Source organism: Triticum urartu, chromosome 1, assembly GCF_003073215.2.
Source record: "Triticum urartu cultivar G1812 chromosome 1, Tu2.1, whole genome shotgun sequence".
NCBI classification, from domain to species: Eukaryota; Viridiplantae; Streptophyta; class Magnoliopsida; order Poales; family Poaceae; genus Triticum; species Triticum urartu.
In genome coordinates, this window is record NC_053022.1 from 435,583,750 (window position 1) to 435,654,393 (window position 70,644).

The following is a 70,644-nucleotide window of genomic DNA, read 5'->3' on the forward strand; positions in this document are numbered from 1 at the left end:
TGTTTGGCTTCATAACTTCTTCCTACCTGATCCTTATTACACTGCAGTTGTTTGTCGTTGTGCTTTCACTCTATTGAATACTTGACCATGGCTAGCCTAGTGTAATCTAACTTTCGCTGCATAGTAATAGGCATAATCTTCGCTGTTTGTCTTCATAACTCCCACGTTTTGAAGACTTTCATAAAAATCGCCTATTCACCCCCCCTCTAGTCGATATAACGCACTTTCAATGTAAACAACCAGATATTTCCAATACTCCAAGTTAGTTATAAGTAAAAGTTACTAGTATGGTCAAATTGTTGATCATAGGACAACTATGAAAATGTTGTTAAGGATTAACAACATGTTTCTCACACACGGAGAAAATGAAGAGATTGTTGTAAGGAGTTACATCAATGAAGGATCCTTGTAAGTAGTACATCGATAAAATCTTCATCTGTACTCCAAGTGATTTTTTGATTTCAAATTAAAAGTGATTTATGGTGGCACAGTAAGTTGGAATTGGTCCAAGAAAGTTACTGTGGTGAATTCTATAATAGAAGGCTAAGTATATTATTGTTTTAGAAGCAAAAATTAAGGGTGATGAATCGAAAGTTCATTCATGAGCTTGGTATGATTTCTAGATGATTGTATCATTGGAACACCATTCTTAAGATATGAGACGTCTTTCGTGTAGTGTCAAAAACACTCTTATATTATGCGACGGAGGAAGTATGATATAAAGGTTATATCATCACAAACTCCTTTCACATAGGAATTCGAGGGTATGCTTTTTATGACATGCGTGTCATATACTATTGTGAATGAAGTGAGTATACTAGATGGTACAATAATGAAACATGCAAAAGAGAATGCATGAAAAAAATAATGAAAACATGTAAAATAGTCGTGGCACATAAATGAAACCGTACAAAAAATTATGAAAATAACGCCTTTAGAACACATCCCAGCCATGAAAGTTAATTTAACAAAACGATATGAAAACTTATTTCAAGACCCAAAATAGAAATGAAACCTCAATGAAATAGGCGGAGAGCCAGCAAAGGCTCAAGAGGCAGAAGCCTCTGCTGGAAGGGAACCTGATAGGAATGCTGGTCCTTCAACTGAGCCGTCGAGTGCTCTGCCTGGGCCGGACCAGCCAGATCTACACGATGTCCGGATTGAAAAAGCAATGAAAACATGCAACGTAAAAGTAATTTGAATTTGAAAAAAATTCAACTGTGTGCAAAATTTATCTTGTTTTGAAGATTTAAATATCATGAGTTCTAATATCCAAACGGTTTGTCAATCGGATATTTTGTTCAAAAGATAAAATTGATACAAACTATGTAATCAGACTGAAAAGCACTGGTGGGTGAGATGTACTACTAACTTTTTAGTTCAAACATACCCACTAGTCAGTTTGTCATGGGGCCTCCTCATTAGCTATCCCACAAGTCACAGAGGTGGATAAGAAAGTTAGTTGGATTGAAGAAGAGAGAAGATAGTGTGATGTACTCCCGCCGTTCCTAAATATAAGTCTTTTTAGAGATTTCACTACAAACTACATACGAATATATGTAGACATATTTTAGAGCGTAGATTCATTCTTTTTGCTCCGTATGTAGTCCATAGCGGAATCTCTAAAAAAAGGTGTGTCTAGGGCACATCTAAATGTGCTCTAGTTATTGCACATCTAAGTGAGTGAATCAAGCATAAAAAAAGAAAAAGGAAAAAAGAAAATATCCACACGAATCTCAATGTATGATCAATGACATAAGACTTAGATGTGCAATATTTATGTCACATTTAGATGTGCTTCAGCAAAACTGCTAAAAAAACTTATATTTGGTAACGGAGGGAATATATGTGTCAGACAATGTATAGTATTGCCATAGTAGGGCAATACCTGCGCACATCCCCCAATCGAAATGCGCCGCATCCCATTACCCGCTAGAAAAACCACTCTCCTCTTCAGCCACCGCCTAGGTAGTTTCTAGGCAAAATTTGTCAAATGATAGTTCAGTGGTACACAATGCCTGAGATGCGGATTTGTCAAATGATAGTTTTCACTATAATAAATACTCGCCCAAGTCAAACATGGATGGTGGATTGAACTCCGTTAGAAGAAACTGGCTACGCTAAGAAAATCGCTTTCCGAGTGAGTGAGTGGTTGGGCAAAGCGTCAGTGTAGCGTACAGAACGCTTCTACTGGTCTACTACAGGATATTGACCAGATTAAGATCAGGCGAACGCTGACTACAAAAAATTACCGAAAGTGCTCTGCACACGATTGACTGCTGGACGATGTGTGCCCGACGGGAGCAGGAGCCACACAGATTAAAAACCCCAGCTAATCCTACGGTCTACCTGACTTGTCGTCTGTGGGTCGTGCGTCCATCCGTCGTGTGTATAGCAGTGCTCAAAAATTACTGCTCCTGCTGGTCTACTACGCTACGCTACACGCACACACAGACGAAGAGAAGCTCTGCTGCGTTAGCTCGGATCGGAGGTCAGAGTCAATCGAGCCATGGCCGAGCTAGCTCCACTCTCCATGCTCTTCCTTGCCCTGCTCGTCGTCGTCCCCGTGCTCTACCTCATCCGGTCGTCCCGCCGGCATGAGGAGGGAAGCAGCCGGCCGCGGCCCCCGCCGTCGCCGTGGGCGCTGCCGGTCATCGGCCACCTCCACCACGTCGCCGGCGCGCTCCCGCACCGCGCGATGCTGGGCCTGTCGCGCCGCCACGGCCCGCTCATGCTGCTCCGCCTCTGCGAGCTCCGCGTCGTCGTCGCCTCCTCGGCCGACGCCGCGCGGGAGATCATGAAGACCCAGGACCTGGCGTTCGCGTCGCGGCCCATGACCCCGACGGGGACGGCCCTCCTCGGCGACAGCCCGGGCATCGTGTTCGCGCCCTACGGCGACGCGTGGCGGCAGCTCCGCAAGATCTGCGCCCTCGAGCTCTTCACCTCCCGCCGCGTCAGGTCCTTCCGGCCCGTGCGCGAGGAGGAGGTCGCGCGGCTGCTCCGGTCGGTGGCGGTGGCGCCGTCTCCGTCTCCGTCGTCGGCGGTGAACCTGAGCGAGCGGATCAGCGCGTACGTCGCGGACTCGTCGGTGCGCGCCGTCATCGGCAGCCGGTTCAAGGACCGCGGCGCGTTCCTCCGGATGCTGGAGCGGAGGATGAAGCTCGCGCCGGCGCAGTCCCTGCCGGACCTCTTCCCGTCGTCGCGGCTCGCGATGCTCGTCAGCCGGATGCCGCGCGAGATGAAGCGGGAGCGCCGGGAGATGAGGGACTTCATCGACGCCATCATCCAGGAGCATCAAGAGAACAACCCGGCCGGCGCCGGCGCCGACGGCGACGACTTTCTCGACGTCCTCCTGAGGATCCAGGGAGAGGGGAAGCTCGATCCTCCCCTCACCACCGACGACATCAAGGCAGTCATCGTCGTAAGCTTCTCATCTCGTACTACAATGCAGGAGAATTTTTCAACACCGTACGTCGGCGACTAATTTCCTCTGCTTCAACTCGGACAGGACATCTTCATAGCGAGCAGCGAGACGTCGGCGACGGCGCTGCAGTGGGCCATGGCGGAGCTGATGAGGAACCCGAGGGTGATGCGCAAGGCGCAGGAGGAGGTCCGGCGAGCTCTCGACGGGCGCGACAGGATCACGGAGGAGAGCCTGGCGGGCCTGCGCTACCTGGACCTCGTCATCAAGGAGGTGCTCCGGCTGCACCCGCCGGCGCCGATGCTGCTCCCCCGCGAGTGCCGGGCCCCGTGCCGGGTCCTCGGCTTCGACGTGCCGGCGGGCGCCATGGTGCTCGTCAACGCGTGGGCGATCGGCAGGGACCCGGCGCACTGGGACTCGCCGGAGGAGTTCTCGCCGGAGAGGTTCGAGGGCGGCGGCGTCGACTTCAAGGGCACGGACTTCGAGTACATCCCGTTCGGCGCCGGGCGGCGGATGTGCCCCGGGATGGCGTTCGGGCTGGCCAACATGGAGCTCGCGCTCGCCAGCCTTCTCTACCACTTCGACTGGGAGCTGCCGGACGGGACGGTGCCCGGGGAGCTGGACATGGCCGAGCTGATGGGGCTCACCACGCGGCGGCGCTCCGACCTCCTGCTCGTCCCGGCGATCCGCGTGCCAGTGCCAAAGCAAAATTTGCAAGCGCCAAGCGAAAATTCTTTCGGCATGAAGCCTTAGGGTAGGGCGCGAAATTCACAACATGGGAGATTTATTGCTATTGCTTCAATTCCAGCAAAGAAAGAAAGAATAGAACAAAAGTGATATTTTACACGTATGGTACCAGTCTACCAGACCACAATCACATCACCAGAACTACTTCTGGACAACACCTATTCCACTCCATTCCATTACATTCCAAGTACGAATCAGATGCTCAGAGCTACTACATGGAAAAACAAACAAATTTATTCAGAACATTCCATGGCGCTCTCAAGATGATCGTGCTGTTCTGCTTCTGTACTTCTGTTATTTGGTATAATACGATCTTGAAATACCAGTGGACGATTAGACTGGTTTTCTCAGGTCTGACATATGCATGATACAACTATGCACTCTTGATTCTCTTCCGAGAAACAAAGAGATATCGCCGCAGGGCAAGCAGCGAGATCCAAGTGAACTTTGAAATCTTCTCTTTTATCATCAGCAGTAATGCGGAGCTCAGAACTGTCTTTAGTATCTGAGCATGTAACCCTTTGAAGAACCCTGGGATGCCTTCCTTGTTCCACATTGCATGCATGGCGCCCAACATTGTTTTGGGAGGCCTTGAATTGCCTGGCTTTTCAGATTCGTCCTCGTCGTCCTCATCGGGGTCTGCAGCCTGAATCATGACCTTGCACCTGTTTGAAAAATGGCATCATATAATTGCAGTGGCGGTTGAATTTATACTTTATAGGCAGCACTAACAAGCAGAAGCAAGTGGAGAAGTCCAGATAACAAGTGCTGGCAAAGTAAAGTTTCCATACCTGATTAATGGGTAAGTCAAGATTGTTGCAACACTTTTTGAGATGGCACCAAGGAGAAATGCCGAGAAAGCAGAAAGAGCAACCAGGGAAGAATCACCCGCTGATTCTGCGTTTTTACGCGTCTGCCTCAGAATTAGCTTCTGCTTAAGCTGGTCAAACACGGTGTACTGCAAAGGATTGCACATAAAACAGTTGTTATCTCGTGCACGAAAAAGGAAAAGAAAATAAAGCTTATAACGTTACAAGTTACACCCAAGAGCAGTACCGTTAAGGTTGTATTCAGATTAAGAATACACTGCTACTTTTCACTTTAAATATGGTAATGCAGACACTACATACTCAACAATATTGAAACATGTTTGAAGGCTCTACAGTTACTACAAAACATCGAGAATTTATTGACTGAATCAAGAAGGTGAAAATCGCGAGGCCAATGATCCACACCATTTTGCAGACCTAAATAATTCGGGAAAGTTAATTGGCGACTGGCCGCTGGGAGAGGGGTGGCAAGCGAACCCCTTTTGATGGCAGTTTTAGTTCTGAAGAGATCAAACAATGGCAGTTTAAAAATGAAAATTACCTTCTCTCACAGAAACTGTCATGTCACTCTGAAGAAACTGCCATCCCCTCAAACTAAAAATGCCATCAAAATCGTATGCAAATGCCACCCCCTCCTGGCGAGCTAAATTTATTGACTGAATCAAGAAGGTGAAAATCACGAGGCCAATGATTCACACCAGTTTGCAGGCCTAAATAATTTGGTATATGCACTTGCTCTAGTGGGAGACATGGACAACAACACGCATCCACAGATAAGTTCTGGAGTTGTTCCTTGTAGTTTGTTCTAGATATTATCCCAAGTTCTATAATGGAAGGTACGACTGTACGAGAGCTCCATTAAAGTTACAGATAACTGCAATGGTATTTACATGTACATCATAGTACAACCAGACAACATTCCAAGAATTTTGCCCTAGCTGAATGTTTTGTTTGTGATGGCTCCCATGTTTGTTCAAACAAAAATTGTTCAATTGGATTGAAGCATCTACATATCTCTTTACCAAAAATTACTCGAACAATGTAGTCAGAAAATGACATAGTTGGACAATGTAACTCAGAGGACCAACATTAAGTTCCACAAGATATGCCGTACAATAATGATGCAGAAGTTAGTACCTGAATAGAAGGATTGCATGTCAACAAGAGGGAAATGCCCAAGCCATCGAATGCCTCAAGCCAAGTACCTTCCGCGAGAGTTGCTCGCAGCCCTTTGGACTTTCCGAAAGCACTTGTTTGCATTCTAGAAGATGCCGTATCTAATGGCTGAAATGGTGAGAAAAACGAGTATAAGATCAGGCAGCTAAAACTGTTTTTCAAGAATCTATAGGACTAGCTACCTGTGTCACAACAACTGTGCAAGCACCAGCAGCGGCTGCAATCAACAAGTTGGCTTTTGTTCCAATGGACTTAGCTCCACTCTTCTCCAGGTAGAGTCTTTTGAAATAGCTATAGCCATAAAAGTAAACGAACTGCGAAATGAACGACTGGATATTCTTCGTCTTAAGGCCCTGATATAGGGACAAAAATTGCTTTTTCTTAATTGCTTCCCAAAAGACATCTGAAAGGTTCCTGAAAAGTCATGAGGCCAGTTAGTATGTACAATGAGTAACTAGAGAAGTTCAACGTATATGATGAAAAGGAATTTTATGCTAGAGATGTAACAGCATGCAGTGAAATCTCGTTCACCGAAAAACATAAAGGGGAGGACATACTACATGAGAAGATAAATCTTCATAAGCTCAAAAACCTTTTAAATCTTTTTAGAGCACACAAATGCAGCCAATCAAACATCTCAACTAGCCAAAATATTAAGGTCAACACATCTCTTTTACTAGTGTATGATATTGTATTGTTTACGCCACTTTTCAGTTACTAGGTCTAGGTGATCGGCAAGGAAACACCTTCACGGGTATGATCCTTTTATTTTGGCTAAACTACTTTCCTTTACAGCTTTACAAATTACAACAATGATCCATCTCACTATTTCTAGAGCTTGTAAGAAATCAACCTAGCCCTGTTGCTTGGAACTGAATCCCAAGCTCCTTCCTTATTTCACGACCTGAAGTAATCATGCATGCAGATTTGTACAATTTCTAGATTAAACGAACACCTTGTAAACCTTAAATGGATTAACAATCCATTAATGTGGTGATTACCAAAACTACAGTCCTAGCAACTTGTGCAAAGACCACAAGTGGGTAACTCTTTGCCCTTCACCATACGAAAAACTTGGGCCTAACGAGATACTGATTTACTGAATCCACGATCGGCTCATGTAGAAACCAACCCTTCCACATCTAACGCAGGATATTCCTAGCTGTCAGAACGATCCACGGAGTACCCCAATCATCGTCTGCAGAATCCAGTCCCCCAGATCCGAACTCGCACTCGACCGAGGACCCAAATTCCGGTCCTCGAGCCTGCGATCACCTTATATCCAGAATTCCAGACGGACAGCAGAGCGCAACGGAGTCAAGCCGGAGACGCAGGAGAAGGGGTAGAGAGGAGGGACTGACCTGTACTTGTGCGCGCCCTGGTCCGTCTGGACGTCGGCCTGGAACTTGGTCTTGCAGGTGTCGAGCGGGTAGAGCACGGTGGTGCTGACGAGCGCGCCGACGGCCCCCGACGCCGCCTCGGCCAGGCTGTCCCAGTCCACCCCGCCGCCGCCGTCCTCCCCCTCCATCGCGTAGCGGCCGGCGAGATCCCCCGAGCCCGACTCCGAGAGGAATCTCGGCCAGGCAAGGCAGGCTCTCCCTCTCCCTCCCTACTCGGCGCGCTCGGCTGGCTGCTGGTCTGTTGCTGGCTGGCTGGCTCGTCGCGGGGTCCAAGCAGCCTGTAAGTAGTAGTAATCGGCGGGCGTACCTTCCTTCCAGCGAGGAGGGGAGGGAAAGGGGGGCGGGGCGCGGGGTGTGTGTAGGCAGCAGGAGGAGGAGTAGGAGAAGAGGGGGACGTCACGGCAGAGGAGGGCCAGCGTGGCGGCTACCTGCGAGCCAGCCAGGCCACTACGAGTCACGTACGTACCCACGGCTGCACGGCAGGGCACGGCACGGCAGTCTGGTTTCGCCGTTTCGGGGTTTGACAATTTTGACTTGTGGATTAAATCATTTTACAAAATGAACCGTTTTCAATAAAATTTCACTCAGTTGATCTTTTTAAATGGCGTTTGACACGAAGGCGCCACACTACACCGTGCAACGATTGACCAGCATCGCACCTCGGACTGACTAAAAATTACTAGGTAAATGTGCAGCGCCTAGCCTCTAGCCGTTGTACTAGTGGTTGCTCCACTAATGCAACGCCTAGACGCTAGGCGCTGCACACTAACTTAGTAATTTTCGGATCATCCGGGTGCGATGATGGCTAGGCATGTCGGACGCTGCACGGTGTAGTGTGGCGCCTTTGTGTCGGACGCCACTTAAAAAGGTCAGCTGAGTGAATTTTTTTAGAAGCAGTTTATCTTATAAAATGATTTTATTCACATGTTAAAATTGTCAAATTTACCTTGATGCGCTGCGTGCGTATCTCGCTTCCGGTATCCGCGCAGTACGTTGGAACGAGCCGTTTGGGTTTTCCGTTTGGGTGGGTCCGTGGCCGTGGGGTGGGTGGGTGGTGGTGGCGCCATGGATCGATCGTGCGCGCGCGCGGGACGAGCCCTCCGTCGCGAGGGTCGCCGCTGGCGCTGGGTGTGGGTAGGTGGAGACGGCGAGGGCGACCGGAAGAGACCGGCCGGCGCGAGGGTCTACTCTGGCTCTGCTGCTGCTCCGTCCTCGGTCTTTGGTCAGTCCGCCATCTTCCACACTTGGACGCGGTGGCGCCAAGGTGCGGCTCGCTGGCTCGCCACGTGAACCTCGTGCCCGCCTCTGCGTCTTCGTTTTTGGATCAAATACTGCCCCAGGATACAATCTGGGGCAACAGAAAACCAGGCCCTTGCGAAAGTTCATCGCTCAAGTCTACTGAGTACTTCAGCTAACTTATTATACCCGCGGCAGAATTTGCGCTACGCCTTATTACCCACGACACATTCACTTCTTAGAACATCTTCATCATCCCCTTGTCTCCTCTACAAGAGGTCCTGCTGCCGGTAGATTTTTCTCATGCCCTTTCAACATATCGGCGAGTGAAGCACGGTCCATCTCCAGGTGTAGCTTCGTCATGTGAACCTCGTGCCCGTTTCTGCGTTGGACTGCTCTCTTCCTGCTGCCCGGCCATCGGATGTGTGCACAAGGGACGGGATTGAACCTGCTGCGATGTGCGCCCACTCCCCTTGGTATGTTTGCAACGCAACCCTGCAAATGCCCACAGTGCAAGTGCAAGTGCAACCAGGCCCGTTGGTCCTCAACTTTCTCCTCCTTTTTTTTCCTTTGCGGAAAGGCCCAAGGTCGTATATTAGATAAAACCGGCCCTTACCAAAAAAGAAAAACTTGCATCCAAGAACAAGAAACTACAAGGAAGTCTTTAAAGAAATAAGCACCGATTTTCTTCTGCCTCTGTCTCAGTAGAGCAATCTTGTTGAAACCCAGGAGCTTGACGAAACATCGGCTGGGAAGTCGCCGACGTAGACTAGAAGATGTCGATGGTCACGATCTACACAGACCGCAAACCCTGAGAAGCTAGCACCGAGTAGGGCCCGGAGATAATCCCAACTCCGTCCAAACAGGGGAGGGAGGCACAAAACTCACAAGTTCCCCGACGAAGCTCCATCTCGATGAGCTTCATCGGACGAAGAAGGAGACCAAACAAAAAATGTGCGACATCTTCCCCTTCGTGGGGGGGAGTCGATCATCTACACAAAAATGAAGAGAAAAGACAAGGCCCAAATTCTGGCCCTGGATGAAGCTTCACGTGTCCTCGGTCGATACCAAACAACATCACAGGAACGACAGTAGGATGATGAGGTCTTCCCACGAACACCTCACGCGTCCTCCCGTGAAAACCTCCGAGTCGGCCACGGCTTTGCACCCTCCGTCGTGAAAATTGGGTGCTAGCAACAAAAAATAACACATAAACCAAACATGGACCAAATTGTATTTTGAGCACAATGTTTTTGCCACCTAGGGCATCTCCAATTATGTACGTCAAATCACGCGTAAACGTACGGATTTGTGCAGTTCGCACACGGAGCCCTCCAACGTTCGCGGACCTATCAGGTCGTCTGAATTAACACAAATGACCTCACCGCTACTAGGTACGTCTGAATTAACACAAATCACCGGTGAACGGCGATGCATCCAACGATTTGTTCGTCGTGTAATGATGTAGGTGCGTTAGTAGCGGTGGCCTCAACTGGGTAGGCCCTTTTTCGGATTAATGGATGTAGCTAGCCATTAGACGTTGCCGAGCAACACGAGGCAGGGCGGCCTCGGCGGCATCAAAACACGCCAAGTCGGTGTGTACTAGGGACGCTGGTTGGAACATGTTTAGCGCGACAACGGTAGGGAGAGTCGCGGCACGCCGTCCAGCTCGAGCCCGGAGACGCGGAAAACCGTGGGCGCCTTCATTTCCATCGCCCCGGGAGGACGGCGCATGGCGTTGTGGATGCTGTCCGATGGCTAATATAGGACGAGTTCGTTGTGGATGCTCCCATACGACCATGGGTACTGCTACCACAATTATGGTCTGTAATGAGAGCTCGCATCTCTTTGTCATATGGTTGCTTTTTGTGGATTGGTGCTCACTCGGTCCGCCCCAGTTAGCATGGTTGTGTACTCGAAAATGCGGTCCAAGAGGAGATCGACTATGGTGCCAACTACAGATGTGATTAAGTGTTGGGGGAAAAGAGGACTTAAAAAAGAAAGAGTACTTAGAGATTGGTGAGAAAACACGTGGCACCTTTCTAAAAAGGGGTTCTCAAGAGATGGCAAAAGAGACCCGGTCTCATAGAATTATTTTTCAGAAGGGGTAGAGCACGCTGGTTGTTTCTTGTTGCAGCCGGTGTCTTCTTTTTTCGAATTTGTTAATTTTAATCTAGATGAGTCAGCAAAGTCTCGTCTAATTTGTACTTTCTTCGTAAATTAATATAAAAGCGTTTAGATTACTATTTTAGTGATCTATAAACGTTTTTATATTAGTTTACAGAGGGAATACACTATTTGATAATGAAATAAAATAATAAAAAAATCTTTTTTTCTTATTCTTTGTGTGTTTTTCTGTCTATATGTTGTTCATGTTTCTGGCCATCGACCTCTTCTCCAATCAATGAAATCTTAGCAGCTCTCCTGCTAAATTTTTCTTAAAAAAAAGGACAACAAAGCTGAGCTGGAAAAAATGTCCGCGGATCCGCGTGACCCAGCCGAGCCCTACGGCCCGACCCGCCGCCGGGAACGCGCATGCGCATCCGCCGCCCGTTCTCCGCTGACCGCGCCCACCTTCCCCGCCGGCCGAGTCAACCCACCCGCCCAGCACGAAACCATCCCAATTCTCCTCCATTTCCGCCCAAAATCCTCCGGCAACAGCAAGGCTCACCAGAATGCGGCCTCTCCTCAGCGCCGCCGCCGCCGCCGCCGTCCTCCTCCTCCTCCTCCCCCTCGCCGCCGGCCAGCGACTCCGCGGCTTCTCCTACCAGCTCGACTGCGGCGCCGCGAGCTCCTCCACCGACAGCCGCGGCCTCCGCTGGGACCCCGACGGCCCCTACGTCTCCGCCGGCTCCGCCCGCCCGCTCTCCGTCCAGGGCCTCCTCGACCCCGCCCTCGCCTCCCTCCGCGCCTTCCCGTACCGCACCAACGCCAAGTTCTGCTACGCGCTCCCCGTCGACCCCAACCGCCGCTACCTCCTCCGCCCCACCTTCTTCTACGGCCCCACCTCGACGGCCCCGCCCGTGTTCGACCTCATCGTGGACGGCACCTTCTGGACCGCCGTCGACACCGCCGATGACGTCCTGGCCGGCAGCGCCTCGCACTACGAGGCCGTGTTCCCGGCCAGGGGCAGGAACCTGACCTTCTGCCTCGGCGTCAACCCCGACTACACGAAATCCGGCCCGTTCATCAACGCGCTGCAGGTCATCCAGCTCCATGATTCGGTGTACAACGCCACGGATTTCACGGGCAGCGCCATGGGCCTCATTGCGCGCACCAAGTTTGGCTCGACTGGCGACGTCGAGAGGTGAGTGCCGACTTCTCTGGCCGTGATTTCAGTGCCCTTTTAGTGATGAAGTGCTAGTAGATGTTCTGTGATTTCCCATAATTTGAGTAGGTTTAGGAATTAGGACTGCAGAACTGACTCATTGTCGATATGGCTGAGAATGCTGTCGATCAGGCATATACCAGTTTTTATCACAAGATAGTACCAGTTGGGCCAGTTCTTTGTGAAGTGAATAGCTCTAGGTTTCAGCTGTTTCTGATCTGAGGTTTATTTTGTCATGTAAAGTAACTCTGGATGTGGTTCACAACATTTATTCGGTAGATGTAGGTTGATTTGGTAGTTCTCTTTCTTTAAAGCTCTTCTAATTTCTATCGTCATGTTGCGGCTGTTGCTTCTTTGACTCCTATAGCATGTTGAGCAACGAACATGATCCCCCAATATCAAAGAAGCAGAATTCATCATATCGAATCCCTAGTTCTTAAGCAAAAATACCAAAAGTTCCTGAACCTCTTTCTCATTACTTTTTCGAGGAAACATGTGCATGCACTAGTGATTAGAACTTTACAAGTTTATTCCAAGGAACAAATAAGTACTTGTTAAAAAGATGCTCACTAAATGAAGTACAAAAAGGAAAGAAGTGTGTCGGCCTATATCATATATGTTTTCCTTTTCTTCTGTTCTCCCATTTGTAGAGGACTACGAATTAGAAGCTTTATGTAGTTTTTTCTTGTGAGGAAGTTCTGTAGATCTCTGACTTCATTTTCTTCATTACATTCAAACTTAGGTACCCTGATGACAGTTTTGACCGCTATTGGCAGCCATTTCCAGACAGAAAACATGCAGTCAGTAGTACCCACAACGTTACCTCAGCCGATTTCTGGAATCTTCCTCCTCCTGACGTATTTAATACAGCTTTGGTAGCAGAACAAAATTCACCCTTGGTGTTGCAATGGCCTCCAATATCTCTTCAGAATGGCAGCTATTATGTTTCTCTTTATTTTGCTGATACATTGGCTAATAGTTCGAGGACCTTGGATGTGAATATTAATGATTACCAGTTTTACGAAGGGACAGTAACATCAGCTGGTCTTTCTGTCTTTGCAACTCAATGGATTCTCTCAGGCCTAACCAGAGTTATATTGACTTCTAAGTCTGTTCTTCCACCACTTATCAATGCTGGCGAAGTCTTTGGAATTTTTCCCATCGGAAGACTGACAATTACACGTGATGGTACATCATTAGCTGCATTTATTCCTTTATTATCAATTGTTTCCCCCTGAGTTGACAGTGCATGCAAAAAAGCAATGAAACATTTCCTGTTCAGCCTGATGCAATGCACATTATGTATGTAAATGTGTAATGATTCTGGTAGCATTGATTCAGTTATTTGTATGGTAGATTGTATGTTTATGTACTGTGTTAGCAACATGTCATCAAAATGTGCCTTGGTGAATTTGCGTATACATGACCATTCGACATCTCTCCCAATTTTAGCATCACCTCGAGTCATACTTGTATTCTTCAGGTATTTTATCAAGTGTACACATCGACTTTAGGTTGTAGTGATTGTCCTTTAAATATTGTTGTGGGCGTATTACATGATGTTCTTGCAATGCAGCAAGTTGCTCTAACTTGCGCCTGTCTCTTTTATGAAATTGACCTAGTATTTTCATTTCTTTACAGCGCTTGCTATGGAGAGTATGAAGAGAAGCCTCCAAAACATACCCGATGATTGGATTGGAGATCCATGTATGCCTCATGGATATGCTTGGACTGGAGTTACATGTGATGAAGGACAAAATATACGTGTCATTTCATTGTGAGTTTAACTCATGATCCTTCCATCTATACGATGCAATTCTTTTATCCTTTGCAAGTTTGCAGTAACAATTCTTTGTATTGGTCTACACCAGGAACTTTTCAAGTATGGGTATCTCCGGATCTCTGTCACCTGACATTGCAAATCTGACTGCTCTTACTGATATGTAAGTTCTATTTATAATCGATCAAGGTGAATGAAAATATAAGCTAGCAAAATGACACTATTACCATTGGCAGATCTTTTGCAAACAATAGCTTGTCTGGAACTATTCCTGATTTCATCAATCTGGGAAAACTCCAACGATTGTAAGCTAACCCTTCGGCCTTTGCAATTTAGTTCGAAAATTGTTTATACAATCATACTATTCATACGTTACTTCAAAAATTGGTTTGTCTTTACTTTTTAGGCACCTGAACGATAACAAGTTGAATGGAACAATAGCTCAGACGTTGGGGACAATTCAGCCTTTGCGTGAACTGTGAGTCTATTTGTGTCAATATTTTTTACTTATTGGTTATTGTTCCAGTTTCAGAATATTTGCCTACATTACTGCTCATGTCAGAGTATTCAAAGAACAGAAAGCATAAAACACGAAAAGCATAGCAACTATTTTAGAAACATTTGCCAGGCCCCCGGGTTGCCCTTTCAGGCAGCACGTAGATCGTAGGACTGACTGCAGCGTGGCTTCTTCCCGCTCGTCCATTGCCAATGGTGTTGGAGGAGGATGGTTACTATGCGCCGTTCAGATCTTTTCTGTGGTGTTCTGTTCCAGAGGTGCTTTGCTTGATTGGCGCAGTGGCTGTAGTGGTAAATGTGGCAGCTCTGGCGGTCATGGAGGCTCATATCTGGAAGCTGAAGCGGCTCCTTGGCCATAAGGGAAACTGATCCCTTATCCACAGTCTTTTGCCATAAGTGCAACACCTCAAACCTGGGGGATCTTATTTTATTCTCATTGCAAGTTCCCTAGATTGGTGTCGTTAATTCACGTGGGATGAAACTTCCTCTCAAATTCCCGCTCCTGATTCCCACCAAGCACCAAACGTGGGTTTGGGACTAATAATCAACTTCCCAAGCCTAATCCCCCAATAAACCCCCACCAGTAAATTCCCATCCCCTTTCCCCAAAATAGCCATACACGCTGAGAGAGTACTCAAGCCACAAACTTTTTTCCATGTCGATCTACAGTAGTTTATTTTCATTCTGAAGACATAACTATTCCTTGGCCAATATTCGGTATCTGCATGGTGTGTTTATTTCTGCTGTTGGCAATTTACCCATTGGGTATATTTGATTAACCCCTGAGTAGCCAATTGCAGCTCCTTTAGTGCATTTTGTGAGTTTTTGCAGTTGGCATTTTGTTAGAAAAAAATGACTGGTCGTTTGTAAATAGATTGTACTTGCATGGACTCCGAGCAATGTTTAACAAAAAAATATCCGCATGTAAATTTGTACTCCCTCGGTTCCAAAATAAGTGTTGTGGTTTTAGTTCAAATTTGAACTAAAAGTCTAAAACAAGGACAATTATTTTGGAACGTAGGGAGTAAGTTCTAAATTGTCAATATCTTAGAGATTCTTGCTTGTACCATCTTATTCCTTGGTGCATCACAAGTTTTGAATGTTCCTACAATCTACTCCCTCCGTTCCTAAATATAGGTCTTTGTAGAGATTTCAATAAGTGACTACATACGGAGCAAAATGAGTGAATCTACACTCTAAAATATGTCTATATACATCCGTTCATCCGTTCTTTGTAGTCCATTTGAAATCTCTAAAAAGACTTATATTTAGGAACGGAAGGAGTACTTATTTTCATTTCCAAATTAGCTGCACTTTATTTGCTTTTGCACAAGCCATAGCAAAGCACTTGCTTACTGTTTTTCTTCATGTATCCAGATTCTTGCAAGGCAATGATCTGGGTGGAGCAGTTCCACAGAACTTGCTGAACAAAACAGGGTTGACTAGCAAGTAAGTTTCATCTAAGGCTTTCCAGGAAATCTTGATTACTACTCCCTCCGTTCCAAATTACTCGTCGCAGAAATGGATGTATCTAGAACTAAAATACATCTAGATACATCCATACCTGCGACAAGTAATTCAAAACGGAGGGAGTAGAAATTTCCCATGTTCATTGGACACCTCGTAATTATATTTCATTTGATTGTAGATTTTGTCCGGGCAATCAGTTCACACAACCACAGTGCTGACAATCAAACACTTTGTTGAAGACAGTAGGATGGTGTGTTTATTCTTTTAGGGTGGCTAGAGCAAGATTTTGTAACCAGTCAAATGTGTGTACAGTAAAATGATTGGAACCCAGTGAAACGAGTTGGCGGAAGCAGGTGAAGATAAACAATCCTGATTGTACAGTGCCAATTCTGTAGTTTACATTGTCAGTGTGTAACGCGAGGAGAAAATGAAACACTGTTAAATTCTCTCAACGAGCCCTGAACTGAATCAGGTTCCTTGCATACACCTACCCTGCAAAATTTGGGCGCCCAGAGAGCAAAGCACAGCCAGCTTCAAGAGCGACTGGTGAAGAAATGATAAAACCGAAAAGCCAATCGTGTAACTTTATTTTCTTTGAGAAGAAACACCCACCGGCATTTCAAAAGTCAAGGAATACACTAAAGACCCTTTCCGCAAAAAAAAAAAGGAATGCACTAAAGACCCAAGCAAGAAATGAAAAATATACCATAGCCTACAAAGTCATTCAACTCCGTCTTTTTAGCCAGCCCATGAAGAACGCTCCCGAAGAAAATTTTGTCAGAAAGGTGTTGCAAAGATGGAACCAGAATCTCTAGCAACCACACACGCCACCATGGGCTATAGAAACGTCAACAGAAACTTATCGCAAGAGGCAGGACAAAGCACACGCTTGACCAACAAGTCGCTGAAGATCGATCTGTCCCAGAACCACCATGGGTAAGTTAGAAGAATACGAGGCTTGACAAAGAGAGGATGCACTCCTGTACGACAATGATGCTCGTCCAGATCCACGGAACCACTCTCAAAGTCTACCAACGATGTTGGAGCCAACACCATGGGGGCAGGGAGGAATTCCATCGTTATGATGTCTCTACGGATCAGGTCCCAGGAAGCCCAAAAATGATGCGAGTAACCGAACACACCCGGCCGCAGCACCAAACAGTATATTACTGCAAGTTGGAGCAACTCTTCAATACATACTACCAAACAAAACAGAAACTCCACAATGTGCTCAAAGCCCACCCGCCTGGAAATCTTCCATTTGTCCAGAGTTACTCAAAGACACACACTCGGCAGTTTTCAATGAGAAAACAATTTATTCGAGACGCAAAGACGACCTTAGATTAGATGCCCTTCTCCAGCATCGCGCGGACCCGGGTGGGGAGGCCGTACAGCCTGATGAAACCCTCAGCGTCAGCCTGGTCATAGATCTCCCCGTTCTCGAACGACGAGATGTCCTCCCTGTACAGGCTGTAGGGGCTCTTCCGGGACGCGACGGTCACCGACCCCTTGTACAGCTTCAGGGTCACCGACCCGGTCGTCGTCGTGGTGATGGTCTCCATGAAGGCGTCCATGGACAGCCGCAGCGGGTCAAACCAGCGCCCCGCGTAGACGAGCTCCGCGTACTTGAGGGCCAGCATGTCCTTCCACTGCATCGTCTCCCGGTCCAGTGTCAGGGACTCGAGCTCGCGGACCGCGGCCGCCATGATGGTGCCGCCGGGGGTCTCGTAGACGCCACGGGACTTCATCCCCACCAGGCGGTTCTCCACCATGTCGATGCGCCCGATGCCATGCTTTCCGCCGATTTCGTTGAGCTTGGCGAGGAGAGTTGCTGGCGAGAGATCTTTACCGTTGATAGAAGTAGGAACACCAGCAACTATACCAATCTCCAGATACCTGCATGAAGTTTAGTTTTTATACACAACAAGCTAACAGAGTATAAATATGTGTGTTATCGTGGAACAATGGAAACAACACTGTTCTGCAACCAAGCATGCAGTTAACCGATTGTTTTTGTACAGCCAATTATAATTATAATGTAACAAAAAGGCACAAACAAAGTGTTCTGTTCACAACAAAATTGGACTGACGGTAGTGTTACCAGTTCCAATGATTTCACGCATGATATTCAGCAAAAATTGTAGTTAAAAACAATACACGAACAAAGTGCTTACAACAGAAATGGACCGATAGTAATGTTCCTGATTCAAGTTATAGAAGATGATTTCATGAACCATAACATAAGTCCACCTAGAGATAGTTGATGGCCACAACAACGTGACCATTTCTATTCAGTATGACAGTGTCACTTTACATTAAAAGCTGCTGGGTAAATGGGTAAATGAAAACATGAAAAACTTAGCAATGTAAAAAACTTGGGAACTTCACAATGCTGAACAACTCAAGTTCATCATGCCACGATTCAACACGCCTAGTTTAGAATAATCGTGTCCAGAATCCAAATCATTTGGGTGGTTCTCTACGCAATTCAACTCTACGTGGGGGGATATGAAGTTATGAACCATTGCACAGATTTAGTAAAATAGGCCACATTGCAGCAAAGATGAACCATTGTACAGATTTAGTAAAAAGGGTACACTGCAGTAAATATAAAATAAAGAGCATAAAGAATACTTATTCAGGACAACAGGTGTGGCCTTATGGAAAGAAAAAGGATTGATCACATACTCAGGTTTTGAAGGTGCATTTTCTGGAGAAACAGACATCATATACATATCTTCTTTTGGCTCATTTGCTGGATCTTCCAAAATGTCACCCTGAAAATGTTGAGAATAACTCAGATCATCTGACAAGCATCACCCTTTTCAATCGAAGATTACTCGATGGCATCAATGTTACGCATCATGTACGAATTACTGTACGATATGTATCCTTCAAACCAAAAAAAAAAAAACAATACAGCTCCATAAACCCTAAGAGGCATCAACAAGACAATAGGTTATATATACCTCATGGCTAAGGTGCCACAAATTTCTATCTCGGCTGTATATTGATTTCTTTGAAACCGGAATTGGCACATTGTGTTTCTTTGCATACTCAATTGCATCTTCACGTCCTGTGATATCCCACTCCCTCCAGGGTGCCACCACTTTAAGTTCCGGATTTAAGGCATAAAATGTAAGCTCAAAGCGAACCTACAGAAAACGATAGCATCAGATGACTGCCCACATTAACATTTCCATGAACAGCAGTATGCCAGTATGTACCTGATCATTGCCCTTCCCAGTGCACCCATGAGCAACTGCATCTGCGCCAACTTCCTTGGCAACATCAACCATTGCCTGCAATAAAGATATATATTGCTTAGTAGTCCTCAAAGGAATATAAGGACATATAAAATTTGTGGTATATAGTTGCAAGTACTTCATTTGAATATTTCATCCATCCCACCAACTATTAGAATTACATATTTAAGTTAAGATCCTACAAAGCTTACAGCACAAGTGCAACTCTTACAGGCAAGACTTCCAGGGAACAAATAAAATAAAGTTTGAAGAAAAACAAACTTGCATTTATAAGCTCAATGAGAAATTAATCATGCTGTATGTAACAAATCTTAGACGGTACCAGGGTGGATGGCTAGCTATAAAAAGTGACAGCAACCTTATATAAATGATCTCAGAAGCATTTATTCTAGTACAAAAAAGTGCAGATTTTACAAAAAAAAAACACTCCAAAAGATACTGTAACTGAAGATCAACAACAGATTCATTTCAAATTTACTTGTAAGACAATTATGTTGCAGAAGTAATATGCACACAAATCACAAAATACAACTAGTTTATCAATTTCACCTTAGCAATAACAGGCCTAGCCATGGAAGTCCCAAGCAGATACTTTCTTTCGTAAACTGCACCAGCACGCAAGCAGGGGTATATATATTCACCAACAAATTCTTCTGTCAAGTCCTTCACAACAAGCTGGCTTGCACCGCTAGCTTTTGCCTTTTTCTCCAATCCTTCCAATTCAATGTCACCCTAAAAGGGTAAAATATGAGCTTAACTGATGGTTCACTGGAAGGAAGCTAGAAAAAAGGTCCAAACAATGCTAGTTCAGTTATGTACTGATAGAAAACAAAATACTCCGTAAAAAGGTATGATACAAAAACAACTCAAAGTTGTAAAATTTGGAACAGCATGAAGCCAGAGACAACAAACGAATAAATTATAGAATCTGTAACTCAAGGTAAAAAAAATATAACCATCAGAAGAGCAAAAACTAAGTAAAAATGTACAAAGAGGGACGGGAGAGAGAAAGTTGTGGCACTTATCAAGCAGGACATAGTTAGTAATTTAGCACAACATTGCAGATTAAAGGAAGACAGTAGAATCACTGAAGTTATGTTAACATACCTGACCAACATCAGCAGTGAAACAGACGACTTCACAGCCATAGTTCTCCCTTCAATAAAAAAAAAGAAACATAGTTTAGACAAACCAATTCATCCTTTAATTTGGTAAATTGCTTACTGAATTTAGAAACATTTGCAGTTGTACCTAAGCCATGGAACAATTACTGATGTATCCAAGCCACCGCTGTAAGCTAGAACAACTTTTTTCAGTTTGCCACGCAGTCCACCTTTCTTTTCATCACCACTAGTAGTTGCTGCATGCTCCTTTCCACTTGCCATCACGCAACTAACACCTGCAGATTTTCAACAACCATATGATGATATCATCATAACAGAAGCAAAATGATACCCCCTCCATAAAAAACACAAAAATAGGTCGGTCAAGTTTCCTATTGCAAATCTCCCTCTGGTCTAAAATGGCCAGCCCATGGAGAATAGGGCACTACTAGTACCAGCACCAGTTTTCATCAAAGGATGTGGAAACCCAGATTCAACAATACCAGAGGTCATTAGTAAACTATTTTAGTGAAAACAGGCTCCAGAGGCCTGAAAAATATGTTCCATTTCTTTCGACCATTTCACCGTAGGAGGCTAGTTTATCAAAATCTATTCCAGCAAGAAAGGAGGAACACCGTGTAACTTTTGCTTCGCAGATGAGATATTCGATACATGGCGAACTTTCAGACTTATATCCTAGCATGCGAAGCCGACCCAAATAGACTAAAAACCCGTAATCGAGCACAGAAGGATACTTCGATACATGGTACATTGCACGGAGGCGTAAACTTTTTGACGGGTAATTGCCGCAGGCCTTAGCTAACAGAACAAGAGATAAGACCAGTCTCCGCCAGCCGCGGCGAAATACCTCGGGCCGTCGTCGTCGAGGACCTCTCCATCGACACCCGGCCATGCTGTCGCCGGAGCCGAACGGAGGGCGGCGCAGGGGAGTCGTGCGGGTGCACGGCTGGGAGGGAGGGAGCGGCGGCGAGGCGGCGCATCGGGAGCGGCATGGGGGGCGGGCGGCTGGGTGGAAGTGGAAGGCTTGGGTCAGACGCGGCGGCTACAAGCGGGGTAGGTAGGGCACGAGGGAGACGAGCTGAGGTGGAAAAATAGACCCGCTCGGGCGAGTGGGACTGGACTGCCGGACTGGGGAACGCGACGTCGCGCACAGACGGGCCGACGGCCCATGCGGGACAGAAGGCGCGTATCCAGGAAGATCAGATTACGCTCAAAAAAAAACAGAAATATCAGATTGGCGAAATCACTTTTTTTTTGGATAACAGATTGGCCGAATCACAAGGACTTTCCCCTGACAACTAATGAAGAATGGAGGACATTCTGCGGGAGTGGTGGCGGCAGTTTCTAATGATTGTTATTTTATGGCGTGCGATTTTCCGCGTATCAATTTTGAGCATTGTAATAGGAAAGCAAATAAAGTTGCTCACAAACTTGCTAGATTAGCTAAATTTTCCGTGACTAGAGATTGTTTTGAGAAACCTATGAATGATATTGTAACTTTTCTTATTAACGATGTAACTGTTATTTCCAATGAATAAAGGCGATGTTTTGTTTCAAAAAAAATTAAGGAGTACCATTGCCACTTTTCACAACCTAGAAGTTTTCCCCTTTTCTAGATTTGTTTATTCAAAATGTTTTTATCTTTAAATCTGTGTGTCAAAACCACTGTCCGTTTTCACTGTTGGTTTCTCGCGTCGGCATTTTCAAAACTAGATCTCATGTTAATAGGAAGGAAACATGTGCCTCCACGAGAAGCAATCTCTCACGAAAAAACATGTTTTCTCTTTCTGAGGGGCATAGCTGTGCCTCTCGCGGAAGCAAACCTATGCCTCCATGAGAAGCAAATCTGTGCGCCTCTCGAAAAAAAAACACAACAGCGACTCTCGCTAAAGCAAATATGTGCCTACATGATAAGCAAATTTGTCTCTCTCGCAGAAGCAAAAAACGCGAGTTTTTTTCTTTCCGAGAGGCAAGTTGTGCCTCTCACGGAAGCAAATCTGTGCCTCCACGAGAAGCAAAATTGTGCCTTTCATGGGAGAAAAATAAATATTTTTCGCGCAATTGTTTCCCCTCCAAAACCTAGGAAAAGCCGGGCAAAAAACGAAAAGCCAAAAAACCATGAAAAATTCATCTAAAAATTGTAAACGTTTATAGAAAAAAAATCCTGAGGGAGCACCCAGAACGCAATACGTGGTAGCGGCTGACAACACGCCAAGTGATGCATCCTCAGCCAACCTTAGTCACTCTCTCAGATTGGTTATGAAGGTTGGTATGTCTGTATCTTTTGGATTTTGAGATCCAAATCTCATAAATTTTGCAAGTTCTAAGCAAAGTGCTCTCAGAGTACAACCCATATATTGGATTGCTAAGACTAAGGTTGTGTTTGGTTGTTGGTCCGGTAAGCTATCAACAAAAATTTGCAATCAATGGTCGAGGTGTGGATTCTAGTCAATGGCGGTGAAGGTTTTAGACCTGCTCGCATGGGCCACGGCGTCGGTCATTTGGCTGTGGCGACGGTTGTTTCTCCTGGAAAAGAAACATGAACGAAGATGACCTTGACTCCTCCAACAACGCATCAACGATGGCTACTCGTTGGGATGCGACGACGGGGGAGCTGCAAAATTCATAGCATGGAGGGATTTTGGTGGAAAAGAACCAGATCTCCTCTAGAACTTGGATGTGTTAGCAGTGCCCACCATGCGGTTGAATCCCGTCCACATCGCCTTTCTGCTCGTGAGAAGGACATCCAGGTGCCTTCTACCAAGAACCCTGACTCCCGCCTCGCGGCTGGACATGCACAAGTATAACATATATTTATACTTTGTACAATATATATCGTATATCATGAAAAAAAAATATATGCATAAACATCATTATTTTAATTTTAGTTAGCAAATAAAGTCTCCATACACCATCTACATGTGATATAACGTACTCAACTATAAAATAATTATTGAATAGATACAACATGATGAAGTGCGCCGAGGAGGAAGGGGGGCAAATACCCCCCTTTTTAATTTATTTAAGTATGTAGATATATTAGACCCTTACTTAAGATGGCCCATTGTAACACCCCGGATGTAACTTTCCCTATTTGTACTCCAACTCTTGCCGTTTCCGGCGTTAAGTTATATTTATTTCCTCGGGTTCGGGTTTTGCCTCCGTGTGTTGTTGTCTTTGTCATGCATCTCATATCATGTCATCATGTGCATTGCATTTGCATACGTGTTCGTCTCATGCATTCGAGCATTTTCCCCGTTGTCCGTTTTGCATTCCGGCGCTTCGTTCTCCTCCGGTGGCCATTTCTAGCTTTCTTTCGTGTGTGGGGATTAAACATTTCCGGATTGGACCGAGACTTGCCAAGCAGCCTTGGTTTACTACCGGTAGACCGCCTGTCAAGTTTCGTACCATTTGGACTTTGTTTGATACTCCAACGGTTAACCGAGGGACTGAAAAGGCCTCGTGTGTGTTGCAGCCCAACACCCCTCCAATTTGGCCCAAAACCCACCAAACTCTGCTCCATGTCCTAGAGCATTCGATCACGATCGCGTGGCCGAAAACCGCACCTCATTTGGACTCTCCTAGCTCCCTCTAGGCCTATATATACACCCCTCCGTTTTCGGATCTTCTCCCTCCCCGAAACCCTAAAACTGCACCTCCTGCCGACGGACACGTCCGATTCGGGCCGGACGTGTCCGCCACCGCCCGCCGCCGCCACGTGGCGCCGCCCCGTTGGCTGCGCCCGCCGCCTCCACCGCCAGCCCACCGCGGCCCGCGGCCGGCCCTCCCCGGCCCGCGCCGCCCGCGCCCTCCTCCTCCCGGCGCCGCGCCCGCCGCTTCCCTGCCGGCGCCGCCCCGCCGCCCGAGCCGCCACTCCGGCCGCCGCTCGCCGCCACCGACCTCGCCCGCGAGCCGGCCGCCGCCGCCCGCTTCGCCGCCCGCCGCCACCGACCTCGCCGGCGCCGCGGCTGCCGCCCGCCACCACCGGCCGCCCCGGCCTCGTCCCCGACTCCGGCCGGCCCAACTCCGGCGACTCCTCCGGCCGTCGATCCTCGGGCTCCGTGCGATCCAGATCTGGATCGGAGCTACAGTAAACCCTAGGAGAGGTTGATTTTTTTGCCAAGTCCCGGAGATTCCTGATCCAAGTTGCTATGTTCGCGGCTCCATAACTTTGCATCCATAACTCCGATTCATGCATATAGCATATCAAAATGTTCATCTCAGAGGGTACATCATTTCATTCCATTGCATCATTTTCATTTGAGCTCATCTTGATGCCCGAAATGCTGTTAGAAGAGGGCTACTTGAGTTAATTGTCAGATCTGTTACTCCGTTTAGCACTTTTGTCATTTTTGCCATGATTAATGTGTGCATGCTATGCCCGTGAGTTCTTCATATGTTTTGTTAAGGGTTTTTTCATCTTTCCATAGGTGCAACCCATGTATTTTTAGGATGTGTGTGGTGACTTGTGCAAGCTTGCAAAGTGGTGCACTTGCTAATTCTGTTTTCAGGGACTTAGTGATTTCACTAAGTCCTGGGATTGTTTAGTTCATGATGCCATATGTTCATGTTGTTTCCTAGTGATCCGTGCCTCTTTTGAGGATGATCAGTAAAGGAGTTTTGTTAATATTGTAGTGCTCTATCCATCCATGTCTTTGTTTGCAATTATGGAGCATCCTAGCTTGAGTCAATCGAGCTCTACTTTTGCTTCGTTGCGAATCTGGGCAGATCGTCAACTTGTTTGCGATTTTGCCGATGTTATTGTAGTTGATCCGTGCATGCTATGCCATTGTTCTTACCATGTCTAGCTTGTATTTTGTGCCTTCTTAAGAGATGTATGCTTGTATTGCCATGACTTGCACCGTGGTGAGTGCATCGAGCTTGTAAACATTCCTTCATGAGTTATATTTCAGCATGTCCCAGTTTTCACTAAGTCTGAAAACTGATTATGCTTTTTGCTATGTTCGTGTGCTTGTTAGTATATTTTGTGATCCGTTTTTGCTCAAGGTCACTAAGGGACTTTTGTTAAGCTTGTTGAGTAGCTCCATGCCATGTCTTTCTTTGTCATGTTCAGGTCCTGTAGCATGTTGATTTGTTGCTCCGAAGAGGGCTATATGATCTGAAATTCCAGACAAGTGTTAATTTCACTAAGTCTGAGATCTGTTTTACCATTTGCGTTTTTGCCATGCTTGTTTGAACCTCCTAATGGATGAATTGGCCATAGCTCAGTGATAGACTTTTGTTAAGCATCTTGTGTGCATCCCTGCCATGTATTTTTTCATCATGTTTGGGTGCTGTAGCATGTTCATTTCGTTGCATTTAGATGCCTACTTGCTGTAAATCGCAGACCGGTGTCATTTTTGAATCGCTTGCCATTTCCAAACCGTAACTCCGATTCCGGCGTTCTTTATATCGTTTTCAAGCGATTTCATCTCATATTTCCAGTGGCACCCTTGTAATTCCAAGTTGAGGCCAGGTTCATGCATTTCCTGTCATATTTTGCATTTTGCATCCCGCATCGCATCCCGCATAGCATATCATCTTTGCATCGTGTCGTTTGAGTTTGCACGTGGTTGATTGTATCCTTGTTGCTTGTTTGTCTTGTTTGGGTAGAGCCGGGAGACGAGTTCGCTAACGAGGAGCCCGTTGAGTTTGCTTTCGAGGATCCAGTCAACTCTGACAACTGTGCAGGCAAGATGATCATACCCTCGAGATCACTACTATCTTTGCTATGCTAGTTTGCTCGCTCTTTGCTATGCCAATGCTACGATGCCTACCACTTGCTTGGAAGCCTCCCCAAATTGCCATGTCAAACCTCTAACCCACCATTGTCCTAGCAAACCGTTGATTGGCTATGTTACCGCTTTGCTCAGCCCCTCTTATAGCGTTGCTAGTTGCAGGTGAAGATTGGAGGCCGTTCCTTGTTGGAACATCTTTTTTTTTACTTGTTGGGATATCATTATATTGCCATGTTATCTGAATGCATCTATATACTTGGTAAAGGGTGGAAGGCTCGGCCTCTCGCCTAGTGTTTTGTTCCACTCTTGCCGCCCTAGTTTCCGTCATATCGGTGTTATGTTCCCGGATTTTGCGTTCCTTACGCGGTTGGGTTATAATGGGAACCCCTTGATAGTTCGCCTTGATTAAAGCTTTTCCAGCAATGCCCAACCTTGGTTTTACCATTCGCCACCTAGCCTCTTTTTTCCTTGGGTTACCGGAGCCCAAGGGTCATCTTATTTTAACCCCCCCGGGCCAGTGCTCCCTCTGAGTGTTGGTCCGAACTGAGCTGGCTGCGGGGCCACCTCGGGGAAACTTGAGGGTTGGTTTTACTCGTAGCTAGTCTCATCTGAGTGTGCCCTAAGAACGAGATATGTGCAGCTCCTATCGGGATTTGTCGGCACATTCGGGCGGTGTTTCTGGTCTTGTTTTAACCTATCGAAGTGTCTTGAGTAACCGAGATACCGAGTCTGATCGGAACGTCTTGGGAGGAGGTCTATTCCTTCGTTGACCGTGAGAGCTTGTCATGGGCTAAGTTGGGACTCCCCTGCAGGGATTGAACTTTCGAAAGCCGTGCCCGTGGTTATGGGCATATGGGAATTTGTTAATGTCCGGTTGTAGATAACTTGAACCTTAATTAAATTAAAATGAATCAACTGGGTGTGTTACCGTGATGGCCTCTTCTCGGTGGAGTCCGAGAAGTGGACACGGTGTTGGAGTAATGTTTGCGTAGGTTGTTCTCTAGCTTCTCGCTCGTGCTTTGCCTCCTCTTCTCGCTCTCTTTTGCGAATAAGTTAGCCACCACACTTGCTAGTCGCTTGCTGCAGCTCTACTCATATTTTACCTTGCCACACCTATAAGCTTAAATAGTCTTGATCGCGAGGGTGCGAGATTGCTGAGTCCCTGTGGCTCACAGATTGCTATTACACCAGATGCAGGGCCTGATGATTCCGCTCCAGGAGACGCGTACGAGCTCAAGTGGGAGTTCGACGAAGACTCTCAACGATACTATGTTTCCTTTCCCGACGATCAGTAGTGGTGCCCAGTTGGGGGTGATTGGGACCGTGTCGCATGTTGGGTTCTCTTTCATTTTGGTGCCGTAGTCGGGCCTTGAGTGTATGGATGATGTAATGTTATTTATGTACTTGATTGACATGGCGAGTGTAAGCCAACTATGTTATCTCCCCTTTTATTATTATTACATGGGATGTTGTGAAGATTTCCTAACTTGCGACATATGCCTTCAATGCGATTATGTCTCTAAGTCGTGCCTCGACACGTGGGAGCTATAGTCGCATCGAGGGTGTTACACCCATAGGCCGCCACACCTTTTTCCATGGCCTAGGGCCGGCCCTACATCGCCTTCAGAGTTGCAGCCGCGGCTCGGCTCTGCTGTGCGGCCATTTGCTGCCGCGGCGGTCGACTTCGCCGAGTCACGCCGGCGCCACCGCTTTCGCCGGCGAGCCGGGACACTAGCTCCGATGACGATGATCTCGGGATTTGATTGGTATTTAGCGCGGAAGAAGGCCCGGAAGATTGCTTCGTTAAGATTGATGTTGCTTATTAGTGTCCTCGATTTGGTTAAGTCTTGCACTTATTAGTTCCCTAGATTTGACGATCTTTGTCCCAAGTTCTTTTATATGTAGCGTGTGAAGTGTGAGCGTTTGGGGCCAACTAGTTAGTGCTGATCGGTTCAAGTTCTATATGTGTTAGTTTGTGTTAGCATGTACTACCTTCGTCCCGGTTTATTGGTTCACTTTGTAATCTGTGTAAATTTTAATCAAATACTTACTTTTAGAAAAGGAGGATGACCCTTGGCCTCTGTATCTGGGAGATGCATGCGGCCACTTTATTGATTATTCTTGAAGACCTTACAAAATATTACAACAATATGTCTGAATCCGTCATCTTGGCAACATATGCCACTACTCCTATCCATATTAGAAGAACGCCCGTGCGTTGCAACGGAGTCACATTAACTTTAAGAGTTCAATATCAATTATGTTAATATTACATTTAATATTTTCATACATATTAAGTGACATTGACGACCTTTTTTACCATCAAATTCTCTCACACACACCCTCTCCCTCCCTCTTCCCCACTCTCTCCCCCTCCCTCTCTCTCTCTAACACACACACACATATCCATCTTATTCGGCACGGGACCATAATCCATCTATTTCACACGCACACGCGCTACTGCATAACAATATGGATTATGTGTATTATATTTGCCACCACAACTAAGGGAATTAATTTCATGTAATCGGCCAGCCACAGCTCCATGACAAACAACACATCTAAATTCTCAGCGTTATTCTTATGTAACATTGGCGAGAGGTAAACGACGGTGATTGTTTCCTTTATTTGGAGATTGATTACCATCCATGAGTTAAGCTAGGTACTAAAGAAGAATCTGATTGTGATACATGAATTGATTGTTGCCTTGTACGTTTGGTTTTGGTATTTGAAGATTGATTACCATCCGTTAGTTGGGTTACCAAAGAAGAAATCAATCACCATATGTAGAAAAAGGAACTACATTGCACATGCTTACACCTCATCTACTCCTGAGAATATATAGAATTGGAGCAAACAAAATAAGTCCAGACAAGAGATAAAACATCAATGAGGATCCCTAATGTCTTGACTAATATGTTGTGCTCGAGCTTGAGAAGCACCTACAATAAATTGGGAGGTGGGAGGGAGGACGAAAAAAACCAGGGGAGGTGGGACAAAAATAAACCCGGAACGGAGACTACCAACTGAGACATTAGGAGTAGAGATCAATTAGTTGATAAGAACAAATAGAAAACGGTGTTAAAAGGAGAAACAAATTAGAATACATTGAAAAACCAAAAGGACGATGTAAAAGGGGATTCGCCCTGCCCCCCGGGCCTTGCCACCGAACCGGCTCAGCGTCCAGTCCCCGCGCGGTCGTCTTCTCCTGTTCCCCGACCCGCCGACCACCTCGCTGGCATCGAAGGGGAATGGATAAGGGTGACGCCCTGCCTTCCCTGCCCCATGGCCTCACTCCTCCTCGACGCCCCTCCCAAATCCACTTCTCCTCCTCGCTCGCTCGATCCCGCCGGTATAGACGAAGTCAGACGCCACGGCCACCATGACCGACCCCGTCCACACGGCCACTGCCCTCCCTGCGGGCTAGGAGCTTGTCGGGGAGCTCCGAACGCCTTCGCTACTTCGTCTGCGCTAACGAGATCAAGTCCAGCACCCCCGCATCGACGTCGCTGTCGTCTTCCTCAACCTCGGGCCACCGCGACATTGCCGTTCGATTCGCGCCGCCCCGAGCTCCCATGTCTTCCCCTAGGGCGCATTGACACCGCCATGATCTCCTCTTGCCTTTCCCCTATTTCCCCTCTCGTTTGCTCTCGTTAGGTATTTTGCCGTGGCCGATGTCGGTGTCAAAACCGGAGGATCTCGGGTAGGGGGTCCCGAACTGTGCGTCTAAGGCGGATGGTAACAGGAGGCAGGGGACACAATGTTTACCTAGGTTCGGGCCCTCTTGATGGAGGTAATACTCTACGTCCTGCTTGATTGTTCTTGATGATATGAGTATTACAAGAGTTGATCTACCACGATATCATAGAGGCTAAACCCTAGAAGCTAGCCTATGGTATGATTGTATCTCTAAACCCTCCGGTTTATATAGACACCGGAGGGGGCTATGGTTACACAGAGTTAGTTACAAGGGAGGATATCTACATATCCGTATTGCCTAGCTTGCCTTCCACGCCAAGGACAGTCCCATCCGGACACGGGATGAAGTCTTCAATCTTGTATCTTCATAGTCCAACAGTCCGGCCAAAGGATATAGTCCGGCTGTCCGGAGACCCCCTAATCCAGGACTCCCTTAGTAGCCCCTGAACCAGGCTTCAATGACGATGAGTCCGGCGCGCAGTATTGTCTTCGGCATTGCAAGGCGGGTTCCTCCTCCGAATACTCCATAGAAGATTTTGGACCCAAGGATAGTGTCCGGCCCTGCAAAATAATTTCCACATACCACCGTAGAGAGAATAATATTTCCACAAATCTAATCTGCTAACGCGTTTTGACAGCACGACGTCACGTCATGGCCCAGTCATTATTCGAACCGTTTTTCTCAACCAGCACCGCACATATCGCGAGGCGGTTTTCTTGACACGTCTTGTCGAAGCAGAGATCGTGTCCCCCTTATTACGAGATTCTCATCAATACGGACATGGGTAACCCACTCGTGCCCGTTGGTATGACTCCTTGATTTTAGGTGAGTCCAAAATGGACGTGAGGAGGACGCTTGACATTCACCCTCTTTATAAAGTGGCCAAGACCTGTCCTTTTTTCTTCTCGCGCTCAAACGAATCCTTCCCCCGCCTCGAGTTCCAACACCCAAGGCTCAGGTCAGGCGCTTCGGACCTTCAACCATGTCCGGATCCAACCTCCAAGGTCGGTGGATGCCTTCCTCTGTTACAGAGGAGGACATCAAGAAGCTGAGAGAGGCCAGATATCTGACCGCCAAAATTTCGCACAGGCTACCTGCCCGAGGGCAGGTCATCCCCACTCCCAAACCCAACGAGAGTGTTGTGTTCATCTCTCACTTCCTCCGAGGACTAGGCCTCGCTTTGGATCCCTTTGTTAGGGGGCTCATGTTCTATTATGGGTTGGATTTCCATGATCTGACCCTGGATTCCCTCCTTCACATCTCGTCGTTCATCGTCGTATGTGAGGCCTTCCTCCGCATTACCCCTCACTTCAGCCTGTGGCTCAAGACCTTCAATGTGAAGCCGAAGATGACCGAGGGGTGGCACGCAGAGTGCGGAGGTGCCGTAATAAGCAAAAGCGCTGAGGCTCCATGGCCAAAGGGTTCCTTCCCAGAGGTGTTCAGTTTGTGGCAGCGGGAGTGGTTTTATATCACAGCTCCCCGGAGTGCCAAGTGGGTAGCCGCCCCTGCGTTTCGCTCGGGCCCCCCACCACAACTGACATCATGGATCAACGAGGGGCTAAACTGGGGTCCAGTAAAGGATGTGCCAATATTGCAGAGTCGCATCCGAGATCTCATTGAGAGAGACGTCAACCTGGTCACGGTGATGCAGGTCATGCTAGTCCGCCAGGTCCCGCCTTGCAAACGTAGACCTCTCCGTTTGTGGGAGTTCAATCCGGAGGGACCGCTAATAATTCAGCACTTTCTCGGCATGACGCTCGAGGAGATGTACAAGCTGTTCTTCGGACCACAAATAAAGTGTCTGGACACCACCGAGGATGCGGGTCTGAGCTGTAATCGCCCGGATACCCAAGTAAGTAATCCCATGGCCGAACACACTGTTTCTCTTATTTATCATAACATTATTCTGAAAATTCGTTCTTTGACAAGGACAGGCTAACAAAGGCGAAGATGATCAGGTGTCCGGCCCCCCTTCCCGAGGGCTTGGCCAATCCAGTACTAGATAGAATGCTGGAACCGGCGCCTTATCAGGTGCCCTCGAAGGAAGATAAAGGGGGGGATAAAGAGGCTGAAAGCGAGCCTCACTCACTACTCGTCCTAACCGGGGGAATGAGCGCCTCCACGAAGGAGGATGACCAAGGATAAGAATATGACATTCCCTCTCCCCGAGGAAGGAAGAGGACCACCTCTGAAGATCCGGAAACAGAGGTTTCCAAGCGGGAGAAGAAATCTTCGCCAGAGGGTCCTGCCTCGGGGGGTACCCTTGCCGCACAGTGTCCGCAAGGGAATCAGCCCTCTACCGAGTTGTAAGTAATCGAAAAGTACTTAGTAGTGAAAATATCCTACCTTAGTTCTGAAGACAATAACCGAAGCTTATATCTTGTAGCTCGGGTCGTAGCCCTTCTCGACAGAGTTCGTCTTCGGGGGATCTTCTTCCGGGGATGATGGAGAGCGAAACATGCCTTTTTCACTATTCTGACCCTTTGAACGAACTTTGTCACAAAATGAACTCGACGTGATAGTATTTCACGATCTGACCTTTTTAGCAACGCCACAGCCCGCGGCGTTTCTTCCTAACATAGAAACGCCAAGGTAGTTAGCGTTTCTGATCAAAGAAGAAATGCCGAGCTAGCTAGCGTTGCGGACCAGGTAAGAAACGCCGAAGGCGCTGGCGTTGCTGCCCATCATTGAAACGCCAATGACCATGGCGTTGCTGCCCTTTTTCATGTGCATGTGAAATGTGGATGAACATCCTAATTAATAAGTCTAATTAATTATGAATAAAGAGGGCAGCAACGCCATGGTTCCTTGGCGTTTCTATGATGGCCAAAAACGCCAGCGCCTTCGGCGTTTCCTACCTGGTCCGCAACGTTAGCTAGCTCGGCGTTTCTTCTTTGATCAGAAACGCTAGCTACCTCGGCGTTTCTATGTTGGGCAGAAACATCGCGGGCTGTGGCGTTGCTAAAAGGGTCAGATCGTGAAATACTTTCACATCGAGTTCATTTTGTGACAAAGTTCGTTCAAAGGGTCAGAATAGTGATTTCGGCCAGCGAAACACCTCCCCCTGCCACCCCGCCTCATGAGGCGGGCGACCCTGAAGTGTCGTCGCGGAGGATTTCTCCTGATCTGCCAAGGCCAGGGGGTAATCCCTTGGCCACCCAGAGTCCTCAGTATTCGGCTCCTAAAGATAGCAACAGAAAAAGTCCGGAACCGTACAGTGTGCGGTCGGACGCACTGAAGGGTCTTCTGGAGCAAGTGGCCATCTCAGAAGCGCATCGTACGCTAATGGGTACGGTAATTGAAAGGATTTCCTCCACTGAAAGCGGATTGCATGAAGCTTTTATGAGTCTGCTGAAAGGCTTTGAGGTACGTGAAATAGTGTATGTTTTTGACAGTACCGCACACATTAGGTGTGCCCTATGCAGATAGTAGCCCCTGAGACTCTGATTGTCGTTGAAAACGGCGGCAAACAGAGGATCATAGTTCCAGGTAATAACCAGACCGCCTTTATGTGCAGGTGGCTGAAGCTCCAGTGGCTAGCCGGACTGATGGGTTTGCCGAACTAAAGCGACAAGTTGATGCGGCAAATGCCGACATCGTGCTTGTCAACAAGCGGCTTGACGAGGAACAGGGTAAGTGATTTCTCCGGTGATCAACGCATAGTAAGATGAGCATGATGCCAGTATCTTTAATATGTTGTGACTACAGATGGAGCTGCCACCGTGGAGACCCTTCGGGCAGAGCTTTCCCGAGCCAAGGAACAAGCAAGGAATAGCGATGCGGCCGCTCTAAAGGCGGTCGAAGAGCCGAGGGCCGAACAGTCCGCGCATCGCCAGAGCAAGGAAAGGATAGCCAAGATGGCCATTGAGTTGAAAGATGCCGCTGACCGTTACCAGCTTCTTGAAGAAGAGAGCCGAGCGAGGGCGATGGACCTGGAGAAGGCCATGGTAGCAGCCAAGGAAGCCCGCTCTAAAATCAGAGCGACGAAGGAGGAGCTGCATCAAGCCGCGGATATCGTGGCTGGGAAGCCCTTCTTGTTGCGGACTAAGTTCGGAGATCCGAAGTATGCTCCTCTTGATCAACTATGGAGTTCTGTGGACGCCTACGTGGATTTGGCGGCAAGTGCTGCTGATGCAGCCGAGTACTTCAAGGATCAAAAAGATCGCGAAGTGGAAAAGTTGTTCTGGTCACAGTTCCATGCTCCAATGCGCCCGCTGCTGTTGAATGAGCGAATGGCCGAGTGGGCCGAGCTCCATAGGTTGTCCGGACTCGCCATGAGGTTTGTTGTGGATCATCTGTGGCCGAGAGGGCCAAGGCCGAATAGTTACTTTAGTTTAGTGCAACAATTCCTTGGTGCTGTGCCGCACATCGATGCTATGAAGAGGTCGGCATGCATAGAGGGTGCGCGGATGGCCTTTGCCCGTGTCAAGACATACTGGGCAGAGATGGAGGCCACCACTGTTGCAACACAGGGTTCGACCGTGGGCCGAGTGGCTGCCGAGCACTACTTTGAAGAAGTTCTTGAAGGCGCTCGTTCGATAGAGGCTCGGTGCTCAAAGAATATTATGTTCTAGTGACATGTACTCCCATTGTAAGAACAATGTTTTATTGAGTTATCAAGGCTGTGTTTATACTTTTGCCTGAAAGTATTATGATGCCTCCTGTGCGGCCGTTTATGTATGTATATATATATATATGTATGTATATAACTTGAAAGTTTGCAGTCGTCGGCTTCCGCCCCCACGCATATAATGCGGGGGTGTTCGCAAAAAATGCGTATTCACACTTGATCCAACGTCTTGGTCCATGAAGGAGGTGGTAGCACAGCGAACGAGGCAATCAGACTATATTGCTTTAACACTTTCACTTAGCCATAGGAGTTTGACTGTGGGGCTACTATATAGCCCCTTGTACTTCTGCGCTTGTCCGAATACGGGGCGTGAAAGTGCAACTATCCCTAGGTGGTTTTGGTAATTCCTAACAACATATAGCTCATTGAGCTAACATTATTCCAAGATTAATATTTCAGGAAAAGCTCAATGAATGGCATGGCATGGATGAGAAAAGTGGATCCCTCAAAATTCTAAGGAAAAAAAGTTTGGCTCAAGCTTGAAGCTCAAGACTCTACATTTTATATTTTAGTGATCCAAGATCACATTGAGTCTATAGGAAAAGTCAATACTATCAAGGAGGGATGAGGTGTTGCTTAATGGCTTGCTTGCTCAAAATGCTTAGTGATATGCACCAAAATCCTCAACTACCTTCCCACATCACATATGACCTAAACCAAAAGTCAAACTCGGCCCCACCGATTCTTTCTATCTGGCGCCACCGAGTTTCAAATGTCATAGCCACTGCCACAAACCCTAGGCAAATCGGTCTCACCGATAGGGATCTCGGCTTCACCGTGATGGGATTGTAATCTCTCTGTTTCCCTTCGTAACGTTTCGGTATTACCGAGATGAGCGATCGGTCCCACCGAGATTGCAATGTAAACTCTCTGTTTCCCTTTTGTAACACTTCGGTCTCACCGAGATGAGCGAATCGGTCCCACTGAGTTTACCTGACCAACTCTCTGGTTAGCTTATTACCAAAATCGGTCCTACCGAGTTTGTGTAATCGGTCACACCGAGATTACGTTATGCCCTAACCCTAACCATATCGGTCCTACCGAGTTGCATCTCAGTCCCACCGAATATCCTAACGGTCACTAGGTTTGTTGAATCGGTCCGACCGAGTTTAACCATTCGGTCCCACCGAGTTTGGCAAATTGTGTGTAATGGTTAGATTTTGTGTGGAGGCTATATATACCCCTCCACCCACTCTTCATTCATGGAGAGAGCCATCAGAACATACCTACACTTCCAATACACATTTTTTGAGAGAGAACCACCTACACTTGTGTTGAGGTCAAGATATTCCATTCCAACCATATGAATCTTGATCTCTAGCCTTCCCAAGTTGCTTTCCACTCAAATCTTCTTTCCACCAAATCCAAATCCCGTGAGAGAGAGTTGAGTGTTGGGGAGACTATCATTTGAAGCACAAGAGCAAGGAGTTCATCATCAACACACCATTTGTTACTTCTTGGAGAGTGGTGTCTCCTAGATTGGCTAGGTGTCACTTGGGAGCCTCCAACAAGATTGTGGAGTTGAACCAAGGAGTTTGTAAGGGCAAGGAGATCGCCTACTTCGTGAAGATCTACCGCTAGTGAGGCAAGTCCTTCGTGGGCGACGGCCATGATGGAATAGACAAGGTTGCTTCTTCGTGGACCCTTCGTGGGTGGAGCCCTCCGTGGACTCGCGCAACCGTTACCCTCCGTGGGTTGAAGTCTCCATCAACGTGGATGTACGATAGCACCACCTATCGGAACCACGACAAAAACATCCGTGTCTCCAATTGCGTTTGAATCCTCCAAACCCTTCCCTTTACATTCTTGCAAGTTGCATGCTTTACTTTCCGCTGCTCATATACTCTTTTGCATGCTTGCTTGAATTGTGTGGAGATTGCTTAACTTGTGCTAAGATAGCTAAAATCTGCCAAGAACTAAAATTGGGAAAAGGCTAGATTTTTATTTGGTCAAGTAGTCTAATCACCGCCCTCTAGACATACTTTCGATCCTATAAGTGGTATCAGAGCTTTGGTCTCCATTTGCTTTAATTTCCATAGCTTTCGGCGGTCATAGCCTTGGTTTCACAACCTAGGAGAGTATGGCGTCTAGCGAGGGAAATTATCACCGTAGAGGTCCTTACTTTGATGGCACTAATTTTGCTAGTTGGAAGCATAAGATGAAAATGCATATTCTTGGACATAACCCTGCCGTTTGGGCTATTGTGTGTATTGGCTTGCAAGGTGAATTCTTTGACGGGAAAGAACCGAACCGTGAAGCCACCACGGAAGAGTTGAAAATGCTGCAATACAACGCTCAAGCTTGTGATATCCTCTTCAACGGATTGTGCCCCGAGGAATTCAACAAAATCAGCCGTCTTGAGAATGCAAAGGAAATTTGGGACACTTTAATTGATATGCACGAAGGTACCGACTCCGTCAAGGAATCCAAATTGGATGTGCTTCAAAGTCAACTTGACAAGTTCAAAATGAAGGCTGGTGAAGGTGTTGCTGAAATGTACTCTAGGCTTGCTCTTATCACAAATGAGATTGCCAGCTTAGGGAGTGAAGAGATGACAGATAAATTCATCATCAAGAAGATCCTAAGAGCCTTGGATGGAAAATATGATACCGTGTGCACATTGATCCAAATGATGCCAAATTACAAAGATCTCAAGCCAACGGAAGTCATCGGAAGAATTGTTGCTCATGAGATGTCACTCAAGGATAAAGAGGAACTTCACAACAAATCAAGTGGTGCTTACAAAGCCTCATGTGAAGCCCCCACATCATCGAGTGAGAAACAAACCTTCAATGAAGAATTGAGCTTAATGGTGAAGAACTTCAACAAGTTCTACAAGAGTAGAAGCAAAGAGAGAAGCTCCAAGTCAAGGTCCTACAATGACAAAAGATCTTCTAGTCGAGAGCGAAACTGCTACAATTGTGGAAGGCCCGGACACTATTCCAATGAGTGTACGCCCCCCTACAAGAGAAGAGAAGATTCTCCCAAGAGAAGAAGTAGAAGAGAAGAATCACCATCTAGAGAAAGAAGGAGTAGAGATGATCGTTATGAAGGAAGACCCTCACGGAGAAGCAAGGATTCGGAAAGAAAGGACAAGTCATCAAGGAGCTACACAAAACGAAGACATCAAGCTCATGTTGGTGAATGGGTATCCGGCTCCGACTCCGACAACCACTCCGAGAGAAGCTATCACTCCGACTCCGAATATACTCAAGATGAAGGTGTTGCCGGTCTAGCACTTGTGACAACCAACTCCTACGACATATTTGACTCACCAAATGAAGGAGTTGGAACATGCTTCATGGCTAAAGGCCCAAAGGTATCACACCCCGAGTATGTTGATTTCAATAGTGATGAAGATGACTTGTTAGGTGATGATGATTTATTTGTTGACAACTCTAGTGATGAATACTGTGATGAAACGTCAATTAATCATGCTAATCAAGATAAAACGAATGACAATGATAAGGAGAAGATTGAGTCTCTAACTAAAGAACTAAACACTCTTAAGTTAGATCATGAAACTATCTTAGGAGATCATCGAGAACTTTTAAGGACTCATGAGAAATTACGCTTTGAAAAGCTCAACCTTGAGCAAGAGCATGAGTTCTTAAAAGCAATCAATGATGATCTTCGTAAGAAAAGTTCTTCTTACATTGCCAAGCGTTTACTCTTATCCACTTACATGCCTCAAGTCAAGTCTAGTAACAAGAACAAGAAAGATTCTTCCTCTAGTAGTAACAATAATCATGCTAAATCCAATATTGTTGCTTCTAGTAGTTCTCTTGATTCCACTAATGATTCTCTTAGCCAAGTTACACTTGAGCAAGAAAATAGCTTATTGAAGGGAATTATAGAGAAAGGTGTTTACAAGAGCCTTGCCGGAAGTAAGCAATTCGAGGAAATTGTACGCAAGCAAGGAAGGCACCGGAAGAATCAAGGTGTTGGTTTTGAACGAAAGTTCAATGCCAATGGAGTTGAGTGGGAAGAAGATCAATACCCCAAGACGAAGTTTGTTCCTCAACAAGAGAAGTATGATCCTACTTCTTTCAAAGGGACACAAGCTCAAGATGATCTTCCACCACAAGACCACAAGCAAAAAGGCAAGGACAAGCTTCAAGAGGAAATTGATGCATTTGAAGAAGCTCCTAAGGCCTTGGTCAAGTGGGTTCCCAAGACTAATTCAAGTTCCACTTCATCAAGTACAACTACAACACCGAGGATTCCCATCAAGATGGTGTGGATCCCAAAGAAGAAGAACTAGAGAGTTCTTGAGGGTGACTCCACCAACATACTTCACTCTTATCATCTTGGCAAGAACAAGTGCAATCAACTTCCACATCTTGCACTAGTTCAAGGAGTCACAAACCCTCTTGTTGGTAAGACAAGGGACAAGGTAACTTAAAAGCGTTCATAGACATCATCTTGTGTGTGCATCACTTTATGTCTATGGATATCCTTGTTTGTTCCTTGTGGGACTAACCCGTGTAGGTATTGAAAGTGCAACTCACTCCAATGGATAGCTTCAAATGATCTACATCAACATTGAGCATCCACATCTTCAACATGTACATGAAGTCATCATCGACAAAACCCAAGGTTAGTTCACCCCTCTTAGGGGGGATCTCACATCTAGGGGGAGCTTTACTCTAAGAATTGAGCTAAAGCAACTCTAATGGTGTGAACACAACAATGCTTTATGTAAAAGTGGTAACCCCACTTGTGCTTAAACGATGAGTATGACCTATGATCAAATATTCTCATTTGACTCCTAAGTCAATATACTCATATATAGATGACCTAGTCATCGCAAATTGTTTGATAGATGCTAGAATTGGTTGTGCATGCTTTGCCACATATTTCAATTGCCATTTTATTGTGTGAGCATGTTGATTCCATATTTTACTCATTCGAGGACATCCACTTGTTGTTTTGATTGATTGGTTTTCTTTTCTTTTGCCAAGTGGATGGACAAGAATGCCTAAGAACCCTCTCTAGCTATCTATGCTTTTCTCGTCGCAAACTCTATTCATGCTACATCACAAAATTTGATCAAGTCAGATTCGAACCACTTTGTGTGAGGAGCACTCGGAGTCCCCGATTCGTCAGACTTAAACTTCCAAAACTTCTTTGTGCGTTTCGGTCTGACCGATTCATCCATTTCAGTCATACCGAGATCACTAAGTCGATCTAGGTTTTCAATCTCGGTGCAACCGATTTGAACCTTTCGGTCACACCGAGTTTCAGTAACTGATTGCAGTTATGAATCTCGGTGCCACCGAGTTGTTCCACTCGGTCACACCGACAGGGTCGGGCTATATATACCCACGGGTCAAATTTTGGAAAACTTTCCGAACCTCCTCGACCCGCGCTTAGCCTGCTCTGCCTCCAGGGTCTCCGGATCGTCTTCCTCGTCGCCAGCCGCCTCCTGTCGCTAGTCTCCACTGCCGTCAACGGGAATCATCCCCGCCGTTGCCGCCGTAGCAATTTCATCGCCGAACTAGGGTATAAACTTGATCATTGTGCTATCCTCAATCCGATTCCTAGCACATTGTGTTTTCCATGAATCTTGCCATGATTGAAACAATCTTATCCAGTCAAAACACTCCGTAGATTAGAGTTGAATTGAAAATTTAGGGTTAGGTTTCCGCCGAAACCATCTCGGACCCACCGATTTGTGGAACTCGGTACCACCGATTCGGCTCAAGCCATTGCACATGTAATTTTCGGTCTGACTGAGAATTGCAAATCGGTGTGACCGAGTTCAGGACTTTGTGAAACCCTAGCAGTCTCGGTGCCACCGAACTGTGACTCGGTCTGACCGAGTTCACTAGTTTAGGTTCCAACAGCTGCTTCGGTATCACCGAGTTTACAAATTGGCTGATCCAAAATGCTTTCTGTGGAAAACTAAAACTATGTTTTTGACTCATTCTTTTGCAAAAACCTCTGCATTTTGTGATGCTCATCCACCCTATCTCATCTATATCTATTCACAGGGTATGCTGTCAGTGTTTGCAATATGTCTGATCAGAGTGACAGCCAGAACAGGTCAGAGGAGCAGGTTCACCTGAGTGAGGGCACTAGTCCCTCTAGCAGTTTAGATGATGGTAGCAGGAGCACCCCAAGCAACTTACCCAAAGCTGCCACCAGGGCCAGAAAGAAGAAGACCTCTGAATCTGAGGATGAAGACTATGTGGCAGTTGAGGATGAGGCCACTTCCAAGAAGAAAGTGGTTAAGAAGGAATATAGCACTGCTGCTGCCACCAAGCCAGGCATGAAGCAAAAGGTTCCTGCAAAGAGAATTCCAAGGTCTAAGGCCAGAGCATCTACTCAAGTTCCTTTGGAATCTGAACCCAAAGAGGCTACTGCAGAAGGGAAGAAGAGGAAGGAGAGGATCAAAAAGACCACTGCTAGAGTGCTTGGGAGATCCTCAATCATGAGAGATTCTGAAGAGGAAGAGGAAGAAGAGGTTGCTGCACCAGCACCCAAGGCACAAAAGTTGATGGGTGATGCTATAAAGTCAGGGGCTGCAACATCAAAGCCCAAAGAAGCACCCAAAGCAGCCTCCAAGCCCAAGAGTGCACCTAAGAGGAATACCAGGAGTATACCAGCTGCTGAGAAGAACAAGGCCCCAGTGCCTGAAGTTGCTGCTGATGAAGATGATGAAGGACAAGTCCTGAGAAAGCTCAAACCCAAGATTCCAGACCATAATGATGCTCATCCTGTGGCTGAGAACATGAAGATCAGGAGAGACTCAGGGTTGAGGCTATGGAGAGAGTCAGATCCATATGCCACCAGGAGAAGGACGGCTGTTGATTACAGGTTCCACACAAAGGAACAACAGGACTTCTATGAGACAATCTTGTTGGACAAGAAGCCTATAGTGTGTGATATGAGGTGGGTCGACTGGACCTACATGAAGGAGAATGAAGAACACTATCCTGGAGTGTATGACAGCTTCAGTGCATGTGGAGTTGCAAACTTTGTTGGGCAGAACCTCACAAACTGGAATGATGAGCTCATTATGCAATTCTACTCCACAACACATTTCTATCCAGATGTCAGAATAGTTTGGATGTCTGAAGGAACGAGATACCAATCAACTATTGAGGAATGTGCCAATCTGATCAATGCCCCAAAAGAGAGTGAAGATGACTTGGATGTTTATGTGAAGAAAAAGATGGATCACAATTCTATGTCACAGATGTACAAGGAGATCCCAGACAAAGCTCTTGAGACTTTCAAGTTTGGGTTAGTCCATTTTCTTCTGTCAGGACTGCCAACGATCAACTGGATCCTAAGGCACACTCTTTTGCCCAAGTCAGGTGACCACAACATGATCAGAGAGCATGCAATTAATTTGCTACACATATTTGATGTGCCACAAAAATTCAAGGTCATGAGCCTCATGGTTGAGACTATCAAGAGGATAGCACCAGACCAAAAGAGAAGTTGTGGATATGCCCCACAAATTCAGGAGTTGATTAACTCAAAGATGGGCACAGGAAAATATCTGTTGGATAAGGAACACTTTGTTCTCTATCCTGACTTTGAGGACAACCAAGTGGTTATGGATGAAGATGAACCATCCTCAGTACAAGCACAAGCCAAGAGAGAGAAGGCAAAAACAGAAAAAGCTGCAAGGATGCCAACTACTGAAGAAGCATCTCAGTATCTCCTAAAGAGCAAGCAAGATCATCTTGGCTACCTGATTGCATCCACTCTGAGGATTGAGAAGGGACTGGCCACCCTGACTCAAAACCAGGAGAGCTTGGAAAGAATCGTGGAGCAAAAATTCTATGACTTGGATGTGAAGGTAACTGAGATTCAGTCTGTTGTGGAGCAACTTCAAGATGATATGCAGGAGAGGAAGGACAAGACAACCACTGATGCATTTGCTAGAGTGCCTAGAGCTCAGAGGTCTGCTGCAGTGCCTGTTCCAGACACCAGAGCCACGTCATCTGCACCAGCTACAGCTTCAGTGCCACCACCTCCAGCACCTACTCCATCAGCTCCATCTACTTCGACTGAAGCCTTCGTTCTTGGAGTTCTCCGGACACCACCACCTGAAGACCAAGCTTGAGAGACGTTTTAGTGCTATGCATTTTCTATGAACTTTTTGGTAACTTGTTGCCAAAGGGGGAGAAACATGTATAGATCATAGGCTTCGAGAGAGAGCGTTGCTTTTTATACTCTCTTGCTTTGATGGTTGAACTTTGTTTGTCTTTTGATTGCTTGAGATACTATGCTATTATCTGTGAGACATTGATGATCATGTGGTTGATCATAAGCTACACTTATGCTTGTTAGATGATATTATCTTACTTATCCTTATATGATCATTCACTTTGCTTGGTGATGAGTGCATGTATTCAACCTTTATTATTTTGAGCGCTCCACCAAGATGTATGTGACATGGAAGAGTAACCCATGATCCTAACTCATTGTGCATTTGCAGTCCAAAGCAAATCTTAAGATATGCACAAATTTAGGGGGAGCTCTTGCTTTTCACATACTTCTCAAAGCGACAATATCTTTCACTCTTATTATCATTTGTCGAAGCTTTGATCTATATGTTGTCATCAATTACCAAAAAGGGGGAGATTGAAAGTGCAACTATCCCTGGGTGGTTTTGGTAATTCCTAACAACATATAGCTCATTGAGCTAACATTATTCCAAGATTAATATTTCAGGAAAAGCTCAATGAATGGCATGGCATGGATGAGGAAAGTGGATCCCTCAAAATTCTAAGGACAAAAAGTTTGGCTCAAGCTTGAAGCTCAAGACTCTACATTTTATATTTTAGTGATCCAAGATCACATTGAGTCTATAGGAAAAGCCAATACTATCAAGGAGGGATGAGGTGTTGCTTAATGGCTTGCTTGCTCAAAATGCTTAGTGATATGCTCCAAAATCCTCAACTACCTTCCCACATCCACATATGACCTAAACCAAAAGTCAAACTCGGCCCCACCGATTCTTTCTATCCGGCGCCACCGAGTTTCAAATGTCATAGCCACTGCCACAAACCCTAGGTAAATCGGTCTCACCGATAGGGATCTCGGTTTCACCGAGATGGGATTGTAATCTCTCTGTTTCCCTTCGTAACATTTTGGTCTTACCGAGATGAGCGATCGGTCCCACCGAGATTGCAATGTAAACTCTCTGTTTCCCTTTTGTAACACTTCGGTCTCACCGAGATGAGCGAATCGGTCCCACCGAGTTTACCTGACCAACTCTCTGGTTAGCTTATTACCAAAATCGTCCTACCGAGTTTGTGTAATCGGTCACACCGAGATTACGTTATGCCCTAACCCTAACCATATCAGTCCTACCGAGTTGCATCTCAGTCCCACCGAAAATCCTAACGGTCACTAGGTTTGCTGAATTGGTCCGACCGAGTTTAACCATTCGGTCCCACTGAGTTTGGCAAATTGTGTGTAACGGTTAGATTTTGTGTGGAGGCTATATATACCCCTCCACCCACTCTTCATTCGTGGAGAGAGCCATCAGAACATACCTACACTTCCAATACACATTTTCTGAGAGAGAACCACCTACACTTGTGTTGAGGTCAAGATATTCCATTCCAACCATATGAATCTTGATCTCTAGCCTTCCCAAGTTGCTTTCCACTCAAATCTTCTTTCCACCAAATCCAAATCCTGTGAGAGAGAGTTGAGTGTTGGGGAGACTATCATTTGAAGCACAAGAGCAAGGAGTTCATCATCAACACACCATTTGTTACTTCTTGGAGAGTGGTGTCTCCTAGATTGGCTAGGTGTCACTTGGGAGTCTCCGACAAGATTGTGGAGTTGAACCAAGGAGTTTGTAAGGGCAAGGAGATCGCCTACTTCATGAAGATCTACCGCTAGTGAGGCAAGTCCTTCGTGGGCGACGGCCGTGATGGAATAGACAAGGTTGCTTCTTCATGGACCCTTCATGGTGGAGCCCTCCGTGGACTCGCGCAACCGTTACCCTCCGTGGGTTGAAGTCTCCATCAATGTGGATGTACGATAGCACCACCTATCGGAACCACGACAAAAACATCCGTGTCTCCAATTATGTTTGAATCCTCCAAACCCTTCCCTTTACATTCTTGCAAGTTGCATGCTTTACTTTCTGCTGCTCATATACTCTTTTGCATGCTTGCTTGAATTGTGTGGAGATTGCTTGACTTGTGCTAAGATAGCTAAAATCTGCCAAGAACTAAAATTGGGAAAATGCTAGATTTTTATTTGGTCAAGTAGTGTAATCACCCCCCTCTAGACATACTTTCGATCCTACAGGGCGCGTACGTACATGACCGGGAAACGGCCCTTCGTTAATGCAGAGGAATCCCGAAGATTCCGCTGAGTCATCAAGTGGTTGACCAGTCTCGCGGTATATCATGACAATCAGTTTTCGGCTTTCTCTAATGAGGTGCTCATCCGGATGAACCAGGGCACAATCGCAGTAGTTCTCCCAGTGCTACCTTAGAAGATATAGCGGAACGTAAGGTACCAAAACATGGGAGCCGGGCAATCCCAAAATTTGACCAAAGACATGATTCGGAGCTGATGCATATAAGGCCAAACTCGCAACGCCGAACACTCCCTAAGGTATTCGGCCTTTATAACATATGCCGGGCTGAACAATGCCCTTAATGATAAACTCCGGGTGTCCAGGTACGTGCAATATCCTGACGTGGCCACATGCCAATACGTCGGCATCCTTCTCGGTTGTATTGAGTATCCGGGGGATGTGAATAATAAGAGACAGTAAAAAAGGTTTACGCTGGGTCTTAATCTAAAAAGAAACCTTTGAGCGGGTCCCTGCTGCACGTCTGCGCCTGTGTCTCCGTTGTGCCGTGTCCTGGACGGGTGTAGCACGATTGTCATCTATAAAAGAGAAGAACTTAGGTGAAAGTTGCCGTGCCAGAAAATTGGTTATTATCAATAAACCATTAAAATTCAAGATAAGTTAAGTTGAGCCGGACTAGCCCTGATTACACGCGGGAAGCCCCTGGTATCGTCTAGGAGGGTTTGATCATCAAACCAATCTCATGTATATGTAGTGATGCACTGGACTTGTCTAACCGTGTCCGTGGTCAAGACCTGCCATTTTTTCTGGTTGGTGAGGCCGTCTAGTGCTCGGCGGCTAAAGCCGCCGCACATTCTTCCGCGCATAGAGAACGCTCAGTGTTTCCGCTAACTGTGATGGTGCCACATGGACCGGGTATCTTAAGCTTGAGAGAAGCGTAATGCGGTATTGCATTAAAACAAGCGAAAGCCGCTCTTCCGAGTAGTGCCTGATAGCCACTTCAGAATGGAGCGATGTAGAAAGTTAACCTTTTGCTTCAGAAGTTGTCGGAAGAACCGAATACAACCTCTAGTAATAGAGAGCCCGTGCAGCGGGCCTCTAGGCCTGGTATTACTCCCTTGAAGGTAGTAGTACGGTGGCTTATTTTTGTCGGGTCTATCCCCATTTTGCGGACTGTGTCCTGATATATCAGATTTAGACCACCGCCGCCGTCCATGAGGACTCGTGTGAGATGGTATCCATTTATTATTGGGTCTAACACCAAGGCAGCCAATCCTTCATGTCGGATGCTTGTCGCGTGATCCCCGCGATCAAAAGTGGTTGGGCATGCCAACCAGGGGTTGAACCTAGGGGTGACGGGCTCTATGGCGCGTGTGTCTCGGAGTGCATGTTTGCTTTTCCTCTTCGTCACATGGATCATGTTGAATGTTTTAACCTCTGGCGGGAATTTTTTCTGTCCTCCAGTGCTTTGCTGGCGAGGCTCGTCCTCGTCTTCGCTTGGTGTCTCCCCCCTTGTGTTCGGCGTTTAGCTTACCGGCCTGCTTGAAGACCCAACATTCTCTGTGGGTGTGATTTGCAGGTTTATCGGGAGTGCCATGAATCTGACATAGTTTGTCAAGAATCTTGTTTAGGCCAGACGGTCCGTCTCTGCTGCCTTTGAAAGGCTTTTTTCGCTGACCTGGTCGAGAGCCCCTGAATCCGGCGTTTACCGCCGTATTATCTGGGCTATCTTCTTTATTTCGACGCTTGCTTTTATTGCGTCATGGTTTTCCATTGCCATTCCTGACTTCGGATGTGCTTGGGTCGCTGGTGCTACTGCGGGCTAACCAGTTGTCTTCGCCCGCGCAAAAGCGGGTCATGAGACTTGTGAGAGCTGCCATTGTTCTCGGTTTTTCTTGGCTGAGGTGTCTGGCGAGCCATTCATCTCGGACGCTGTGTTTGAAAGCTGCTAAGGCTTCGGCGTCCGGACAGTCGACGATTTGATTCTTTTTGGTGAGAAACCTGTTCCAAAGCTTTCGGGCGGACTCTCCAGATTGTTGAATTATATGACTTAAATCGTCTGCATCCGGAGGTCGGACGCAGGTTCCTTGAAAATTAGCCCAAAAAGCGTCCTTGAGCTCCTCCCAACTTCCAATTGAGTTTTCGGGGAGGCTTTTCAGCCAGTGCCGAGCTGGTCCTTTAAGCTTGAGGGGCAAGTATTTGATGACATGGAGATCATCTCCACGAGCCATATGGATATGGAGGATAAAGTCCTCAATCCAGACCCCAGGGTCTGTGGTCCCGTCGTACGCCTCTATGTTGACTGGTTTGAATCCTTCTGGGAATTCGTGGTCCAGCACCTCATCGGTGAAACATAGGGGGTGTGCGGCACCCCTGTACTTGGATGTACCATGGCATTCGGACGGTTGTAGTATTCGGTTTTGATTTTGTGCCGGAGCGCGCTCCCTAGATTCATAGATGGATCTGGTCGTACCGGATTTTTGGCGCAAGTCCTCACGTAGATCGTGTGTTGACTTATTTGCGACCTTGTTAGCCGCTCTATCGCGGTCACAGGGTGGTTGATCCGACCGGTTGGCCGTTTCGTTTTTTGGTTGTGTGGGCTCTAAGGCCTCGTCGTCGAATTCAGGCAATAGCTTGCGCTTTGGATAGCTCTTTGTGTGGTAACTTCCACCATACTTTGCTTCATTGTCGAGCACTTTGTTCCACCTGCTGTTGAGCGTATTTTGTGCGGCCTTAAGCCTTTGCTTCTGCTTCTTCAGACTCTTCGCTGTGGCAATAAGCCTTCTGCGGAGGTTCTCTTGCTCCAAGTGCGTTTTCGGGATGATGTATGCATCTTTGTCCGGACTGTTTTCCTCCCCAGAGGGGGTTTGATGAGGTTTATCCTCGGTGTCGCTGTGTTCGGACGCCGGATCCGTACTATGTTCGCCGCTTGCAGCTTCATCGTGCTCTGCCGCCGGGGCAATGTGGTCGTCGTTTCCTCTTGAGTCGACTGGAGTGTTATTTTCTCTTGCGCTGTTATCGCTGTTTCTGCTATGGCGGGACTTAGAGCGGCGCCGCTGACGTCGGCGCTTGGGTTGCTTCTTGGAGGGGCCATCCTCCGTTGTCTCTTCGCCATTGCCTTCTTTGGGTGTATCCACCATGAATATGTCATGTGATGAAGTGGTTGTCCGGTGCCCTGTGGGCGTTGGTTCCTATTCGTCTCCTGCATCCTCATCCATGCTGTTGATGTCTTTGGAGTCGAAGTTGAGCATGTTGGTTAAGTCGCCGACAGTGGCTACTAAGTGGGTGGTGGGTGGGCAGCAAATTTCTTCGTCGTCCGCATCCCATTCTAGCTGGACATAGTTCGGCCAAGGTTCTCCTGACAAGGAGAGAGACCTTAAGGAATTTAGCACATCGCCGAAAGGTGAGTGCTGAAAGATATCCGCGGAGGTGAACTCCATGATCGGCGCCCAGTCGGATTCGACGGGCACGGATGTAAGCGGCTCGGAGTCCGTGGCTGGAGGTGAATCCAGTGGTTCGACGACACGGCTCTCGTAAGGGGTGAGGTCGGTATCCAGCTCTATCGCCACTGAGAGTGTGGCCTGCATGGCGGGGTCTATCCCTCCGCTCTCGGATGGCGCGATTTGCTCCGGATTGACGGCCGAAGTAGTTTTAGATGCGATCTCCCGAATATTGTCCGACGACAGAGTTACGTGATGCTCGTCGTGACTGTGCGGCGCACCTGACATGGGCTAAAATCCGTCGAAGATCAAGTCTCCGCGGATGTCGGCAGTGTAGTTTAAGTTTCCGAACCTGACCTGATGGCCAGGGGCGTAGCTCTCGATCTGCTCCAGATGGCCAAGCGAATTGGCCCGCAGTGCGAAGCCGCCGAATACGAAGATCTGTCCGGGGAGGAAAACCTCACCCCGGACCACATCGTTACCAATGATCGAAGGAGCCATCAAGCCTTACGGTGACGGCACAATGTAACTCTCAATGAAAGCACCAATGTCGGTGTCAAAACCGGCGGATCTCGGGTAGGGGGTCCCGAACTGTGCGTCTAAGGCAGATGGTAACAGGAGGCAGGGGACACGATGTTTACCCAGGTTCGGGCCCTTTTGATGGAGGTAATACTCTACGTCCTGCTTGATTGTTCTTGATGATATGAGTATTACAAGAGTTGATCTACCACGAGATCATAGAGGCTAAACCCTAGAAGCTAGCCTATGGTATGATTGTATCTTGTCCTACGGACTAAACCCTCCGGTTTATATAGACACCGGAGGGGGCTAGGGTTACACAGAGTCGGTTACAAGGGAGGAGATCTACATATCCGTATTGCCTAGCTTGCCTTCCACGCCAAGGACAGTCCCATCTGAACACGGGATGAAGTCTTCAATCTTGTATCTTCATAGTCCAACAGTCTGGCCAAAGGATATAGTCCGGCTGTCCGGAGACCCCCTAATCCAGGACTCCCTCAGCCGAGAACCGCCGTCCGCCATGGCCATTGCAGGGGTAGCCACTGAGCTCCTCGGATTGACCCCGTGGCACATGCCCGCTCCTATGCATGCCCATGCCCGAGCCTGTCGCTCTTCTTCCGCGCCCACGGGGCTACTCCCTCTCCATGCCCACGCCCGTGCTACACCGCGTCGGTCGCGCCCTTCGCTGCCGTCGCGCTCGCCGCTGCCACCGCACCACTGTGCCCCGCGTGACACACACCCTGGCCGCGCGCCACACTCTCGCTGGCTGCGCTCGCCCCGTCTGCTGCCGCCTATCCCTTCGCTCGCCCCGCGGTCGCGCCCCTGCCTCCCGCCGCCTCCAGTCGTGGCCATCTTCTGCCGGCCGCCCCCTCAGCCACGCCAGCCGCATCTCTGCCCTCCATCGTCGGCCGCTCGCCCCGCCTACTGCGTGCTGCTTCCTGCTGCTATGCGCTGCTCTACCGCTGGTACGTTGCTTCGCCATGCCCTCGACACCGCCGTGGACAAATGTGGCGGAGGAATTGTTAATGGAGTACGAGAAGGAGGTGGCGGAGAAGGTGTGGAGAGGCAAGAGGTCTGGGGTGGTGTCACCTGGCTGTGGTGGAGGTGTTTATGCGAGAAGGAGCCGGAGTGGAAGGAGAGGTCACAATTGGAAAGAATCACAAAAAAAATCATAACCCGGAGATCTCATTCCAAAAAATGCTAATATCGATGGAGGGGTGATTTCCTTCAATAGGTGGAAAACATATGAAATATTGGTTGTTTTCAAGGAAAGGTAAAAATTTAGGAAAGTTGGGATTTTTGAACTGATTTCTATGCAAATGGGGTTTTATTGTTTGGTAACGTGATATCAGTACCTACCCGTTTGTGACGTGTCTGATTAGGAAAGTTTGCAAATGTTAAGTAACTATTTATTGGGAGGAAAGTTGTGCCGTGTCTGTTATTTGTTTCCTAAAACAAATTTCACTAGTAAGAGAAATCGATTGATTTAGATAAGTTAGGAAAGTTAGATTAAAATGTATTATTTGTTTTCTAAGACAAATTGAACCAATAAAAGGAATCGATTGATTTGTATAATTTAAGAAAGTTAGATCCGTGATTTGTTATACATTAGGAAAGTTCTGGTTGTAATAAAGAGTGGAGAGAAAAATAAACCGATGGACCAGGGTGGGAGGGGGTGGTGGGAGGAGAGACGAAAAAACCCCAGCAAAAATAAACCGCGGATGCTAGCTGGGCCAAATACCCAGACCACTCACCTAAGCCTATCATCAAAAGTCAGAAGCCCCAGCCAAGCCACATACCGGGTCTGGGGCATAAACTGGTCTGACACACTCACATGTGTCGTCGCCGCCATCTTCCACAGATCCGTCTTCAGAGTAGATATTGAGACTTCTACCTTGTCATGCCACTCTGCCATCGACACCACCATGACGCCAGACAACTACCTCCTCCTACGCGAGTCCATCATCGTGCATTGGGCGTCGAGTCCCCACTGCGCCACGCCGCCGAGATCGGCCATCATCAATGTGTAGGATGAAGCACCGCTCCACCAAAAAAGCCGCCCACTAGTTCCTCGATCCCGTGTACGCCTCCAAGAATGACGCCCCCAAGGAGGAAACGACACCAACGCGCCGATGTCATCCGATCTATTGATCTAGGGTTTTCCCCGGAGGTAGCGGATAGAGGTCTGGAGCTTCTCCACCGCGATGCCTTCAAGAAGATAGTGACACAAAAGAGTGCCACCAACGCCGGTCTTGGCATCAAGCCGAGAACTAGGTTTTCACTCGGATCCGCTCGAAGAACCTCCATCAAGCATCGTGTGCACGGGGCGCCGCCGATTTGAGGCGCCGCACATCGAGCATGCCGCACCGGCCAGATCTGGGCAAACCACGCATGGCGCCGACCCAACCACCAGGCCCTCCATGCCGCCACTGCCGATCCGAGGTCAGATGGTTCGCCGCCGTAGACCCGACCGCCGCCGCCGAACGCAGCCAAGGCCGCTGCCTGAAGCAGGGCTGGCCGCCGCACCCTCCACCATCGCCGCCCTAGGCCGAGGTGGCCGCCGCGCCGCCGCCGGTCAAGGCAAGCCCGCCACGCCTCCAAGGCCAGATCGGCCGTGCCACCAGACGCCGCGGGGCTCCGCACCGCTCCCATGGCGCAGGAGAAAGGGAAGGCCCCCGCCACCGCCGTCACCCTATAGGTCGGCGACATCCTTCAACGGCGGCAGAGGGAGGGATGGAAGGATGAGGAGCCCCCGGCGGCTAGGGTTGCGATCCCGCCCGAGTCCCCCGAGCGGGGGCGACGCGAGGGTGCCCTCCGGACAGATCTGGCTTAATTAACAAAATGTTAATGCATATCAACAAAAATTATATTGTTGAATTCGTATTTGAACATAGTTTTCAATGATATAATTTTTCATGACATGCATAAACATTTTCTTAGTTAAATTTATGGTCAAAATTTAGCACAGAATATAATGAGAATCAATAAATCATGACAGAGGTAGTAAGTTCGTGTGTTAATTAGCAGTACCTCATAATTCCATATGACAGTGTGTCAGATTTTGTGGCTGCATGCATGCTTTCGTTTGGAGCTGGATCAAGGACGAGTTATATAAAGCCCCCAGGATATATATGTTCTGAGCCATCACACACTTTTGAGTCATCTACTTCCTTCGTTTCTAAATATAAGTCTTTGTAGAGATTTTACTATGAACCACATACAAATGTATATAGATATATTTTAAGTGTAGATTCATTTATTTTGTTCCGTATGTAGTCCATCTAATGAAATCTCTACAAAGACTTATATTTAGGAACAGAGGGAGTAGTAATTATAAGATTGTTCTCATACACTAGAGTCTGAGTGTATCACAATGTCCATGGTAAATATTTTACACATTCATTACAAGCTACTCCTTCATTTCATAATATAAGATGTTTTGGCAAGTTACGTTTTGTATACGGAGGGAGTAGATGGTAAATATCGCAGACCAATAAGCAAGCAAACAAAATATAGAGAGAAAAGTCTAAACTAAACCTCCCTTAAATTTGTAATCCAAGTCTAAATTGAACCCTGGCTTTAAAATCCCGGGAACCGGCAGCCTATCCTTTGTGATCCGAGTCAATCCCGACCGTTTTCACTTGAAAGTTCGTTTGGCTCAGAAAATGCTTACCTAGGTGGCAGAGGATCAAACTCGTACGAGGCGTTTCCGGGAGCACTGCGAGTGTGGCTTCCTTCATGCGGACGTGCAGCGCTCACCGTGTTGTGTACGTCGCGTGCCGCATCGAGGACATGCATGCCTTGGCACGTCCTCGTCGACGAGGTGGCCGCCGCCTTGGGCCTGCGCCGCACCTACCACTCCACGGGCGTCTAGCGCGCCATCGGCATCCCTGAGCTAGCTCGACGCCAACATAGACGAGCGCCGCTGACGAAGGCGAGTGCCAGGGCCGTCGACGAGATAAGGTCAACACGGCGCGTCTCGCATCCCGTCAATGCGGCAAGATCCTGCGGTTGGCGTGTCCGCCCGGTCGATGCCACGGCCCACGGCGGCGTTCTTGAACCGCGTAGTCCCCAGCGCCCAGGGCCGGTCCATACATATTCGGGGCCCTGGAGTGAGAAGAAAAAAATGAGGCCTTTGTGGACAAATAAAAATTCCGAATATATTGTATTTCGAAAGCAATTTAGTACATAGCATAGATTGATGGTCTTTGAACTAAAACCACAATGAAGGTGAAAAAACACATGCTACCAAAATAAAAATGGGGCCCTTGTGGTGAATATGCGACAAGGGAGGTGAATATAATGTATTGAAAAGGAAGTTTAAAAAACACATGCCACAAATTATTTATTTGTAATGGTCCAGAGAACTACATCATAATAGTATGCAAACAATATAATTCTACAAAAGATCGCTTCAAAATGAGGACCATCATCTCGCTCTTCTAAGTATGAAAACCTTGTGAAAATTGATATCAACTTGAAGCGTTTGTGTGACGCCCCGAGACCGTTGCGCCAGCTGTCTTCGAGTTTTTTGCTGTCTTTGCCATGTCTTTCGCTTGCGTGCTGCATCATTCGCATTGCATCATGCCATCATGTCATAAATCTTTTGCATCTCAACTAAATAATTTGTGTGGATCTTTGATCCATTTAAATCGAAGGAAGAGTGACTTCTTTTTATAACATATCCTCCTAATATTTAGGGAGCTATTATAAATATTCCATTAATTTGGAATCACCAAAACACACTTGCAAGTAATTCCCCAGACCTTTGTTATCTCACATCTTGACCTCAAACGTTGTCCATAAATTCTTTCATCACTTTTCCAATCTCCACCAAAATTCCCAACATTTTGGACTTCTCAAACACCCCATTCCTATTCAAATCCATTTGAATTAAATTCAAATGAATATGAATTCAATTCTTGCAATCTTGCCAATTCATTTTTTCTGGGATCATACACATTTTTTGTGAGTCCGGGAAAATAGCCCCCACGCACAAATTCTTTCCCTAAACCCCTGTTCCTTTTCTTCTCTCTAATGCGTTTTTGTTAAAGGAAATAAGAGAGGGAGAAGAGAACCCAGCCCAGGCCGGCCTCCCTAGGCCATCCCTGCCAAGGCCCATGTCCTCTAAGGCCCACCTAATCCCGTCTAAACCCTAACCCGACCGAACCCCACTCCCTCTCGATCCCCAGCGCCGCCTCCTCTCGATCCCCACTCCTCTTCTCTTCCACCTCGACTCAGAAGAGGAGCCCCCGCGCTCGTTTCCCCAGCGCCGCCAGCGACAACCAAGCCTCCCCTCCCGGCGCACCTCTTCTCCTTCCTCCGCCTAGAACCCGCGGAGCCCCGCGCCCCTGTGTAGGATCGAAAGTATGTCTAGAGGGGGGGTGATTAGACTACTTGACCAAATAAAAACTTAACCTTTTCCCAATTTTAGTTCTTGGCAGATTTTAGCTAATTTAGGATAAGTCAAGCAATCATCACATGATTCAAGCAAGCATGCAAAGAGTATATGGGCAGCGGAAAGTAAAGCATGCAACTTGCAAGAATGTAAAGGGAAGGGTTTGGAGAATTCAAACGCTATTGGAGACACGGATGTTTTTCCCGTGGTTCGGATAGGTGGTGCTATCCTACATCCACGTTGATGGAGACTTCAACCCACGAAGGGTAACGGTTGCGCGAGTCCACACAGGGCTCCACCCAAGGGCAACGGTTGCACGAGTCCACGAAGGGCTCCACCCATGAAGGGTCCACGAAGAAGCAACCACCCACAAAGGGTCCACAAAGAAGCAACCTTGTCTATCCCACCATGGCCATCGCCCACGAAGGACTTGCCTCACTAGCGGTAGATCTTCACGAAGTAGGCGATCTCCTTGCCCTTACAAACTCCTTGGTTCAACTCCACAATCTTGTCGGGGGCTCCCAAGTGACACCTAGCCAATCTAGGAGACACCACTCTCCAAGAAGTAACAAATGGTGTGTAGGTAATGAACTCCTTGCTCTTGTGCTTCAAATGATAGTCTCCCCAACACTCAACTCTCTCTCATAGGATTTGGATTTGGTGGAAAGAAGATTTGAGTGGAAAGCAACTTGGGAAGGCTAGAGATCAAGATTCATATGGTAAGAATGGAATGTCTTGGTCTCAACACATGAGTAGGTGGTTCTCTCTCAGAACATATGAGTTGGAATGATGTGTGTGTTTTGATGGCTCTCTCACTGAATGAGAAAGAGGTGGAGGGGTATATATAGCCTCCACACAAAATCCAACCGTTACACACAATTTACCGATCTCGGTGGGACCGAATCAGAAAACTCGGTCTGACCGAAATAGTAAACCTAGTGACCGTTAGAAATTTCGGTGGGACTGACATGCAACTCGGTAGGACCGATTCGGTTAGGGTTTGGGCATAACGTAATCTCGGTGAGACCGATTACACAAACTCGGCGAGACCGAATTTGGTAATTAGCTAACCAGAGAGTTGGTCAGGCAAACTCGGTGGGACCGATTTGCTCTTTCGGTGAGACCGAGTGGAACTCGGTGAGACCGAAAAGTTACAAAGGGGAAACACTGAGTTTACATTGCAATCTCGGTGGGACCGATTCGCTCTTTCGGTGGGACCAAAAAGTTACGAAAGGGAAACAGAGAGTTTGCAACCCCATCTCGATGAGACCGAGATCCTTATCGGTGGAACTGAATTGCTAGGGTTTGGCAGTGGCTTATGACAAGTGAAACTCGGTGGCGCCGGATAGGAAGAATCGGTAGGACCGAGTTTGGCTTAGGGTTTAGGTCATATGTGGATATGGGAAAGTAGTTGAGGGTTTTGGAGCATATCACTAAGCACATGAAGCAAGAGGCTCAATAAGCAACACCTCATCCCTCCTTAATAGTATTGGCTTTTCCTATGGACTCAATGTGATCTTGGATCACTAAAATATAAAATGAAGAGTCTTGAGCTTTTGAGCTTGAGCCAATCAATTGTCCTTAGCATTTTGAGGGTTCCACTTTCACATCCATGCCATGCCAATCATTGAGCTTTCCTGAAATAATTATCTTGGAATAGTATTAGCTCAATGAGCTATATGTTGTTATGAATTACCAAAACCACCTAAGGATAGTTGCACTTTCACCCTGACATCCCCACGCTCATCGCCTCCCCTTCGCTCAAGCCCTGCGTCCTTGCCGAGGCAAGCGCCAAGTTCCCTCGCAAGCCGCCACCCGGATCAGGCCGTCCCCGCGTCGTCCTTCCCGTTAAGTTCGTCGCCCGCAACGGCGCACCCGCCTCGTTCCCCTGCTTCACCAGAGTTCCTCACAGCCAGACCCTTCCTCGAGGAGCGCCGCTGTCCTGCTGCCATGTTCCGCCGCTGCCGGCTGCCGCCTCGTCACCACGCGGTTCTCCTCGCTGCACCTCCCTGAGCTGGAGCCTCCTCTCCTCCCTGCGCCCTTCGCCAAGGCCGCCCGTCCATGGCTGCTGCGCAGCCCCAACCTTCACCGCCGCTCGCTGGAGTAGGCCAGTGCCTCCGCTGTCACCACCGGCGACCGCGCCACCCAGACCCTCGTGACCTCAAGTCCCTCGCCATACAAGCTGCTCCGCTTTGCCGCCCCTGCTCCGACCTGCAAGCTCCGCCGCCGCTCACCCTTGGCGCCATGGCCTTTTCCTCCTTTGGATGACCCGTTGCCGCCGTGCACAACTTCTGTCGTGCCCTGTTGTGCGTGCTCTTCGCAGCCTGTCACTGTTGACGTGAAGACCGTGGGTGCCAAGTTCCTCTTCCAGAGTCGTTAAAGTGCACGAGGACCTCGATGTACGACTACACGATGACACGCCAAGTTCCCCTCAGACCGTGTACAACTGCTCACGCTAAAGACCGCGTGTACCTCTACCATTGCCAAGAAGCCCTCGGATCCGTCAAGTTTGACTACCCTCGTGTGTACCACTACCGTCGCCCCGAAGATGTTGGAGTCATCAAGTGCCTCTCCGAACGAACGTGAACGACTACCGTCGCAAGAACGGGACCGGCAAGTCCGAAGACCCCAAGTACCACGACACCAATGACATGAACATCTACAGAATGTGTACGGCTACGTGATGTGACGCCAAGTCCGATGACGACCGTGTACCACTACCGCTCCTTGAACATGAACGACTAGTTCCTCTTCGACTCGTGAACCTCTACTTCCACTACGATCCGCGAGTACCGCTACTTCCACTACGAACTCGAACCGCCGCAAAACCACACGCTTCAAAGGTATAACGTCGAGACGACGCCCGTGAACGAATGCATGTGTGGTGTATGAGATGCCCGTGTTTGCTCTGTGTCTGAGTTGTTCGTTGCACGAAGCCCCTGATACGTCTCCATCGTATCTACTTTTCCAAACACTTTTGCCCTTGTTTTGGACTCTAACTTGTATGATTTGAATGGAACTAACCCGGACTGACGCTGTTTTCAGCAGAATTGCCATGGTGTTGTTTTATGTGCAGAAAACAAATATTCTTGGAATGACCTGAAACTCCACGGAACATCTTAGAAAAAATAATAAAAAATCCGCACCAAAGATGAAGACCAGGGGGCCCACACCCTTCTCACGAGGGTGGGGGGCGCGCCCCCCTAGGGCACGCCCCCTACCTCGTGGGCCCCCTGGATGCCCTCCGACGCCAACTCCAACTCTATATATTTGCTTTCAGAGAGAAAAAATAAGAGAAAAAGAAATCATCGCGTTTTACGATACGGAGCCGCCGCCAAGCCCTAAAACCTCTCGGAAGGGCTGATCTGGAGTCCGTTCGGGGTTCTGGAGAGGGGGATTCGTCGCCGTCGTCATCATCAACCATCCTCCATCACCAATTTTATGATGCTCACCGCAGTGCGTGAGTAATTCCATCGTAGGCTTGCTGGATGGTGATGGGTTGGATGAGATTTATCATGTAATCGAGTTAGTTTTGTTAGGGTTTGATCCCTAGTATCCACTATGTTCTGAGATTGATGTTGCTATGACTTTGCTATGCTTAATGCTTGTCATTAGGGCCCGAGTGCCATGATTTCAGATCTGAACCTATTATGTTTTCATGAATATATGTGAGTTCTTGATCCTATCTTGCAAGTCTATAGTCACCTACTATGTGTTATGATCCGGCAACCCCGAAGTGACAATAATCGGGACCACTCCCGGTGATGACCATAGTTTGAGGAGTTCATGTATTCACTATGTGCTAATGCTTTGTTCCGGTTCTCTATTAAAAGGAGGCCTTAATATCCCTTAGTTTCCAATAGGACCCCGCTGCCACGGGAGGGTAGGACAAAAGATGTCATGCAAGTTCTTTTCCATAAGCACGTATGACTATATACGGAATACATGCCTACATTACATTGATGAATTGGAGCTAGTTCTGTGTCACCCTATGTTATGATTGTTACATGATGAACCGCATCCGGCATAATTATCCATCACCTATCCGGTGCCTACGAGTTTTCCATATATTGGTTCTCGCTTATTTACTTTCCCGCTGCTACTGTTACAATCACTACAAAATACCAAAAACATTACTTTTGCTGTCTTTACTTTTGTTGCCGCTACCACCACTATCATATTACTTTGCTACTAAACACTTTGCTGCAGATACTAAGTTTCCAGGTGTGGTTGGATTGACAACTCAGCCGCTAATACTTGAGAATATTCTTTGGCTCCCCTTGTGTCGAATCAATAAATTTGGGTTGAATACTCTACCCTCGAAAGCTGTTGCGATCCCCTATACTTGTGGGTTATCAGCCCCTCTTTTGCCTTGCCACCCTCATGCGGGAACCCGGTAACCGGGAGCACCCCAAAGTTCATCTTTTGCACGCTCCGCACACTTCTCCTTTGCATCGGTATCTCAATCGAGTTACCGGAACCGAAACGTTGCCGTGGCACCGTTTTCGTTATCGTTGCCGTGGCACCCCTTTTCTTTCCACCACGGTGACAAATGCTTCATATTATGTTCATATCAACATTTTCACAAAACTGCATAAACTTGCACATGTCATTCGCATCATGATAATAACCTTTAAATGGTTATATTTGTTGTTGCATTAAATTGCTAGTGCTCATGAGGATTTTCTGGACTTGTTGCTTGTTGTTCCGGCCTCATTTAAACTTGACTAAATAGTTAGTTTATGTATGCTTCACCTCTTGCCATGCTAACCAACATTTAATATTATTGAGTACATAAACGGGAGAGAACTAAATAAGCCATGTGGTGTTTCGTCAATATGCAACTCGTTGCATATCGGGCTCCACTTAACTTGTAGTTTTGTTTGTGCACTTTGCCATGCCATGCATAATTAAACCGGACATGCATCATGCTTGGTTGTGCATCATGCCATGTTTATGTGATGCTTCTTTACTATGTTGTTTGCTTCTTTCCGGTGTTGCTTCTTCGGGTTAGTTCCGATAACGTCGCGTTTGTGAGGATCCGTTCGACTTTGTCCGTTTGTCTTCTTCATGGACTCGTTCTTCTTCCTTGCGGGATCTCAGGAAAGATGACCATACCCTCGAAATCACTTCTATCTTTGCTTGCTGGTTGCTCGCTCTATTGCTATGCTGCGATACCTACCACTGGCTATATCATGGCTCCCATATTGCCATGACAAGCCTCTAACCCACCTTGTCCTAGCAAACCATTGTTTGGCTATGTTACCGCTTTGCTCAGCCCCTCTTATAGCGTTGTTAGTTGCAGGTGAAGATGTAGTTTGTTCCATGTTGGAACATGGATATGTTGGGATATCACAATATCTCTTATTTTATTAATGCATCTATATACTTGGTAAAGGGTGGAAGGCTCGGCCTTATGCCTGGTGTTTTGTTCCACTCTTGCCGCCCTAGTTTCTGTCATACCGATGTTATGTTCCTTGATTTTGCGTTCCTTACGCGGTTGGGTTATAATGGGAACCCCTTGAAAGTTTGCTTTGAATAAAACTCCTCCAGCAAGGCCCAACCTTGAATTTACCATTTTCCACCTAAGCCTTTTTCCCTCGGGTTCTGCAGACTCAAGGGTCATCTTTATTTAAACCCCCGGGCCAGTGCTTCTCTGAGTGTTGGTCCAAAACAGAGCCACTTGCAGCGCCACCTCGGGAAAACTTGAGGGTTGGTTTTAGTTGTATGTAGTGTTCATCCGGTGTGCCCTGAGAACGAGATATGTGCAGCTCCTATCGGGATTTGTCGGCACATCGGGCGGCTTTCTGGTCTTGTTTTACCATTGTCGAAATGTCTTGTAACCGGGATTCCGAGTCTGATCGGGTCATCCTGGGAGAAAGAATATCCTTCGTTGACCGTGAGAGCTTGTGATGGGCTAAGTTGGGACACCCCTGCAGGGTTTTGAACTTTCGAAAGTCGTGCCCGCAGTTATGGGCAGATGGGAATTTGTTAATATCCGGTTGTAGAGAACTTGACTCTAAACTTAATTTAAAATGCATCAACCGCGTGTGTAGCCATGATGGTCTCTTTCCGGCGGAGTACGTGAAGTGAACACGGTTCTTGTGTTATGCTTGAACGTAAGTAGTTTCAGGATCACTTCTTGATCACTTCTTGTTCACGACCGTGCTTTGCTTCTCTTCTCGCTCTTATTTGCGTATGTTAGCCACCATATATGCTAGTGCTTGTTGCAGCTCCACCTCACTACCTTTTTCCTACCCATAAGCTTAAATAGTCTTGATCTCGCGGGTGTGAGATTGCTGAGTCCCCGTGATTCACGGATTACTTCGAAACAGTTGCAGGTGCCGATGATACCAGTGCAGGTGACGCAACCGAGCTCAAGGAGGAGCTCGATGAAGACCTTGGTCGTTGTTTCGTTTTTGTTTCCTTTTGATCAGTAGTGGAGCCGAGTTGGGGCGATCGGGGATCTAGCATTAGGGGATGTCTTTCTTTATTTGGTTCCGTAGTCGGACCTTAATTGTATTCTGGTTGATGTAATGCTGCATTTATGTTTTGTGTGAAGTGGCGATTGTAAGCCAACTCTTTATCCCTTTCTTATTTAGCACAGGGATGTGTAAAGATTACCCCTCTTGCGACATTCCTACTATGCGGTTATGCCTCTAAGTCGTGCTCCGACACGTGGGAGATATAGCCGCATCGTGGGTGTTACAAGTTGGTATCAGAGCCTTCCCCGACTTAGGAGCCCCCTGCTTGATCGAATCACTGGCGTTGTTGAGTCTAGAAAAATGTTTTGAGTCTTATAGGTTTATATATATCAGAGAGTAGGATTCTTTTTACTCCTCAGTCCCTTCGTCGCTCTGGTGAGGCATCCTGACGTAGAGTTTTGACTCTTCTCTTCTCAAATTTCACGAATTTTTTTTAGGATCACGCGGGTATCTTGGAATCGTTTTGATGGTTTTGTGACGAGAACATTGTTCTTGGTGCCTCCTGACATTTAGGGGTTGTGGCAGTGTCCCGGGAAGTTGAGCTCTGAGGTGTTGTCGTCACAATTTTATCGTTGCAGTTTTGGAATACCTGAGTTCGCCGACATCGAAAATCTCCTTTATGTAGTTGTTGGTGAGATAACCTCGACGCCACCCAGTACTAGGGCGGGAGTTCGGGAGTATCACCATAACTCGTATAACGAATGCTTTTCGAAGGTTGAGGTAAATGATTTCCAAAGGTTTCTTGGTTATGTGTTGAAGGATGAATACAGCTGGATGTAGGATTTGCTAGTTTTGGGTGAGATATTATGCTTCCCCTGTATCCCCAACACCTGATTGCATAACCGGAAAATTTCAGGAGTTTATAAGTGGGAATTCAAGTAGATCTTAGGATATCTTTCCGACAAATGTATGATATGAAATTGGGGTTCGACGTCTAGTGGTCCGCCTATTCACGGTTGGTTTTACAGTGGTCTCGTTGTGTCTTAAAGAGTCCTTGGCTATGCTGACTCGGGGACGCTTCGTATGTCATGTGCACTGCCTTGTACATGATGGTGATGTACGATCGAGCTCGTGTGGGCCCCACCACGAAAACTTCGGATGAAATCTCTATCATATGTTTGTTCTGGCTTATTTTGCAAGCCAATTGAGGGAGTCCTAGATTAGGGGGTGTTCGGGTAGCCGGACTATACCTTCAACCGGACTCCTGGACTATGAAGATACAAGATTGAAGACTTCGTCCCATGTCCGGATGGGACTTTCCTTGGCGATGCGGATATTCAAGATCTCCTACCATTGTAACCGACTCTGTGTAACCCTAACCCTATCCGGTGTCTATATAAACCGGAGGGTTGTAGTCCGTAGGCAATCAACTCCATACACAACAATCATACCATAGGCTAGCTTCTAGGGTTTAGGCTCCTTGATCTCGTGGTAGATCTACTCTTGTACTACCCATATCATCAATATTAATCAAGCAGGACGTAGGGTTTTACCTCCATCAAGAGGGCCCGAACCTGGGTAAAACATCGTGCTCCCTGCCTCCTGTTACCATCCGGCCTAGACGCACAGTTCGGGACCCACTACCCGAGATCCGCCGGTTTTGACACCGACATTGGTGCTTTCATTGAGAGTTCCTCTGTGTCGTCGCCTTTAGGCCCGATGGCTCCTTTGATCATCAACAACGATGCAGTCCAGGGTGAGACTTTGCTCCCCGGACAGATCTTCGTCTTCGGCGGCTTCGCTCTGCGGGCCAATTCGCTCGGCCACCTGGAGCAGATCGAAAGCTACGCCCCTGGCCATCAGGTCAGGTTTGGAAGCCAAAACTACACGGCTGACATCCATGGGGACTTGATCTTCGACGGCTTCGAGCCACAGCCAAGCGCGCCGCACTGTCTCGATGGGCATACGCATCGGTTTCGACCATTGATTCGGAGCCTACTGCGCCGATCGAGGATCAGCGGTTGGATGCTGCCTCAGGGGCTGCGATCTCAGAGGCGATCGAGCCGAACGCTAGCCCCGCACTCTGCACTACCCGTGATTCCGAGGATCCGGACTCCTCCCCGGACTCTGAACCCCCCAATCGAATCTGATTGGGCGCCGATAATGGAGTTCACCGCCGCAGACATCTTTCAGCATTCGCCTTTTGGCGACATCCTGAATTCTCTTAAGTCTCTCTCTTTATCAGGAGAGCCCTAGCCAGACTACGGTCAGCGAGGGTGGAATACGAACGATGAGGAAATTCAAAGCCCACCCACCACCCACTTTGTAGCCACTGTCGACGATCTAACCGACATGCTTGACTTCAGCTCCGAAGACATCGACGGCATGGACGACGATGTAGGAGACGAATAGGAACCAGCACCTGTAGGGCGCTGTAAGGCCACCTCGTCATATGACATATATATGGTGGACACTCCAAAAGATGGAGATGGCGATGGAACAGTGGGGGATGACGCCCCCAAGAAACAGCCAAAGCGCCGGCGTCAGCGGCGCCGCTCTAAATCCCGCCAAAACAAAAACGGTGATTCCGGCACGGGAGATAATACTACCCCGGATAGCGCCGAAGAACACCCACCTCAGCAAGATTCGGCATAGGAAGATGGAGAAGCCAGCCCTCATGAGAGAGCGGCAGACCGAGAGGTCGAGGATGATAACTATACGCCTCCCTCCAAAGACGAGGCAAGCCTCGATGACGACGAATTCATCATACCATCAGACCCCGCCGAACAAGAGCGTTTTAAATGCAGGCTTTTAGCCACGGCAAGCAGCCTCAAGAAAAAGCAGCAACAGCTTAGAGCTGCCCAAGATTTGCTAGATGACAGATGGACTGAAGTCCTTGCGGCCGAAGAGTATAAACTCGAACGCCCCTCCAAGAGTTACCCGAAGCACAGGCCGCTACCCCGATCAGAGGAGGAAGCACCTACATCACCAGCGCATGACATGGCAGACTGGCCACCTCGCGGCCGCGACAGAGAGGCCTCTCGGCCCTCCACCCAAGCCATGCCCCGACGCCGCTCAACTAAGGCACGGGAAAATGCGCCCGACCTGCGAGACATACTGGAGGATAAGGCAAGACAAACAAGATCGATCTACGAATGGGCAGGCGCCCTACGGCATGTGACAATGATCTTCACTCCGGATACAACAAATCCGGCCGGGCCGAACACAACAGACATAGCTCTTCCGAGCTGCGTCGTGATATAGCCTAGTACAGAGGCGCCGCACACCCGCTATGCTTCACGAATGAAGTAATGGATCATAAAATCCCAGAGGGTTTCAAACCCATAAACATCAAATCATACGATGGCACAACAGATCCGGCGGTATGGATCGAGGATTATCTCCTTCACATCCACATGGCACGCGGCGATGATCTACACGCCATCAAATACCTCCCGCTCAAACTTAAAGGACCGGCCCGGCATTGGCTTAACAGCTTGCCAGCAGACTCAATCGGTTCTTGGGAGGACCTAGAAGCCGCATTCCTCGACAACTTCCAGGGCACTTACGTGTGACCGCCGGATGCCGACGACTTAAGCCACATAATTCAGCAGCCAGAAGAATCGGCCAGACAATTATGGACACGGTTCCTAACAAAGAAAAACCAGATAGTCGACTGTCCGGATGCAGAGGCCCTAGCAGCCTTCAAGCATAACATCCGCGATGAGTGGCTTGCCCGGCACCTGGGACAGGAAAAGCCGAAATCCATGGCAGCCCTCACGACACTCATGACCTGCTTTTGCGCGGGAGAAGACAGCTGGCTAGCTCGCAGTAACAACTTATCAAAGAACCCTGGTAATTCGGATACCAAGGACAAAAGTGGCAGGACACGTCAGAATAAGCAAAAACGCCGTGTTAACAGCGACAACAATGAAGACACGGCAGTCAATGCCGGATTCAAAGGCTATAAATCCGGTCAGCGGAAAAAGCCATTCAAAAAGAATACTCAGGGCCCGTCCAGTTTGGACCGAATACTCGATCGCTTGTGCCAAATACATGGCACCCCCGAAAGGCCAGCCAATCACACTAACAGGGATTGTTGGGTGTTCAAGCAGGCAGGCAAATTAAGGGCCGAAAACAGAGACAAGGGGCTGCACAGCAACGACGAGGAGCCCAAGCCGTCGAACAACAATGGACAGAAGGGCTTTCCCCCACAAGTGCAAATGGTGAACATGATATACACAACCCACATTCCCAAGTGGGAGCGGAAGCGTGCGCTACGGGACGTATATGCGATGGAGCCAGTCGCCCCAAAGTTCAACCCATGGTCCTCCTGCCCGATCACTTTTGATCGAAGGGACCATCCCACTAGCATCCGTCATGTCGGCTTCGCCGCATTGGTTCTCGACCCAATCATCGACGAATTTCATCTCACAAGAGTCCTCATGGACGGCGGCAGTAGCCTGAACCTGCTTTATCAGGATACAGTGCGGAAAATGGGCATAGATCCCTCAAGGATTAAGCCCACAAGAACGACCTTTAAAGGCGTTATACCAGGTGTAGAAGCCAACTGTACAGGCTCAGTAACACTTGACGTGGTCTTCGGATCCCCGGACAATTTCCGAAGCGAAGAGTTAATCTTTGATATAGTCCCGTTTCGCAGTGGCTATCACGCCCTGCTCGGACGAACCGCATTCGCAAAATTCAATGCGGTGCCGCACTACGCATATCTCAAGCTCAAGATGCCAGGCCCTCGAGGAGTAATTACGGTCAACGGAAACACCGAACGCTCCCTCCGTACGGAGGAGCATACGGCGGCTCTCGCAGCGGAGGTACAAAGTAGCCTTCTCAGGCAATTCTCCAGTCCGGCCATTAAAAAGCCAGACACTGCCAAGCGCGCCCGGAGTAACCCACAGCTGGACCGCCTGGCACACTCTGAGCAAGCGTAGCAATGCGGCCCCAACCCCAGCCTTCACGACATAGCGAAACCAGTACCTCGCGTACATAACTACGCCCTTGAAATACCATGGGCACAGGGGAAGGGGCACAATAACGGCACGCCCAAAATACGGCTTAAAACGTACTAGGGGCTGCCGGATTCTTTTTTTAATTTTTTCTTACTTTCAGGACTCCATACTTCGGACGACCTGTTCGGCAATTCGACTGCCGCACAAATGATGCAAGATCCAGGGAGGCAGACAAGCCATGCCGCATTATGGAACTCCCAGGTGGTCTCTATTACGAGTGGTATACCTGTTTTAAATACAATTCCGCGGCCTGCCCCTAGTCAGGACATACTGAATAGTCCAATATCTTTTGCTTACCGCACTATTTGTATCGTTCGGCTTTGATAAATAGCCTCTCTATAAACAATGCATAGCTTTTGTCTATTTTCTGCATTACTCTCTTTTATATATGTTCATTAATGACATGTTGCACCCGTACACCGTGGTACGGCAAGTACGCCAGGGGCTTCAGTACCCTTTAATATGGTGTGAGAAGTCCGTACACTTTCACAAGTGTGGCACCCCGAACTTATAGCACTATATGCATCGGCTCCGAATCATGATTTGGGTCAATAGTTGGGTTTGCCCGGCTCCTATGTTTTGGTGCCTTACATTCCGCTATATCGGCTAAGGTAGCACTAGGAGAACCACTGCGATTGTGCCCCGGTTGAGCTGGGTTAAGCACCTCAGTGGAGAAAGCTAAAACTGACTGTCATGATAAGGCGAGAGACCGGTCGCTGTTCGAGAGGTTTTTCGAGTCCCTAAAGACTTATGCCGCTTCGAGCGAGGAGCCGGATTTGTCCGGCCAAGGCGTGGATAGCACCCTGAACTCGGTCTTCCGAACTAGGGGCTTCGCCGAAATTTAAAATTATAAAGTTCTATGGCTAAGTGAGAGTGTTCAAGCATTATAGTCCGATTGCCTGGTTCGTTGTGCTGAGCGCCTCCCTCGAAGGACCCAACTATGGGAAAAGAGCGCTCAGGTTTATCCCGAACACCCCAGCACTAGTGGCATGGGGGTAGAAGCCGACGACTGGCCATCTCTCAATTTTTTGATAAACGGCCGCACAGAAAATAATATTTTAAATTCAACAAGCATTGCTTAAGCGCCCATGAACAAGTTTTCAGCGCACAGGATAAAAACGAGCGAGTTTATTCAAAAATTACATCCTTGGTACATTCATCCGCCACAAGGCGGGCACCCGCAAGAACATCCTTGTAACAGTTCTCGGGCTTGCGATGCTCCTTCCCCGGCGGCGGCCCGTCCTTCACAAGCCTCTCACCGTCCAGCTTACCCCAGTGCACCTTTGCACGGGCAAGGGCCCGACGGGCACCTTCGATGCAGACGGAGCGCTTGATGACCTCGAGCCTTGGACATGCCTCCACCAGCCGCCGCACCAGCCCGAAGTAGCTCCCAGGCAGGGCCTCTCCAGGCCACAGCTGAACTATGAAGCCCTTCATGGCCTGTTCGGCCGCCTTGTGGAGCTCGACCAGCTATTTCAGCTGGTCGCTCAAGGGCACAGGGTGTCCGGCCTCAGCATACTCAGACCAGAACACCTTCTCCGTCGAGCTGCCCTCTTCAGCTCGATAGAATGCGGCGGCGTCAGATACGCTGCAGGGAAGATCTGCGAATGCCCCTGGAGAACTCCGGATTCGGGTAAGTAACAAGTAGTTTACTTTTATATTTCTACTTTGCATAAAGAATGCCTTACTCGCTGCTATCTTCTTCATCTCCTCCAACTCTTGGAGGGCCTTTTGGGCTTCGGCCTTGGCAGACTTGGCAGTCTCAAGGGCCGCCGCGAGCTCGGACGCTTGGGTCTTTGACTCAAGCTCCAAACTCTCAGGTTTTTTCATGAGAGCCTGAAGCTCTTGCTGCACCTTGCCGACCTGAGCCCCAAGTTTCTCTCGCTCGGTGTGCTCCGCGGCCGTTTTCTTTTCGGCCTCGGACAACGCTTGCTTGAGGGTCGCCACGTCAGTCGTGGCCCCTATAATAAGCAGTGCAATCCTGTTATTTTTTGCAATCACGCCTCTCTATAGGCACTTTTTCTGTAAGGTATTTCCTACCTTCTTTTTCCTCGAGCTGCCGCTTGGCAAGGCCGAGCTCTTGCTCGGTCCGCTTGAGGTCCTGTTTCAGGACACCCACCTCCGCAGTCAGTGCGGCGGTGGATAGCAGCGAAGCCTGCACACGCATATTGACTCTTTATTGTTAGACTCCTGCGAAATTTACTAGATCCTCTATTCGGCTTTTCTTTCCGAACGCCAAACAGAGCATCAGGGGCTACTGTCTATGCGGTACTAATTTTATATATGTTTACTTACCTTGAAGCCTGTTAGAAGGCTAGCGCAAGCTTCAGTCAGTCCGCTCTTGGCGGACTAAACCTTCTGGATCACCGTACTCATAATAGTACGATGCTCCTCGTCGATGGAGGCGCCGTCAAGCACCTCAAGCAGATTGTCCGGCACCTCCGGTTGGACGGAGGCCGCCGGCTCAGAAGGCTTGCTCCTCTTGGAAGGAGTTCGCCTACCATGGTCCGAAACTGTTGAAGATTCCGGCGCGGTGTCCGGCACAAAGCCGGACTTGGAGCCCTGGGGGGTCTTGTCCCCTTTACTCCTGGGGTCCGGGAGGTCGCCTTGCGACTCCTCCAGGACCACCTCCTCCTGCCCCGGAGCTTGTTGCGACGCCACTTCGGCGTCGTCCGCAGTGCGGGGGGAGACAGCGGGCGGAACTGAGTTCACGTCCGATGAATCCAGGGAGCCGCTCGACGACTCGTTGAGTTCGGCCCAGGGCGGGCTGCATAATTATGTTCGACATTAGGGAAAGCTGTGCGACAATGGAACGTCATGAGTTACTCTGATATCCGAATACTTACGATTTCGCCGGACGCTTGGCCCTATCTGGCCACTCCTCTTCATCCTCTTCGGCGTCGGGGGAGTAGTTCGGCGGAGGGGTCTTCCTCTTCCTGGACCCTTCGGCCTCCCCCGTTGGGGCGGCCTTCCTTTTCTTTCCTCCCCTCGCTGGAGGGGGAGAGTTTTCTTCTTCCTCCTCCTCGTTCTCACGGGAGGAGAGCGTCTCGGACTCGTAGGATGACGAGTCCGACACCACCACATTACGGGCACTCTTTCGAGTCCCCGTGGCCTTCTTCTTCTTGGCCTTCTTCTCCGGCACCACATAAGGCACCGGAACCAGCAGCTTCACTAGGAGAGCAGGGGCTGGGTCTTCGGGCAAGGGAGCCGGACAGTTAATCGATCTGGACTGCGCCTGCCAAGCCTGTCAAAGGTGAGGGAGTTTAGATCCCGCATAGAGTCAGACTATGAAAAAAACTTAACATCCCGTAAAAGGTGAAAATAGCTTACCTCGCTAGCGTGACACTGCGAGCTGTATCCGCGGTCCTCGGAAGCGGATGTGGGAGCCTCGGCACCTTTGGTTAGCACCTTCCAGACGTCTTCATACATCGCGTCGAAGAGCCTGTTAAGGGTTTGGTGCTGCGCCGGGTCGAACTCCCATAGATTAAAGTCCCGTTGTTGACACGGGAGGATCCGGCGGACGAGCATAACCTGGACTACATTGACGAGCTTGATCGGCTTGCTCACCAGGGACTGGATGCATGTCTGCAGTTCGGTCACCTCTTTTTCGTCGCCCCATGATAGGCTTGTCTCTTTCCAGGACATAAGCCGCGTGGGGGGTCCGGATCGGAACTCGGGGGCTGCGATCCATTTCGGATCGCGCGGCTCGGTGATGTAAAACCACCACGATTGCCACCTCTTCAGGGTCTCCACGAAGGAGCCCTCGAGCCATAGGACGTTGGCCATCTTGCCCGCCATGGCGCCTCCGCACTCTGCCTAGCTGCCCCGCACCACCTTGGGATTGACGTTGAAGGTCTTGAGCCAGAGGCCGAAATGGGGGCGGATGCGGAGGAAAGCCTCGCACACGACGATAAACGCCGAGATGTTGAGGACGAAGTTCGGGGCCAGATCATGGAAATCCAGGCCATAGTAAAACATGAGCCCCCGGACAAATGGGTGGAGTGGAAAACCCAGTCCGCAGAGGAAGTGGGGAAGGAATACTACCCTCTCATGGGGCCTTGGGGTGGGGAGAAGCTGCCCCTCCTCAGGAAGTTGGTGCGCGATGTCTTTGGACAAGTATCCGGCCTTCCTTAGCTTTTTGACATGGCCCTCCGTGACGGAGGAGACCATCCACTTGCCTCCCGCTCCGGACATTGCTGGAGAAGGTTGAGGTGGGAAGTGCGGGCTTGGGCGCTGGAGCTCGAGTGCGCAGGAGATGGATAGGCAAAGGAGGAAGAAGGCGTAGGTAAAAAGGTGGATCCTTATCCCCTTATATGGGCGAATGCGGTTGTGCGTCCCCACCTGCCTAGTAAAACTCGCTTGCCTCCCAAGCGCCGTGATAAGTGGCGCGATTGGATTACCCACGTCCGTATTGATGAGAATCCCGTAAAGGGGGTACACGATCTCTGCTTTGACAAGACATGCCAAGGAAACCGCCTCGCAAAACATGCTGAGGTGGAAAAGTAAAAACGATTTAAGTAAAGGACTTGGCTGTAGTGTGATGACGCACTGCGGAATACGTCAGCAGATTTGATTTGTGTTAATATTATTCTCTCTATGGCAATATGTGGAAGCTTATTTTGCAGAGCCAGACACTACTCTTGGTGTTTACAATCTTCTATGAAGGACTTGGAGGAGGAACCCGCCTTGCAATGCCGAAGACAATTTGCGCGCCAGACTCGTCGTCATTGAAGCCTGGTTTAGGGGCTACCGAGGGAGTCCTAGATTAGGGGGTGTTCGGGTAGCCGGACTATACCTTCAGCCGGACTCCTGGACTATGAAGATACAAGATTGAAGACTTCGTCCCGTGTCCGGATGGGACTTTCCTTGGCGTGGAAGGCAAGCTTGGCGATGCAGATATTCAAGATCTCCTACCATTGTAACCGACTCTGTGTAACCCTAACCCTATCCGGTGTCTATATAAACCGGAGGGTTGTAGTCCGTAGGCAATCAACTCCATACACAACAATCATACCATAGGCTAGCTTCTAGGGTTTAGCCTCCTTGATCTCGTGGTAGATCTACTCTTGTACTACCCATATCATCAATATTAATCAAGCAGGACGTAGGGTTTTACCTCCATCAAGAGGGCCCGAACCTGGGTAAAACATCGTGTTCCCTGCCTCCTGTT

The 70,644-nt window shown here is 48.0% G+C and overlaps 4 protein-coding genes across 4 annotated transcripts; 2 read left to right on the plus strand and 2 right to left on the minus strand.

The window, feature by feature from the left end:
* The first annotated feature begins 2,343 nt into the window (after positions 1–2,343).
* Positions 2,344–4,271, plus strand: LOC125516684 (desmethyl-deoxy-podophyllotoxin synthase-like). Its single transcript, XM_048682036.1, has 2 exons — positions 2,344–3,421; positions 3,509–4,271. Exons 1-2 carry the CDS (start codon positions 2,510–2,512, stop codon positions 4,172–4,174), a joined length of 1,578 nt encoding a protein of 525 aa, XP_048537993.1. The 5' UTR covers positions 2,344–2,509; the 3' UTR covers positions 4,175–4,271.
* LOC125516694 (peroxisomal adenine nucleotide carrier 1-like) lies at positions 4,189–7,956 on the minus strand. Its single transcript, XM_048682041.1, has 5 exons — positions 7,536–7,956; positions 6,357–6,588; positions 6,136–6,282; positions 4,960–5,126; positions 4,189–4,833 (listed from the first exon to the last, which is right to left on the minus strand). Exons 1-5 carry the CDS (start codon positions 7,700–7,702, stop codon positions 4,542–4,544), a joined length of 1,005 nt encoding a protein of 334 aa, XP_048537998.1. The 5' UTR covers positions 7,703–7,956; the 3' UTR covers positions 4,189–4,541.
* A 3,323-nt stretch (positions 7,957–11,279) lies between these two features.
* On the plus strand, positions 11,280–16,356 carry LOC125516750 (putative leucine-rich repeat receptor-like serine/threonine-protein kinase At2g14440). The gene is made up of 8 exons (XM_048682074.1): positions 11,280–12,117; positions 12,881–13,326; positions 13,780–13,915; positions 14,010–14,081; positions 14,155–14,223; positions 14,325–14,396; positions 15,812–15,883; positions 16,083–16,356. Exons 1-8 carry the CDS (start codon positions 11,486–11,488, stop codon positions 16,120–16,122), a joined length of 1,539 nt encoding a protein of 512 aa, XP_048538031.1. The 5' UTR covers positions 11,280–11,485; the 3' UTR covers positions 16,123–16,356.
* A 696-nt stretch (positions 16,357–17,052) lies between these two features.
* On the minus strand, positions 17,053–21,407 carry LOC125516758 (argininosuccinate synthase, chloroplastic-like). The gene is made up of 8 exons (XM_048682083.1): positions 21,142–21,407; positions 20,422–20,569; positions 20,278–20,326; positions 19,720–19,902; positions 19,132–19,206; positions 18,874–19,059; positions 18,593–18,681; positions 17,053–17,800 (listed from the first exon to the last, which is right to left on the minus strand). The coding sequence occupies exons 1-8, from the start codon at positions 21,284–21,286 to the stop codon at positions 17,248–17,250; spliced, it is 1,428 nt and encodes a 475-aa protein (XP_048538040.1). The 5' UTR covers positions 21,287–21,407; the 3' UTR covers positions 17,053–17,247.
* Positions 21,408–70,644: the final 49,237 nt, after the last annotated feature.

What these genes read in the sequence shown, in the direction of transcription:
- LOC125516684 (XM_048682036.1), top strand. Translation starts at nt 2,510, where the DNA reads ATGGCCGAGCTAGCTCCACTCTCCATGCTCTTCCTTGCCCTGCTCGTC. An exon ending in ACATCAAGGCAGTCATCGTC is followed by an intron (nt 3,422 to 3,508) that starts GTAAGCTTCTCA and finishes CAACTCGGACAG; the next exon opens with GACATCTTCATAGCGAGCAG.
- LOC125516758 (XM_048682083.1), bottom strand. Translation starts at nt 21,286, where the DNA reads ATGCCGCTCCCGATGCGCCGCCTCGCCGCCGCTCCCTCCCTCCCAGCC. An exon ending in GTAATTGTTCCATGGCTTAG is followed by an intron (nt 20,327 to 20,421) that starts GTACAACTGCAA and finishes TTTTTATTGAAG; the next exon opens with GGAGAACTATGGCTGTGAAG. An exon ending in CTAGGCCTGTTATTGCTAAG is followed by an intron (nt 19,207 to 19,719) that starts GTGAAATTGATA and finishes TCTTTATTGCAG; the next exon opens with GCAATGGTTGATGTTGCCAA.
- LOC125516694 (XM_048682041.1), bottom strand. Translation starts at nt 7,702, where the DNA reads ATGGAGGGGGAGGACGGCGGCGGCGGGGTGGACTGGGACAGCCTGGCC. An exon ending in CAGGGCGCGCACAAGTACAG is followed by an intron (nt 6,589 to 7,535) that starts GTCAGTCCCTCC and finishes ATGACTTTTCAG; the next exon opens with GAACCTTTCAGATGTCTTTT. An exon ending in GCACAGTTGTTGTGACACAG is followed by an intron (nt 6,283 to 6,356) that starts GTAGCTAGTCCT and finishes TCACCATTTCAG; the next exon opens with CCATTAGATACGGCATCTTC.
- LOC125516750 (XM_048682074.1), top strand. Translation starts at nt 11,486, where the DNA reads ATGCGGCCTCTCCTCAGCGCCGCCGCCGCCGCCGCCGTCCTCCTCCTC. An exon ending in TCGACTGGCGACGTCGAGAG is followed by an intron (nt 12,118 to 12,880) that starts GTGAGTGCCGAC and finishes ATTCAAACTTAG; the next exon opens with GTACCCTGATGACAGTTTTG. An exon ending in AAAACAGGGTTGACTAGCAA is followed by an intron (nt 15,884 to 16,082) that starts GTAAGTTTCATC and finishes ATTTGATTGTAG; the next exon opens with ATTTTGTCCGGGCAATCAGT.